The 72089-nt window shown below is 43.4% G+C and overlaps 1 protein-coding gene across 1 annotated transcript; it reads right to left on the reverse strand.

The window, feature by feature from the left end:
- Window positions 1-16428: 16428 nt before the first annotated feature.
- On the reverse strand, window positions 16429-59260 carry LOC126442779 (uncharacterized). The gene is made up of 5 exons (XM_050090811.1): window positions 58744-59260; window positions 50265-50392; window positions 38403-38578; window positions 30517-30725; window positions 16429-18015 (listed from the first exon to the last, which is right to left on the reverse strand). Exons 1-5 carry the CDS (start codon window positions 58898-58900, stop codon window positions 16538-16540), a joined length of 2148 nt encoding a protein of 715 aa, XP_049946768.1. The 5' UTR covers window positions 58901-59260; the 3' UTR covers window positions 16429-16537.
- Between the last annotated feature and the right edge of the window lie 12829 nt (window positions 59261-72089).

Raw genomic sequence — 72089 nt, forward strand, 5'->3', positions numbered from 1 at the left:
GAACCAGATTCGCAGATGGTTAATGTTTTCCGTCCAGTGTCACAGACAAAGCTCAATGGGCCGTTTTTATTCTGTGAAGGAACTATGACGATCCACAGTACGCCACACTCTCACATGGCGGAGATAAACACTTTCCGATAAATGCGAGGTTGTTTCGTTGCTGAATATGAGCATCCAGACGAAATGTCCATCCTCAACCGGTCCGTGCATTGTGGCGCAAATCTGAAGGCGCCGGCCGCATCCTTCTGCTTCTAATAGTTGTGAGAAATGCAGACGTCGCGGTTCAATGTGTGACCGCCGACGCACGGTGTTCCACACACTTTGCTGCGGTATTTGGAGTTCGCGGCTTGCTCCTGCTGTTGACTTCTTTGGACCGCGTACATAAATCTCGTTCACCCCCCCCCCCCCCCCAAATGGTTGCAGCTGCCACATTTGGTCAAATATCCCGCATATTACAACACGAGAAAACTATTCTCTCGCTTTGTCGGCATTTTGGCAAGGCGCTGCATTGTTAATGTGAGGTGGTCAGCACAGTTTAAACTCGCCGAGTTTGCTGTTATATTCGTGCTCCAATCATATTTCTACATGTAATATTTCGGAAAATTTAGAATTCTGGAAACGAGTGAATGATTCATGGCAGCTCAGTATTTCGCCTTCTGTCTGTCGTCTTCCGTTTCTGTAACAGTATGGTCACTGAGCTCATGGTTTCGATCCGCTTGCTGGTTTTATGTTATGCCCAAAGTTAGTTCAATTTTTAGTCAGATCGGTTGACAATATTGTATTTACGAATTCTTTGAATAACGTAAGAATATTTTTACAGATAATCTGCCTCCAAGAACACCCCCTAAAATGTTTACAAACAAAATACTTCTGTGCCCTTACTATTAATCACAAAAATGGTTCAAATGGCTCTGAGCACAATGGGACTCAACATCTTAGGTCATAAGTCCCCTAGAACTTAGAACTTCTTAAACCTAACTAACCTAAGGACATCACACACACCCATGCCTGAGGCAGGATTCGAACCTGCGACCGTAGCAGTCCCGCGGTTCCGGACTGCAGCGCCAGAACTATTAATCACAGCAGCGCCTAATATTTCTTTCACAGAACGTGCTTGCACTTTGCCCTTTCCTGACCTCACAGCGCCGACACTGAAGGTACCGCCTCTGATGCCAGTACTTACACTGTGTACGTTACTGTCCGGAATCTTTCCGTAAGCAATGAACGATTACGTACGTAAATGGTGAGAATATGCCTACTTGTATGGGACCAATAATACTCCTTTCTGTTACACAACTTATGTACGTACAGTCATGCTCAAAAGTATCCGAACGAATCGAATTGCATTTCGCCTGATTCGCATGCAATCCGCATAACGCAGCTGTTTAGCAGATCCTCTAATCGCCCCTCAGTACAGTCGTTTGACTATTGAAAATGGTCCCAACAAGTCACCACTAGGAAACACTGGCCTGTATCGCAGTAACTCAAGATGTAAAGTAATACCACGATACTACAAATATCAAGGAACCCCTTATCACATATAAACTGTCCTTAACGCTTGTAAGCTCACATTTATTACAATAAATGACATACCTCAAATGTTACCACTCTCATTGTTACGTCGGATAGGTAATGCACGTAGTAAGTTCGTCATATTCATGATTTTTTCTTCAAAGTAACATACCGTACTTATTATTTAACGCAAAATGACATTAAAAACTTATATTACACGAGCAGCTAGTTGAGAGTATGTATGAACTTCAAATGACACGACGAACCGTCTCGTTCTGCATATGGATTCAAACCCAGGTCATGTAGACTAAGCAAAGATTTCGTGACTGACGGAAACTAACAGTCATTCCTGACTAGGCATACAGAGAGTGATATACCTCGATTTTAGACAGTATCAGTTAGCAAATATCAACTATAAATTACATAACGTAAACATTTTTAACGGACGCGGATTCCTACCCAGCATCTATTGTCCTTGTTAAGGAACTACGAGAGATGTTAAATATTGCTTCTTCACATGTAACTTATTAGAAATGCCGTGACGTGAAGCTTTGTGTTGGACTGGGGTTCGAACCCAGAACCTATTCTCAGCAACATTTCTCCTCACACTGTCATCCGCCTACTCCTGTTCCGCTCGCGAATGTCGCGTGGCTGGGGCAATCCTCGGCAGGGCCTCTTATACTGGCTGCAATTCCTCAGTTTTTCTCGTCGTGGTCATTTCGCTGCAAGCCTGAAAGCTGTACAGCGTGTAGTTCAGGATCGCTAACAAGAGATCAATTTTTTGCATTCACATGACACAATTGTATCGTCAGTTGTTTTTCTAACCATTTCAGGAGTGAAAATTTTTTTGATTGATTCAGATACTTCTTTCCCAGCTGTACTTCTTCGCTGAGGTTTATGGGCCAAGTTCGCACAACCACTTTTACGTATTCTTGGAGCTGCTTCTGGATGCACTCTACCAGAACTTGTAGCACATTGGGAGTGTTGTCTGTGTGCATTGTTTCTTCATTGCCTCCACCCCTCCCCGCATCTTCTTTATTTTTATTCTCTTCAATGTCTGTATAATTCTACTCGAAATCCCTTAACTCTGATACTTGTTCGTCTATTAGATGTTAAGCGAAAATTTCCGCCTCGTTCAGGTCTCTATGACTCATTGTAGAAAATCTTCCTCAAAAGAAACACGTTTGCTCAACTGTGACAAACTGCTAATAATAATGGTTAGTCTATAAATCAACCATGAAAATGAAACTAAGCAACTAGACATTCAACAATGCGCCATCAAACTGGCATTCTGGGTTGCCAAATGAGATTTAGACCGGATTAGAATAGCGGTCGCAGGTGGCGTCAACCCAGTGCAAAATATGCCCTTGGGCACAAAAGTTAGTTGTTATTCCTATTTTCAAAAGTGATGATGGGCGATCTGTTATGTTAAAATGTGTGGATAAAAGTCGTATTTCAAGATCGCTAAAACTCCTCTACTGATTACTAGTTTCAGATCATTGACGAGACTTCTTCAGATCTAAAATACAAAAAGGTAGCATAAAAGAGGGCAACTATAGCATAACACGTTTTATGCTTAAAATTCCATAGGATTATAGTAGCAGCCCTTGGTGCTGCAAGCATACATACGTTTACATATTGTTCTAAATCATCTTGTATGCAACATTCACTTACATAACACACAACATCGCTTAGAAACGCTTTCACATATACTTGTCACTGTATTTGTCTGTTGCAATCCGTAGTGCACTGCATAACCAATACAACTTCACGACACTTTTATACAGGTCGATGATGGTTGCCTTATTGCTACAGATGTTCATCTGAAGAGGAAGTTGAAAAGGATCGTAGTCTGTTGTCATCAACCTCTCAGTGTGCTTCATCGGCTAACAATGCTCGCCCTAACTCGTATCTGTAAATTGTGTTTTACATTACGACGGACATCTTCAGTTTCTACTATAACTTCACACTCACGATCTCATGCTAATCCTACATTTACTTGTTTTGAACCATAAGCTAACATGTATGTACTAGTAAATAGTAGCATTCTGAAATGAACTGATAATATCATAGAGCTGTATGGTTTATATACCTCTCTGCAGTATAGATGACCTCGAAATCCCAAGACTTAATGCAATAACATACAAAAATTATATAGCACGACGACAGGGCAGTTAACACACTTTCTAAGCAGTGAAGACATAGTGAAAATGACAATGTGCCGCGACTCTCGTCGGTAAGTACTATTTCAGTATCCACAGTCCAGTTTACTTGAGGATACAGAGACCAAGACCATGGGAGAAGCGTAACTGATAAATCATATGTAATTATTTGATGAAATTATGACATACACCTCAGGATCCAGAAGACAGCCCCTGGGTAATTACATATCCTGATGATAAAGCATGTAAATAATCGAATCAGCACGTGTGAGGGTAAAGAGATCTCTGGAATTAGCATTAGATTTGATCACGTGACGTCACAGCAGCGGGCAGGGCATGCAGCCGCCTCAAGCGTGCTGCAACATGTGACCCTGTTTCTGTTGTGATAATACTGAGGCCATTTAAATTGGAATATTTAGAAAGCGACATTGAATTGTCTGTAAAAAGAACACTCACCCCATGCTTGAGATAAGCACATCAGCCTTCTCCACTGCTAATCCATTTCAAGATCCTCTACTGATGTCTAGGGATATCGAATCCTGTCTGCAGGAATGGGTCCTTGACTAGATGCTTGTTGACTATTGGTGACGGATTCCACTGAATTTTCCGTAAATGGTTGACAATCAAAGAGAACACAACGAGGTTTTCTGCTGTGCATGATGAGGGTTTCCTTGATTTCAAGTGTTGATGTTCTGCCTGTGGAGCATCTCGATGACTGGCCAGCTGAGGATTCTTCAGAATGTTCTTCCAGACCTTTAGGAGAGCTGGTTTCTTAGAGCTGGGGGTGGGATGATGCTGAGAACAGGAAGTCTTAGAGCGATTGTACTCAGAATACATCCCATAATACCTGATTCAGTTGGGCATCTATCTTCTTAGTATGAGCACTATTGATCCTGGTCGAACAGTAATCTTCAGCAACAGAGCAGCTATGATAGGGTTAGAGCTATGGATCTCAAAACACGAGCATTAGCTCCCCATAAGATACCACCGAATTTTTAAGACTGTTCTTTCTCGTTTTGAGTTCAGGTGCTACTTGTAAGTCAAGAGTTCTATCTAGCGCTGTTCCTATGTATTATGGTGTAATGCAGTACAACGAGACTTGGTCTCTGAACCTGTCTTCTGGTGTGCACTCTGACTGTCTTCTGCATAGATGTAATGTAGATACAATTATTTTCTGTGGATTTAGGTGGAGCCACTATTTCTTGATGTATACATCTAAGACTTCTGTATCAGTGGATAAAGAGGTTTCAGCATCATAAACGTTGAGGCTTTGGGCCACCAAGCAAATGTCGTCAGTATAAATCAATTTTTTTGAAGACTTTTGGTAAGCTGTGCATGTACAGACCAAAGTGGTAGTGGACTCAGAACAGACATTTGAAGTAAACTATCATTTGGTTTAATTACCCTGCATCTGTCATTGTGAGAATGGATATGAAATGATCTATTGTTAAGCATGTTGTTAAGTAAGTCCTTAAATTTACGACACAATCGTGAATTTCTAAAGAAGTGCTTCTCACCAAGCAGTGTCGTGAACAGCTGATAGGGCCAAAAAGGCAGCTACACTTACAAATTTCTGCTCATACTCATTTCCGATATAAGTAACTAGAGAGAGTGTCTCTTCCTAAAATTACTTTCGCTTCTTAAGCTGGGCTAGCGCCTTTATTCTTAACGAAAGAGTGTGTTTCGATTGTTACTATATGTTGAGAGTTGCACTCTGTAACTTCGTTGGTGTAACGAATAGTCTATGGAAAATGTGGTTCATTAGTCAGCATGGTATGTTTTCATTATTTCTATTTGCTTAATTCTTTAATATCTGAAAACAGTTTTCTATTCACATTCACCCGATAGGTACTTTCCAATTACTTACACAGTTCCAAGATATGCTATTAGATGATGGCCTTCAAGCCTACAGAATTCATAGCCACATTGCATTTACCATGATTGGCATATCATTACGCAATTCTACGTAACTTCCTTAAATTTGGTTAAATCTAAGGCAATTCCCTGTTTATTATTTCTTTTACAAGCTAACAATAGTTGATTGGCAACCAAAACGTGTAATGAATGGTAAAGCAATGTGTTTTTGCGATCAAGAAAATTAAAAGGTTTCGTAATTAAGTTTTAATGTTTTAGAAATACATAAGATCACTTAATGCAGCTCCTGATAAGTCAGGTCTTAATAAAATGTGATTAATGTCAAGATCATTCGTCGACTACTTCAGACTGACTTTGTTAAAGAATGTCTGTTTCTGAGTTGCTGATCCAAATTACAGTCACTGTTGACAGGGGAGAGGTGAAAAAGAAAATATTTAAGTTTAGTACAAGCAGCAATGTGCCCTAGCAAACGTGTTACTCTTTGAACGGAAATGTGCTTAATGATGTGGTGACAGTGTTCATCTTTAATCTGAGGCTCTTATTTGGTTTGGACGCAGCGTGTAATCCTGGTGGATTGGAGGACGATGTTACTCTTACAGCTGAGTCCTGGCATTCGCCTTATGAGTGGGTTAAAAACTTCCTTTAAAAAAGCATCACCTGCGATTGTTTGTCGATCGTTATGGCATTTTGTGTCCTGTTACATTGTACTAGTAGTCTTTAAGACTAATGCTTAGGAACTAATCTCTAGTATGATACGAAGGGATTTGTAACATAACCGTGTAAGTCAGAGGTAAGTGCCATGTTATATAGAAGAAACTGGAGTCATTCTGAATGGTGTAGTGGTCTATGTCTTCGTGTAGGCAATAGCACAGCTACATCATATTTAGAATTTCTGCTGTCATGACATCACATAGGTTTTGTTTTTTGCTAATGTAGTTATGTCAGATATATATCTTACTGAAGGTAATATTACAGATAGGGAAGTGGTCATGGATGTAAATGAGGTGGGAGATGTAACTGTGCGAGATCAAATTTGACAGTGTTCTGAAATATCTAAGTCGAAACGAGGCCCAGGGAGTAAACAGTCTTCTGGCAGGATTACAGGCAGCCTCGGGAGAGCCGGCCACGGCGGTGCTCTCCCACCTGTTGTGCCAGGCGTATGAGACAGGCGAAGAATGTAATGTTATCAATTCCAAAGAAAGCAGTTGCTGGTAGGTGTGAAAATTACTCGTCGTTGTAAAATACTAACACAAATTCTTTACAGAAGAATGAAAAAACTGGTAGACGCCCACCTCAGGGAAGATAAGTTTGGATTCCTGAGAAACGTGGGAACATGCGAGGCGCAACCTGACCAAATGGAGGGGCGGTTGGTAGGACACGTTCTGAGACGTCGACAGGTAACCAATTTAGTTTTGAAATGAAGTGTGAGGGTAAAAATCGTAGAGGAAGACCAGGTGGTGAATACAGTAAAGAGATTGGGATGGATGTGGGCTGCAGTATGTACTTGGAGATGAAGAGGCCTGCAAGTTATACAGTAGAATGGAGAGCTATTTTTAAAACCAGTCTTCACACTGAGGGGCGAAGCAACATCTCTCTGTGTTATAACATCTCATTTTCCAGTTGGCGTATTTCTTCATTGTTTATAACTGACTGTCAGAGTACCTCTGAAGATGACGTGAGGAATACATATTTATTTAAAGTGGGGGTAGTTGAAGATCACAGGTTGGTGATGAAGAATAGATTTCGTGGATCCACTGCATTTTAATCTACTCGACTTGCTTAGCGATGATTCCTGCTTGTCTGTGAAGGGGCTGATCTGCTCGTTAATTATGCCGCATGTCGGGCCCTGACAACAGTGCGCAGTGTCATCTGTGTACAGGGCTCTTCTTTCGATCCTCGACCTTTAGCGATGTCAGCCGTGTTGTTGGTGTGTAGCAGTGGAGACGTGACTGTCCCACGTGGCGTCTCTGCGGCTGGCATAATACTTGTCCAATGGTGATCACCAAGCAGCGCTTGTACTTACCTGTTTCCAGCAACGCTTTTAGTAAACTGCACACTGTGGCATGCGAAGTTCAAAAGTAACGTTTCAAAGAGCAGTCCAGCATACCACAACCAATGCAAGGCGCGTTCGCCGTCCACGAGAAAGCGTGCCGGCGTTGCGCCTGCCGTGTTGCGTTCAGCCTGCGTCGCTCTGCTGCTCAGTCCTGGGACCGGGTCGCCTGTGCTGTGGTTGCCGCTGAACCCTGCTTGTTCTTGTGCGATTATGTTGCTCTATTCCTTGAACAATTTTAGTCTGTCTCGAAAGCTTTCCCTGTCACTGAGAGCACGGTAACCTATGATTTGGTGTCGTTTTTTGGTCTTTCGGGTTGGGAAATCATCTTGATTTTAGCTTGCTTCTATTTTAGAGAGACTATTTTCAGTTTAATGGCCGCGATGAAGAAACGTCTGATGTGTTTGAGGAAAGGTGTCTTGTGAAAGGAGTGATTTATTTTGTTATCTTCCAGTGCTTCCAGTCTCTGAGCTGCTTTCTTTCCATTTCATATTCGTCAAACTTATAAAGTAGTGGATGTTAAGCGGTTGCATTCGGATTTTCGAGTATCATTTCTTCGTCGGTTTTATCGAATTTTGGATACCGTGGATGACCGTGAATGTTTTTCTAGCACTTTGAGGAACTTTTTTGAGGTCGTCAGTAATGAATGACATTCTAATCTGCTATTAAGGATGGCTGTTCGCAAATGGTGTGCTATGACCTGTTGGAAATTTTTTCCAAAAACTGCTGCTATTGTGGGACCTAATTCTTGTGATTACCTCGCACATCATTTGGTGGGTTTCTCTTATTACGTCATTGAAAACGTTCAAGCCAAACGTAGGATATCCATTTGGTTAGTGCCGTATGGTCTACAGAATTTCCCTACTGTTTAATTTTGTTTCTTATGTACGTCAGGAGTCTTAAGGAGTGGTTTGAATAGTTGATTGGTTAGGTTTTGTGTTAAAACGTATCATTCGGATTTTTTCGACTATCCGATTTCGTGAGTTTATGATCGTTTTAAGTTTTTTCCTAGTTTTTGTGATTCACAGCATAATAAATGATAGGTATTCGTTAGCTATGCAGTCACCAAATTCAGTGTAGCTTCAGAATCTGGGTAGCTATGTTGTACGTAGTATATGTTCTAAGATAGAAGTGCCATAGTGACTGATAAAAGGCGGCGAGTCATTTCTGAGTCTTGCGTGATTCAAAATGGCTACAACAAGTTTAATATCTTTCTTGTTCAATTTTTCAGCAAATATCGCAGATCTAGTACTGAGTCTCCTGTTCCTTTAGCTGGGCACAATGAGGGTATATAATTAACGAGATCAGTTGGCGGTTCCTCGGCAGGATACATCGTTGTGGTGTTTTATATGAAAGACTCTGAAGCATCTATCTCAGCTTCTACTACGGTCTGGTTTGCGTGACAGATACAGTTCTCTAGATTGATTTCTCTACCTGCTCATGAGGTACGTGCTGCGACTGTAATACCAACTTCTTTTTCTCTTACTATGCCTTTAGGGAGTTTGTTTTTAGAGCAGAAATCCAGTGTGTTGACAATGCAGATAGTGGCAATATCTTTCTTAGGCTTGAATGTGAAGATTAATTCTTGTTTCCTGGTGTCTCAGGCTAGGTTGGGCATTGGCCTCCTTGTCTATCAATATGGCGATATAGACGTGAATCCGTGTTCGCCAAAGAACGTAGTAGGAGCTTTTTAGAAACTGCTGTTATTATTTCCCTTCTTTCAAATATCATGTTGGGAAGGGCTGTAGTGAAGACTCAGAGTATGTTTTCCGTTTGATTGTTTTCGTGTCATTCTTGGACGAAGACCGTGATAGTTTGATCAATGCGCTTAATGTTTTCAAGTTTTGTTTGCTGAGATAGGCTGTTTTGGTCTTTCTTTGCAACTCTCATCACTAATAACGTTATCAGTGTTGCAGCTCCTGCATTTTGGTGCTTCTTGTTTCGGGTATATTTTGCAATTAAAAATTCTATGTGCTCGACTCCGTTCTTCACATTTCCCTTTATATCGCAGCTTTTCGTGGCTTATTGGAAAGTGTTGCAATATGGACGTAGCTGTTATTGAGGAGGTAGTGTTTAAATAGTCCAACCTTGTGAGGTACACAGTGCAGTCTGATATGGTGAACAAGTAGCTTGTTAGTTGGTTCTTTGTAACTATAGATGACTGGAAGGAATAGCGGGGAATTTTGATTTAGTTTCCCGGTACCTTTAGGTCGCCTTCAGTTTTTTCGTTTATTGTATCACGGTCAAAATTTGTTATCACCAAGGCGAGCGTGAGTCTGTGTGGTTTCTCTTTTGCTTAGTGTTTGGCGTGTGATGTGATTCTGTTACTGTTGCTTCAGATCGGTAAGTAACTCAAACTGTTCTCTCGGGTTTCGATATCTGATGGGTGAGTTGTGATGTTGGCAAATTTTTTCGCATTTTTTTTGTGAACGACTTGGTGGCCCAGGCAACTGTTTTAGTACAGGTTACAACGATTTGGCGGTTTCTTTGCCACCTTCTTATAGTTTATTGTAGGGTTTGCTAAAGTGCCATGAGTTGTGTTAGATGTGCGTTAATTCCATCTGCACCCAACCAGTTGTAAACCTTGTTCTTCGTGAGATGTATTTGGATGAGTGTAAACTATTTGTAATTGGAGTACCGTGTTTGTGGCGGCTTTGCCTGTTTACTTCGGGTTTCTTGTCTGGGTTTTCGGAGTAGCGTTGCGTTTCTGAAGATCTGCTGGAGACAGAGTTCTCTACTTCAGTCTGGTGCGCTCTGATCTGTTGTTGCATATCGGAAACAGGACGATCCATAGTCCCCACGCCCTGCTTGAGAACGCCCGCAGTCAGCGTTGAGTTCTGTGCCTTTAGCCTCGGCAGATGCGAGTTGGTCGTCCCTGTCTCAAAAGTGTGGCGGTTGTGCAGACTGCCGATCCCAAGTCTGAATCGCTCTGACAATGCTGCGTTTGGCGACAGTGGCGCGAGTTACGCATGATGTACTTTGCAGAGGACGTCGCCTGAGTAACACCAAGGAATATAGAATAAAAAAGGTATGCCAGATTGGCTTAGTGCGCTCTCATTGGTCAGCGAATTGTTACGTCACCCGGCAGCCAGACGGCAGCAGTCTCCGTTTGTAGAATATGAGAGATTGCAAAATAAATGTTTTCACGTCTCTTCTCTTCTCATATAATTTAAAGGTTCGCGCTCACAGGGTTGAACACACTTCATGTTAATATTATATACAAGGTTTCCGAAAGAAATGCATTAAATATTAGTAGCAATGATGATATATCGCCACGCAAAACTAGTGGACGATGTTCGCATCCGCATTCATGCTCGTCTTTTAGACATCTGACTACGGTAAATATTTTACAATTGGGTACTGCCCATTTCACCCATGTTTTTGTAAATAAAAAGATAGTAATCTTCGAACTTACCTTACAAAGCTGATGCAGAAGCTACGTCGAAGATGCTGAAGGCGACGCTGACCAGTGCCGATTTTTCCTTGCCGAATTCCGTTTCATTGCATCAATTTTGGCTCTTTTGTTTAAATGTCTAATCCGTATAAAAGTTCTTGTTCTGACATATAACTGAACTATTTTGCTATTAAGTTCGGGAAATTTCGCACTTAAACATGATCTGCTAAGGTTGTCATCACTCTATTACAATGAGAAATATTTGATCCGTGAAAAGCAGCAAATATAATTTCTAACTCACGTATTTTAGCAAACCAGTCAGTAGAGGGAGAAATGAGGCCCCCTTTTGAAATAATAGTAATCCAGTCTTGCTTCAGACTTAATTCTGTATCAACAACACACTGCCCTGCTGTATTTCCCAAAGGACTGTCAACGTTTTGGGACTTGAATGCTATATATCCTGCTAGATATTTTAAAGCACGTCTTCACTGGTACACACTGAATCACTGTGCTCGAAATCTAAGAGCAAGTTTTCGTCATCTGTAGCGACGTCAAATGATTCAGCAGTTACTCTTATACATAATTCACTCGAGAAAAAAACGTGCAAAATCTTCCTCAGTTTCATCAGCTGGTTCGGATAGTTTTCAGAAGCAAAATTCTCATTTCTGTCCTCTGAAGTCGAAGCACCAGAAGACAAAGGTATTTTACTTGCACTTCCAGTCAGTATCAATAAACGAATTCTGTTTTTCACCTCGAAGGGAGTGGGATTGTTGTAGAAGACACCAAGGCCACGGATTCTGGAAAATAAATTTTCCAGACAATCTTGATTAAGTCTGGCTGTCAATATATAAATAGCTCCGGAATTTTTCATGTCATTGTAAAGTCCAAAAAGTGAATTTATTGATACAATGAATCCCTTCTGAAACGGGAGAAGACTGTTTCTTTTTCCTACTCGCATATTAGAATACATTTCAAGAAAACTTTTTAGAGAGATTTCCTGACTTCCGATATTAAACCCGTAACCACTTCTAAGGGGAGCTTTCTCATCTTGAGGGTATCTCGAATTCAGCACATCGAAAACATCGTTCACGAGCTCAATGAAGCTTCCTTCGTGATCTTTATGCAGAACATATCTCACCGCTTGGGCAGTGCGACGTGAAAATACCTGTGCAGCCCTTCGGACATTCTGACGATCACGTCCACTAACGTTAAGATGAACCTCCGATATGTGGTGATTGATCGAAAGATCGCCTTTCTGATGTCGAAGAAGATCTTCTATAACCATTTTTGTAATCACAATACCATCAGGCAAAGTGATTCCGTCATCAAGAAAATGATTTCTTAATGACTTAAGCAAATGTGGTACATCAAAAATAACCCAGACTTTTCTGCTATGATCGACAGGGTTTGAAAAGAATGTCTTGGATGTAGACGCACCAAGTTGTTTCCACACATTCATACTTTTTTGGTCCCATGTCACACGTAACAGCTACGATACGGATTCCTGCTGTTTCAACTTCTTTTGTGACATTCTGCAACAAATCACTAGACATTGCAACATCAAAGTCATAATACACTGGCTGCTTCCATTTTGAAAACAAGCTGCGAACCATGACGACTTGGACATTGTTGTGTGGTCCGAGTACTACATCGTCGGATGAATCGTAAGTCACACGACCGTCAGTGCTCATGTCGTCAAAGCTTAGGACACCAATCGCCTCTAATGATGTGAACATTTCTGACCTACCTTTAATTAACTCCAAAACTGGTTTCAAAACACCTGGTTGGCACTTCAACTGTTTCGTCCATGTCTGGAGTGTTGACCTGCAGGGAAAAGGATAATTCTTCCTCCTCAGGTAGGCATATGCTTTAGGAGACAAAGCTCTCAATGTGAGAGCATTTGCAATGTCCTCTGAGCACCACTTTACTTGCTTCCTCTTGTTTAACAGACAACGAATTTGTCCTGGTGTGAAACACTGAGAAAGTGTACTTCTCACATCCGAGCATACACATTTGTGCTTCTTAGTGTGAGACACATCACGTTTTATAGATGTAGCTTGCTTTATAGCTTCCTTCATGGACTTAATTCTTTGTTCCAGTCGAACATTTTTAATCTTCAAACTAACCAATTCTTTCTTCAGTGCTTGAATTTCCTGGTCTTTTAGTGAAATTAGCGGATCAGTAAAAAGTATGTGTTGCTGGATTTGTCCAGCTTACGTTTCTTGGGAGATAAAGATTTCAACGTTGAGAGAGCTCTTCTTTTGACTGTTCTAGTGTCACAGCGACGTTCTCTCTCTGTTAGAAAACTACCGGTAACATTCGCGGTGCTGGGACCTGGAACTTCGAATACATTTCCGTGCCAGTTTGGTATTTTTAGAGACGGAACAGCATTGTCCTGTAGCAGTTCCCGTGTAGGTAGACCTAACCATTCATTCTGCAAGTCTCGTTTGTAATCGCTTTCACAAAAATGTTCGGAACAAACTGTTGCATTATTAACATTAATTTTGTCCTCTCGTTTACAACGAGCAATCCACTTACGCTGTAGTTCAACATTTTTTTGGAAAACGATGATAAATTACGCCTTCAGTCTTGCGTCCACTATTCCTACATTCAGCAACTGCACAATACGACGTAATTGTAGGCATAATACCGAGAACGAAGCTACAGGACTCACGGAACAATTCCTTTCCAACTGAACATTCAGCAGGACAAGAATTACACACAAACTAACGTGTTACACGAACTCACATGCACGCTTTCGATAGAAACACTGAGAGACACCGTTGTAAACAAACTGCAGCAGCTGCCAGGTGACGTCACAGCTCGAGATTCATCATGGCTGATAAAGGAGTGGGAGGTCGCATTGGCACTCCCGTGAGTAACACGTGTGCTGACTTTTTTTTTTTTTTTTTTTTTTTTTTTTTAATGGACTTGTAGTCCGGGGTGATAAGTTACATTACAGCATCACCGGTCTATTGCGGTCTAACTGTGTCGGTGAGGCAGTAAATTTCCACAGGGCAGTGACTGCGTCACTGCAATTCACTTTGGAGGTGTGGCGGTGGGACTTGTAGTCCCGTACCACCCTCTGACGGTGATAGTACTACATGAGTCAGGCAGAAAAATTTTGCCTAACATGGACAGGTGAAGGTGTGGCAGTGGGACTTGAACAACTACGTACATATAACAAGAGTTCAAGCAGTTTCGGCTGCGAGAATGCTTGTCTCCAGATATATCAGAGGAAACCTCTTAGTAGGTATATCGGTTGCAGAAGTTAATGCTTGATACCCCACGAGTGAAAGGGTTGTAACAGGTGATTCCCTGACCACCCACATCTGCTCGCTGGTTCGCCTTTTTGAAGACCAGAACGTGAGAGCAGCGGCTGTAAGCAGCAGCAGGGAGTGGCCAGTGGTGGGGCTTGCGGTCCTCTGCTGTTCCTGATTGGCTGAAAGGCCCACGTGTAGAAGGATTTCGTGGAGAGGCTCGGAGCTCGGGGAATCGAAAGCTGGCCGTCGGCGCCCGTGTGGCCGACGTGGCGGGTCGCGGGCGCTCTGGAGCGGAGTTCTGTGTCGCGACGCACAGCGTTCTCGAGTTTCCAAACGCCTTCTCGTTTGCGCGCATCCATTACCGCTTCAGAACTTTCCTGTCGTTATCTGCGAATGTTGAAATAGTAATTAGTGTGGGCGTTTACGGCGAATTGTAGCTCAGGGAAAACTCGGTGATGTTAGCGAAGTGGTAGTGGTCCTCCGACTCAGACTGACTTGGCTGGGGTAATTGGATAGCGATAATCTCAGTTTGTTATCCAAATCTGGGAGTAATGTTTTTTGAGTGACCGTCTTCCTGTTGGCTTTGAACTGTGTATTTCGTGCAGCCAGTCGAAAGTTAATTCCTGGACTCGGCTGTGAATGTTCCCAGCACTGCGGTCGGAACTCGGGATCTTGCCTGGGGGTAAGTAGGTAGCACGAGGGCCGTTAACTACTGGCTTTCGAGCGATGAGGTTCGATACTTTCCAGCGGGTCGAGGCTCGGCTGGCGACCACTGTGTCGGGCTGACTTTACGCGTGTACCGGTGGTGCAGGACACTTGTCTGGGTGGGCCCCGTGTCGGCTCTGGCCGCCACCACCTAAAGAGAAGGCCGCGGCGCGCTCTTGTGACGTCACGCAGAGCGGGCCAGGGTTGGCTTGGCGCTGCGCTGACAGAATCGAGGCGCACGGCCTGCAAATCTTCGTCAAACGGGTTTACAGAATCTGTTGAGCTGCCGGCGCCCCCCTGCGGCCAGGCGGGCTACACCCGGCACCTGCCTCCCTCGTGGCGCTGCGGCCTCTGGTTCCACTGCGTCCAGACGGAAACCGCGGTTAACTCTGCGGGTGCCTGCTAAGTGCGCGATGATGGCTGTACTTTCACAATTCACGAAAATCACTCCACGTAGTACTATTTATCACAGAACTTTCAGTTGGGCTTGATACTAAATTCACACAGACACTCCTTTACTTTGCTCACTCAGGTTTTATTTGAACAAATGGGAGATCGTCTATTGATTACGAATCACAACAATTTCGGCGTACTGTGCGCTTCTAGTGAAGCTACTATGGCACATGTTTTCCAGGACTCACAGTACTGGCACAAGTTTATCCTTCCACAGTACTGTTCCTGTAAATACGCCTTTAAGTAATGTTCTTCCTTGCCCAAGAGTGGCACATGGAACATTAACTTTTAACATCTGCCATAGTACCCTTACAAACCTCTAGCTTAACAAATCACCATCTTGTCTCACAAACCCAATAATGCTAATCTCATATAACTCTGCCATTCGACATTTTGCGTTCACTTCAAGCCACATTTCGCACAACAAGTCATGTGTTACTTTCTTACTATACCTGTTTGAGCCACTCTATGTAATCGAACCACTAATAAGCTCAAAAAACCCATTTACACTTTCATGCACACACCACTTCAGTCATTCACCCCTCTCTTTTGATTTTATAAGTATCTGAATGTCTCTTGTCATGGTACTTGAATTACAAATCATGTAAAAGTACATCTTTCACACACACACATGGAAAATTTCTTTCTTTCAGACATAATATGATATATACAAATATCATACATTATACATTAATAAAATCGACAAACTGCAAAGAGAGATCCTCGACGGAAAACGGAGAAAAAACGTCCTACGAATATGTGTCCAGAAATTCACCATCGCCACGGTAGATGACACTGACGTACGGGAATTCCTCCGACAACGTGCTGCGTTTTCCTTGTATTTAACACGCCGTGTGATTGACGCAGCCTATTGTATACACAAAGCATTTCCCAACAATTTTAGTAAGTAGTCTCAGTGCATTAGAATAGGTAGACAGAGGCTACCACTCACAAATAAGCACACAGCTATAAATGAAGGAGACGTTAGGAAAGAGAAGTACTGGCTGTACGATATCAGATTTAATGACATTTAATATTGTCATACCAGGTAGAGTCCATTTTATTGCTGGGTTTAATGCAGTGTAGTGTGGAGACTGTTATTTGCGAAAAATACTGAAGGAGGCTACAGCGAGGATTCTGAAAAGGGAGACTGTTCATTGTTTCTCCTGGCCAGATTCCTCTCGGCTGCCGAACACAGCTCTACACCTGCAGGGATGTCAGTTGGGTTCCACCAAAGAAGTATCCTGTTCTTGAGTATGGGGAGCGTCGTTCCATTGCAAACGAAACAGACGAAGAGCACTGGTCCTTGCACCATCGTAACTAGATGCATATAGTACACAAACTGCGCTATGCCCTGAGCCTGGTGGAACCCAATTCTAATAATAATCCCTGTTCCACTTAATATAATGGCCTTAACTGACATAAAAAGACATTGCTTCTTTGAGGCAAATTTCTTGTTATCAACAATTTCGAGTTGCCGTATGGAGCACCTATTACGTAGGTATATGTATCCAAGCAGTCCGAGACAAACCAAGTTGAATGCCACAGACAGTGAAATCCCTGCAAGGACTACTATGCGACTGTGGATCAGGTAATATTTACTCGTCTTTTCCAAAGCAACAGCTGCCACACATACTATACTCCACGGTATAAACACACACAGCACCTCACGACGGAATAACTGGCTTACTTCAGCAGGTAGTAGCTGGTTAGGAAGCCTGAGATGGCGAACACAAGAATACATCTGGTAGCAGAACGAGTTCAGCCAGATACAGCTGAGAAGTGTGAGGGCGCTGTCTATCAGCACTGCTGTAGGTAAGTCAGGGACGCCTGCCATACGATACACGACCTCAGAACACAGGATCTGGGTTATGCACGTGATCTGAAAGGACAAGAATATCTTTCCAGGCAAGTTGCGTAACTGGGGAAGGTACATGTATACTCCGGCAGTCGAAAAACGGAAAATGATATTTATCAGTATAAATGAGATTTCTAAAGGCTTCAAGCTGTCTATTTTGAAATCCTTGTATTTCAAGGTGGCGTTGTTTAAACTGTTTCTGTAGTTCAGTGTTTCTTCTGTTAGCTTCTGATACAGTACACTGCTACTACTATGGAATAATGGAAATGCGTAACTAGTGAACTTACAATTATAGGAAGTCCTAATGGAGGAAAACTCGCGACACTTTAGCAACAGAATAGCTCTGGAAACAGAGCAGATGGCGTCTGTAGCGTTCGACTGCAGACATGATTGATCATCAGGACTATCGAAATAGCAGCGAGCATCGTGCACCGACTGTATCATACTAAACGGGACGTCCTGACAAATGCCGTACGAGTTGACAGCCATCCAGGCCAGCAGACAGAGGTTGACGTTTATCCTCTGCGTGTAGGCCAGGTAGCTGGTGACGGGTATGTGGGGCGACCTCTGCACCACGTCGTCCCACAGCTGCTCGCGGCACCGCTCGCGCTGCTTCACGGCTTCCAGTGGCAGGTCTTCCAGCGGACACGTGGGGTGGTCCAGGGCGTTCACCAACAGCTGCACGCAGTCAGTGTTCACGGAGAGCGTATCGTGGCTTCTGTCCTCCAGCTGCCACTCCTCGTCTGCAAGAAAACGACAGCAAGTAGGTGGTGGCCGTACACTGCAGGCAGCTGAACCCAAAGTCTTCTCTGGATGAGGAGCCTGGGCGTCGTTTACCCATATTACCCAGGTTCAGTTACTCAGAACTATGTAAGGCGGCATGTCAACACAAAGTAAGAGTATTAACAAAGACAGGTATCATGTTACTATGCGCGTCTATTTCATCCACAGGGTGTCCAAGAAGTCCCTGCATCGCTCTTGACGTAGTAAAAATAAGGAAGTAAATAGGTTTTATTGATAGTCCTGCACTGAAGATGTTAAAAAAAAACAATGTTATCAGAATTATATTTTTGTTTCAGCACTGCAGTCTTTGAGTTCCGAATCCATGGACCAACAGTTATCTTGTAAAGGAGAGATTAGTGGAGGATTCGTGGGTTCATGAACATCCGCAGATAGGAAAAACTATGTAAGGTATGATGAGACCATTTGCCGCAGTCCCCCTCGTAAAGTAGCCATGCCTGATTGAGATAAATGTCCTGTATTTTTAGGCTGTCTCAAAGACAGACCACATATTGGAAGCAATAAAAAGTGAGAGGAAACGTGTGTCACCCACTCTTAATCAGATGAGCAGTCTCCAATGAAAATCATTTGCAAGAGAGCAGTTGGACTTCAAGCATCTTCTTCAACAATGCACGACCACACTGAAAAAATATGAATACGAAAGGATTTAGGCCCATGTTTGTTACTGAATTATCTGACAATGGTGTGGAGCAACGATTTGTAACCTACCGTACTTCGTTGTGGCGACTTGTGCCATGTCTCGCTCAAGAGTGTTGGTTACTTATAAATGTGCCATATACCACTGTTTGCTCAGGAAAAAATTGTTTTCTTGTCTAAGGAAAGTACCCATTATCAGCAAGAGTTGGAAAGGAACCTACCTCACATTATGTGGGTCATTGTGTGATCAGAATACCTGTTAGGACCACATTCTTTTGAAGCTTGCATGAATGGGAACTTCTATTTCTCTGTACAACAGAAGTTTTCAGTATCTCAGCTCCATGACAAGGCAATCACGGATCTTGTGTGGTTATAGAAGAAAGGAGCTTGAGTCTCGTTTTGTTGTTCAGATGTGTGGGTTTCTTAATGAACAACTTATTCTCGGATTGTATTTGGTTCTGCAGCATTTAAAGCCTCATTAAAATGGTTATCACGAAATCCCAACATTACCACCTCAACAACCTTTTGAAATCGTCATGACAAACTTTTGATCTTACCACGCAAGTAACTGAATATGAAGAATAATAAAGCCGCATGTGGCTCAACGTTGAAAGATTAATGGAAAATTGACACAAGTGTTGAGGAAGTCTTTCTAAGCAGAATTACTAGGACGACCCGCAATAAAGCAAGGGGGACAGCGAGACACGTAGATATCTGAGGAAGGTGTGATCGCCCATACACTGATCCGTTGGATACGTATTTTTTTTATATCTAACTACGTCCATATAGAATATACTCTTTTGACATAACTCCATAGGCGTCCTGTACAAAGAAATTGGATGCAGGCTGAATTCTCGACTTTGTGATATTTCACTTTCCTCCGTGAACTTAGTGACCCCACCACGCAGCGTAAAAAGAAAGTGATGGAGCATATTTGTCACCAGTTTGTTTCGTTAGCACGAGATTGTCGAGAAAAAGCACAACAAAATACAGTAACTGACGATTTTGGAAGTAAAGTACCTTTACCACAATGAACGATTTACTGTTAATAGTCTGTTTGCATGAATTCAAAAACACGCAGAAAAATGTAATTACTTCGTCTCACTTGTACCTTGGGTAATGATAATGATGCAGCAATAAATGCAATTGTGACATATATGCCTCAGCTGCTGAGTGGATGAATGTGGGATTACAACTCCAGAGATTTGGGATTCAGGCATTGCTCCCGAGATTCCTTATGTCAGTTATCTCTTCTTTCACCTCTGACATTGATTTATGGAAATCGAAAATGTTGGAACTGTAGAATTGTTCGGAGACCCAATAATTAAGTGTGTCCCACAATTATTAACTGGGTAAGTTAGTTCAGAAGTAGGAAGACGGCGAGTGACCACAACCTGCAGTAGGACAATGGCTCGTGAAGCACTGTGGTGACCAAACCAGGCTTCAGCTTGATGACGGCTTTACCTACTGCATTCTGAGAAGTCCTGATGGTCGTTTTCCTCGAGCACTATTCCTGTTCAGAGTACAAATCAAAGGAGAATGATACTGATGTGCTACACATCATCCAATGTATACAGGGTGAGTCATCTAACGTTAGCGCTGGATATATTTCGTAAACCACATCAAATACTGACGAACCGATTCCACAGACCGAACGTGAGGAGAGGGGCTAGTCTAACTGTTTAACACAAACCATACAAAAATGCACGGAAGTATGTTTTTTTACACAAACATACGTTTTTTTAAATGGAGCCACGTTAGTTTTGTTAGCACATCTGAACATATAAACAAATACGTAATCAGTGCCGTTTGTTGCATTGTAAAATGTTAATTACATCCGGAGATATTGTAACCTAAAGTTGACGCTTGAAATCTCCGACGTTCAGTTGCGTCTTGTAACAAACACGGGCCACGGTCGGCGAGCAGCATCTACAGGGACATGTTTACGATGACGACCGTGTTTACGGGTGTGGCTGTAGTGAACTGTTGTGGTTTGGTCTAGCTGTCGCAATGTCCGCATGTAGCGCTTGCTGCTATTGTTATTCTGCATTCGTCTCCGCACGCAGACCAACTGTAGTACACTGTGTTACCAGACGTCTGTGATAGTGTAGTGTTGTAGGAACTGTGACCATGGTGTATTCGAACTCTGAAAAGGCGGAGATGATACTCATCTATGGCGAGTGTCGACGAAATGCAGCTGAAGCTTGCAGGGTGTATGCAGAACGGTACCAGGACAGAGAGCATCCAACGTGCCGCACATTGCAAAACATCTACTGCCAACTGTATGCAACAGGTATGGTCGTAGCACGCAAACGGGTCCGTAACAGGCCCATCACAGGAGAAGCGGGTGCAGTCGGTGTGTTAGCTGCTGTTGCCATGAGTACACGGGACATTGCGAGAGCCGGTGGACTGAGTCAAAGTAGTGTCATGCGCATACTGCATCGTCACCGCTTTCACCCGTTTCATGTGTCGCTACATCAGCAATTACATGGTGTTGACTGTAATCATCGAGTGCAATTCCGTTAATGGGCATTAACAGAGAATCCGTTGCAGTTCTACCTGTTTACCGATGAAGTGGGTTTCACAAACCACGGGGCAGTGAATCTACGGAACATGCATTACTGGTCCGTGGACAATCCTCGCTGGCTCAGACAGGTAGAGCGATAGAGACCGTGGACTGTAAATGTATGGTGCGGAATCATTGGCGACCACCTTATTGATCCTTACTTCATTGCAGGGGCCCAAACAGCTGCAACATACATCGCGTTTCTACAGAATGATCTGGCAACGTTGCTCGAAAATGTCCCACTGGAAACACGTCGACGTATGTGGTATCAGCATGATGGTGCACCTGCACATACCGCAATTAACACTAGGCAGACCCTTAACAGGATGTTCGACGGGCGTTTCATAGTACGTGGAGGACGCATAAATTGGCCAGCCCGTTCTCCTGATCTTACACCTCTGGACTTCTTTCTGTGGGGTACGTTAAAGGAGAATGTGTACCGTGATGTGCTTGCAACCCCAGAGGATATGAAACAACGTATTGTGGCAGCCTGCGGCGACATTACACCAGATGTACTGCGGCGTGTACGACATTCATTACGCCAGAGATTGCAATTGTGTGCAGCAAATGATGGCCACCACATTGAACATCTATTGGCCTGACATGTCGGGACGCACTCTATTCCACTCCGTAATTGAAAACGGAAACCACGTGTGTACGTGTACTTCACCCCTCATGGTAATGTACATATACGTCAGTGAAAAAGACCAATAAAAAGGTGTTAGCATGTGGACGTAATGTGCTGTTCCAGTCTCTTCTGTACCTAAGGTCCATCACCGTTCCCTTTGGATCCCTACGTAATTCGGTGCTCTCCGATACACACGATCGAACAGCGGAGGAGTGGTACTCAAGCGTCAACTTTAGGTTACAATATCTCCGGATGTAATTAACATTTTACAATGCAACAAACGGCACTGATTACGTAGTTGTTTATATGTACAGATGTGCTAACAAAACTAACGGGGTTCCATTTTAAAAAAACGTAGGTTTGTGTTAAAAAACATACTTCCGTGCATTTTTTTATGGTTTGTATTAACCAATTACACTAGCCCCTCTCCTCCCGTTCGGTCTGTGGAATCGATTCGTCAGTATTTGATGTGGTTTACGAAATATATCCAGCGGTAATGTTAGGTGACTCACCCTGTAAGGTTCATTGGCGTGTTGAGCGCAAATGTATACCCAGTAAGACGAATAAGTTCTGAAAGATTCTTATACACAGGCACAGTCTGTGAAAAGCCGAATGCACGACTTTGTCGTAAACACTCCATTTTCTTTGTTATTCATTCCACTCCCACCACATTATCGCGTGGTGCGCAAGCTTCGGACACTTTGCTGCTCTTCAGCCTATCGAAGTTAGGCCAGTATAGTTTTTATGGGAGAATGAATAAAATGATAGGTTTCAAAAAAATAAAAGACATAGCGTTTCTACATAAACACATGTACATTGAAGCTGATGATGGTGCTATGGTGAAGATAAGGCTCTTGCTTCTGGCAAGTCACTGGCAGTCAGTTCCCAATAACTACTACGAGGGTAATACAGTATGATGCAGGTGCCGGCCAGAAAGGGTGTATGTATTCAAGGTGTTGGAGTGGGCTGGGAAGTATGATTGACAAGTTGATGTGGGTAGAGGGAAGTGTGAGGGAGGGATGACAGTGGTCAGGAGGCTGGAAGCGGGATCATCTACATATTGAAGAGGCGTAGACGCTAGGATTATAGCTGGTTGGAGGAGTAAGTGTCTACATACTATTCTGGAACAGGAAGAACTAGCCAGCTGAAGTTCCGCTCGAATAGGATACAGAAGGGTGGCAAGTGGAGGGTGGATATGACATGTTGGTATAGGCGCACCAGAAGCCTAGGTATCCAGAGGATAGGCGAGAAAAAGTGCTTTTGTTCCCCAAGTTTATGGGACGTTTACAATTTGTGACAAAGTCTGATGAACTTCAGAAGAGAGGGCAATCTAATCAGCTGGTAGAGGTTCGTCTGAGACTGCAGATATGATACAGAATGCAAGGTGTTCTAAGACTGTAAGGAATGGTAAATTTTTGAGAGTGCTGAGATCCAAGCTATATTGGCGAAAGTAACACTGGGGCCACTAAGGCTTTTGGAAAGACGAAGGAAGAAACAAGATCAGGGGTTAACGTCCTGTTGGTGAAACAGCTATTAGAGGATAACCCAGAATTGGGAAGAACGGGGAAGCAGGACAGCTGCGTCCATCCATAGGAACCGTCGTGTCATTCACCTTAAGCTGTGTAGGGACATCGCAGAGAAACTAAATATGGTCGAAAATCAAGTTTGGAGCCAACAGCTTATCACAGCATCGCCTCGTTTAGTGGGTTTTACCCAAGTACAGAGGATGGCTGAATGATGGAATCCCCACATTATCGAGTTTTCTGTCTTTCCTGTTTGTTGTAAGCTGGGGATGCGTGATTATTCCAAGATATGAGAAAGTGAGAGTCCTCTGCCCATGTCAGCAGAGAGGAATGGAGCAGCAAGTCCACCGCCTTACTGCAAGCGCTTATCTTCCTCCACGTAATTGGGCACTGTCCTTGCATTATGAGAGAACTGTGACTCGGAGTTATCTGTTGAGTGTACATGACTGTAATGGATGTGTTAAGAGCTTAACATCCACATCTGACACACATGTTGTTGTGTCATGCTTTTAATAAATTTACAAGTAGATAGATGAAACAGTCAATGATCAGAACGCCTTATTGTTTGGAAAGCAATACACTTATCTTTAGCTCCTCGTGGCTGTGGCTGTGTGAGCACGTGTGGTATTAATTGGGGTCCAAATACACAGGAGCTGCTGAAAACACTGAGCGGCATTACAGTGCAAGTCTGCACATGATGAGCACTGAACGTTTACTACAACTGTGCCAAATATGTGTCTGTTGTTGGCCCTCGACTCTCTGTACGTGCATGCTTGGCCTAGGCTTGACTGAGTGACGTTACGCCAACACTGCACTCTGAAGGCAGAAATTCGTCGCTTCTTTGCAGTCGTCATGGAACTGTTGATACCCTCGTAGACGGAACAGAAGTCAGGCTGGACTCTGGCAGAACTCGTACCAGGCACTGGCAGAGCTGGAAATACTTGTCGTGTGTGGCGCCTCGAAGCTACAGGAGGAGTGGCTTACTACTTCTTTCTCATAGGCGGTGGCGATGCTGCTTGGGTGTACAGCATCTCTACGGTAGTCGATTGACGATTTGCTGCAGGCGAGTATCGTCGACACCACATGTCACCTTCAACAGTGTCACAGGCGTCATCAGTGTATCATGATACACTGAGGAGAGGTAATGTAATGTAGAACACTGACACGAGGTCTGGTGATGAGAAACCTTATGCTTCAATTACCCCTCCCATTACTGGGGAAATGCCAGCAATGCAAATTTCTTCCATCACCTGGATTCGAACCAGCTTACCTTTGAAGAGAGTACCACCACACAGTCATGTTTATGTGTGCCATGGTGGAAGTTAGGGAGAGAGAAATGATTGGTGGTATTTCTTGTAATAATTCCTTGGGTTTTTAACGTAAGTGATTTTGATGTAGCAGAGGCTACACCAAGAGGTGAAGTTATCGAGGCAGATGGAGATACGCTGTTGAGTAAGATTTACAGTAACAGAAGAAGCATGGTGTGCCAGACAAGGAGCTATACAGGAAACATAATTCATTGGGACACCTGGCACTTGCCAGTTTCCTCCCAGAGATCCGAATGTGCGACTATTGCGGAATATTTCGCCAATGGAGCAGTCATCATACCACTTTTCAATATCAGGCCAAATGTCCTGTGGACAGACACCAGTGGTTCCCATTACCTTCTGCATTCTCATTCCTTTGAGCACTGCTGACTATTCAGGGTTTTAGGAGCAGGGGAAGAAAGTTCCTTGAAGCTCTATCCGCCCATCCATCATTACTGATGATTTTTATTCTAAATTTAAGCAGTAGCGAGGTTTGAGACTGGGTCCCATGACGTTTTGATTAGTATACAAAGACACTACCCTCAAATCATAAGTGAGCCGTGGGATATAAACTTGCATACAGTATGATATCACACTACTTGACTAGAGCTAGTAGGAAATAAGAGTTTTTTAAGAAGGTCGAAAGTAATGGAGTCATGAGCAGCCTCTCATAAGAATTTCCTGAAACTGTAAGACGTCGTGGTCTCCTTCATTGCTTACATATTCCGCCCTCACAATCATATTCTGCACATCAAGACGCTTCATTCGAGCCCAAACTCGATAAGATAAAGTCAGTATTGTATGAATTCATGTAAACGATGTGCAAATAACTAATAAATCGCAAGTGCGCACTGTGGTTGAAATACTCGAGGCTGGCGTACACACATACATTCCAGACTCGACGGTCACAGGAGCTTTTAGCTCGAGAGAGGCAACTGCACCCCAGGAGGCCGGTCCCAAGCTATCTACGACGGCCAGTGACCGCCTGTAGAGCAGACAGCGTTAGCCCGAGTGAAAGGAAGACCCCGTGTTCGGCTTAAAAGCAAATTCCGCTACATTGTGTGGGAGCGGTTAGCCTACGCATTCTTTACACATAGAACGCAGTTTCAGAGATTTTCACAGGAAGACAGCAAACGCCAAACACCGATACTACAGATTTCCGGATTGGTCACCTTAAACAAAATGTCATTCTCCCGTTTTAGAAGAGCAATGCTGATTGGCAGACGATATTTCTGACGCCTTGAGCTGAAGGAGTAATGGAAGAAATCGAAAGATATACCCCTTCACGTCTGGCGTGCAGAGGGGCCGTTCCGTTGTCGCTCTTGGAGCGAGAACACGTAACGAGAGCGTGTGCGCTCGTACATGTACTCAAAGAGCGAGGAACAAGTCTGTCCTCAGTACTTCACTGGGAGAGCACCTCTGTCGAGAGCCAATCGAAGTGCAACTGTATATTGAGTCCTTGCGATTAAGCGTTGTTCACTGTGTTGGCCACCACACTTATTGTGCGGTGTGAATGGACTGAGTAATAGTTAAACGCCTGCGAGCGAATTTTTGAGTGGCATCGTGGTGGACTGGTTATCTGACTGGTGTACCACGCCAACAGACTAGGGGCGAATAGGAGTCTTTGAATTCATCAAGGCGTAGGGAGAGTTTGATTGGTGAAGGTCAATCCAGATAGAACGAGAGTTATCTTATTTGTCGGCAGCGAGCGGCGCAGACAGCAGTCATCACAGCTACAGCTCTTGCGACCCCCACATTTCCTCCACAACAGTACCCTTCACTGCATATCACACGTGACAGCCTCGACTGTACCTAGCAACATTCTAACCGGTAATTATTCGAGTAGGTGCGGCTCTCAGCCATTCCGCCAAGTCAATAACAATCTTAAACTTTGTATAGAAATTTCATTAGCGAATCCTATCCTTAAGAGGTAACTTCACATTCTGAAAAGAACCCGCAAATAACGTGTTCAATTCATGACTAAAAGTGCTATTGTGATTTCTCAGAATTTTTGCAAAATAAATAATAATTTTCGTTACTTTCATGTTTATCTTACACTAACTAGCACTACTCCAGTACCCAAGTATCCCACTAGTTACGTAAGACATTTTGTGAATTTTTGTGTCATTTCCTTACAGTGGACGACTCCAGAAGGTATTTATTGCTGCAAGTTTTTCAGGCATTTCTCTTTAGAACTTTAGGAGTGTCCATCTGACTTCTGTAGTAGTGTGGGGGTGGAAATTGCATCTTGCAGGGGCCAAAGGGTAAAGGGTACATCTCAGATTAATCTGTTGCGCAGAATGACAGAATAGCACCAACCCACACACTCACAAAATGTGTGACTTTATAGTCTTGTGTTGTAAGTGCTATATTTAATTCGTTTTGTGGCGTTATAGACAGGTATTTTAAACTGGGACCAAGAGATATGGTGGTCGTATTTGTGTGACATTGTACGTACCGAATTGTCGAGCAGTCATTAGATACAGTGAGTATATCTTTAACATATGAAGCACTGAGTCTGGCTTGTTGAGGTTGTTTGGTAACGTGTGGTTGTTATGGATGAGAGGAGAATGAATGCTTTTTCAAAAGATTGTTCAGTTAATGGAAAATGTGGCAGTGTTTTGTTCATGTGTACCACCAATCCCAGGGTTTCTTATCTGCAGAATGAGGTGCTGGTATCAAGATATCTCACAAGCACCCATTGGCAGTACCATCTGATTGTATGTTGTAGCAATTATCTGTGCCTTGTAGAGTGTAGAGTGACTGGGACTGTGTTACGTGACTGTAACAATTTTCATTAAAGTATAGTTGTAGCACTGAGATAACATGTGAGTGATGAAGATCTCGTTGGAGCTGACGGAACAGACATATGGATGGAATGCTATGCTGCTGCTTTGTCTTGATGTTTTATGTGGTGAAACAAGGTTATGTATAGGTTTTAAGCTGATGTTTTGTTGTGGCTGAAGATAAAGTTGGATTCCTTTTTGGAACAGGTGACTTGGATGTTAAAAGTGGAAGGTGACTGTGGCTGTTATCGTCATCTGTTGGACAATATGTGGACGTTGAAAGAGAGTGAATGTTGTCGGAAACAGTGATCCTAAACTGGATGTCTTTCATGTTAGGGATGCGACACAAAAAACTGTTGAGATGATGACGGTGAGCTCGACTGACGGTGTAGAAAACTGTGGATCTGAACTCAATATCTTTGATGGTGAGGATGCAATGCATGTAGTTGTTGGGATGCGGAATGTAAGTTTAGTGTCGTGAATAATGCGTTTACTTTATACTTATGAGATCATTCGAGTTAAGGCTGTGTAAATGATGCAGTTGTGCAAGGATTGTACATTTGGGCACAGTTAAAATGGATGGTTTTACGAACTTCCAGTATGATGCAGTAGTTTGGGTCAGCAACCCCTGGTAATCAGTGAACGAAAAAACGTTCCAAGTTTTTGTTCATTCGATGAGTTATCTGTATGCGCTGTAAATTTTCATTGCACGTTATTGACATCTTCGGAAATGCCATTTTCGACTATGTTATGGTGATTTGAAAATGGGTCTCGGTCCGAAACAAGTCATCGAACGAATAAAAAATAAAAATTTGCAACTAGGACGGGTTTTTCGTCCTACTGATGGGTGGTCTTGTTTGTAACCGGGATAGGTCAGATGCTTCTGCGATACTGGGTCAGATAGTCGTCACACTGGAAGTATTTGTGAGATCTGTAGGCTTGGATTTGCGATTTAGGTGATTTTACACAATGGCAGCGACAACAGATCAGGGCTTAGTTCTTGATACGTTGGTCTGTTGTGGGCAAGCATCTAGTTCTGCTGGACAGTGATGCGTAAAACAGCCGACAGTAAAGCACCACGGTTTTAATAGTGGCGAGGGCAACTCTTTCAGACAGGGCCGTTGTAGCAGCCTGCTGGATGTCGCAAGCCATCTCCAACATCACCACGTGCTCAGAAGAGATTCGCACCCGTTTCTTCTTCTCCCCCCCCCCCCCCACCCCCCACTCCCTATCTCGACCGAACTGCCACAATCTCTCTGAATTATCATGACAACTTTTCCCTGAAGATATCTTCAATGTCGGGTTTAAAGTTAGCTTCCAGACAAACGGCTAGTGGTTCACAACTCTGTAAGCTCTTGTCGCTGCTCATTCTTTAATATCTGGTCGCTACTCGCGAGGAATGGAAACATCAACTTCATCTCACACGTTTGTTCTCGGTGTCCATTACAGTTTCAGTCATACTTATAGACTTGCTGCCGAGTGCAGCTGAGTCTAGAAACAGATGGGGTAAGAGTCTGCTTGTTTAGTAACTTGCTAACAATGCGTATTTCCGTTTATGTGCCACTATTATTCATGTGAGTGTCTGCCGTAAATTATCGGCTGCAGCCGAAATTTTGTAAAGACCGTTCTTCGCAGTATTACAGTCCCTGGTTCTAATATACGCATATTCGTATGATAACTTAATTCTTTATGTGTTGTAGCCCTTTTAGACCACCTTAGTTTCTTAATTAGTCGGTTTACTACCAATGAAAGCCCTGCAAGTTCGATTGCCTGAAGCGGTCAAGAGTGACAACGGCAGGCATAAATAATTTTTCCGCTGAGGGAGCACAAGCTCAGTGTCCCCCCTTCCTCTCATTTAAATGGAGTTACCCTCTACCGAACAAGAAGCTATCAGACAGTTACAAAGAAAAGAACGATTACAGCTTGTTTCATGTCTGGTGGAACGATAGATAGATAACCGAGTAAGTGATAAAGCCCAGCAACGAGAGTAAAATAATAAATTTAAAGAATATAGTGATTCGAACAAATAGAGTTCTTTAGCAAACAGGTGCGATAGCTGAAAATACAGTGTTTCCTCAGTCCTACTACAGTTCATAGTAGTAACATTTCTAAGGATAATATTAACAGTGTATCTCATACAATTAACTGTTCTGTTACAAATCTAAATATTGTTCGTCAAAGAAAATTAGTAAATACGAACAGTATCGTGCTAGAATCACACATGAGAAATCTAGAACACTACACCAGTTACAGTATTGACAGAAAATTAGCTTGTCTGTAGCAGTTATGTTGCAGAGACCATTCGCCATTTTTAAAAAGCCTTAGACTAGGTCTGAAAAAAACTACATGTACAGAATTTTAGAGTGTTTATAGAAGATAAAGAGGAACATTTTTTTATATGAGGCACGTGTCGCATATATATGAAGGTCTTATCTGCACTGGCGTTCAGAGACGGAGTTCAAAGTTCTTTGGGATGGGCACTGTTTTAGAGGTGTTGCGTGCCTCCTACGGGAGGGAGAGAGTTGTTCAGTGTACCAGACCCTGGCAGACACCCCAGGTGAGGTGGTAGCCTGTTAGGCTGAGGATGCAAACATTATTTGTGAGACACCCACTTGTTTCGAGTGTGTTACACAATCGTTAGCACCCAGCTGGCACTTGAGTAACGTCTCTAAAACATCACACCTGTGACATTTGTGTCACATAAAATTTGTTCTTTTTAATCTTCTCTAAACACTCCAAAATTTTGTGTACGTAGTCTTTTTTTAGTCCCTGCATAATGAAGAAGACAATAATACATCGAAATGAAGTAGTTAGGTTGTCATAGATCCAGACGGAGAGTTGCCGAGGAATCTAAAAACTGACTTTGGAAAGAGCACCAGAGATCATGCGTGGCGTGCAAAATCACGCAAGATCTAAAACTACATGTTCAGAAGGATATTTGAATCTCAGTTGTCAGCGCATAACCGTGAAGTGGCCGGGTCCCAGTATTAAACTTACCTACAATCTTGAAGTCATCTTCGTAGAATGAATAGATGTAGTCAGCTGCATTGTACCAGGAGACACGATGGAAGGCGTACAGTTGGTCAGCGAGGCTGAACATTTGCGACGCCTCTGGCTGCCGCTCCATGCACAGCGCACTGAAGTCGTCGTCAGAGGAGAGGCTCCACGGCTGATAGCGCAGCAGGCGTTCACTCAACAGCGGCCGCCTGTAGCACACAAGGTGCGAGGTTAAAAGTTGAAAACCTAGCATGTATAGTTTATGCAAGAACGTACAAGTATTCAGAACGGATTTCCACTCAGCAGTGGATTAGAAACTTCCTGGCAGATCAGTACTGTGTTCGAGACTGGGACACAAACCTGGAACTTTTTCATTCTTTAAAGGATGCATAGAAACACAGCAAACAATCGCAAACCCATTGGTCTTTTTAGCATTTTAGCGCATCGAGATTTCAACTTTAGATTTCAGAATACTTGAGTGCTATACCGATTGTAATTATTTCTTGCAGATCATCCACTCCGTTCTGTGCTGCTATATCGTTTTAACTTGTTTCAGGCACACCAAACAGCAGAACTGCAGCGCTTCCCGCAGAATACCTCTTTCCTTTAAAGAAGAATTTCGTATGCATTGCAGGAGAGTGAACATGTGATATTTATGTTAAGGATATGAATGACTTGTTCAAATTTGTTATAGATGATTTTAGACGCTGACATGTACACACGTCTGTTATGAGCTGAAGCAAAATATTCCACATTACCACTTGAAAATGGCTCAAAAGGTCGAAACTGCAATAGTAAAACAAATAATTTTTAAATTCAATGGCGAATATGACGTCCTTATAGAAATAGACGTCGAGCTGGGCTGGCAGAAACCGAGAGCCGCCGTCACAGCCTTACTTCCGCCAGTACCTCAGCCGCTGCCTTCCAGCCGTCACAGAAGCTCCCCTGCACGGCTGGCGGGACCAGCGCTCCCTGAAGGATGGGCACTGCAGTGACCAGAGGCCTCGCGAGTTGCTTCCTGGGCGAATCCTCACTCTGCAGTGGAGAGTGCAGTCACTTGAAACGTCGGGGATCCGACACACGGCTCTGACCTGCCAGGGAGTTTCCTATCTGCTTTAGGTGATGTGACATCTGCGATAATTTTCCGTAAAGACTGTATGACACAGGAAGATGAGTTCAGTGGACAAACGTGAATGTACCGTCAAGCAGGTCCACTTATTCAGTCCCTTTCACCTAATCCAACGGCTAAGGACAGCGCGATACGATGACTTAAGCTACTTCAAATCCGTCTTTGCAAATACCAAACATCTGTTTTTATTTCACAATACGTGTTTTGCATTACTCATTATACCCCTATCAGCTTTGGCATTTTTATAATGTTTCCGCTTACGCCCGGCAGTGCGCATCCCAGGATCTCACACTTGTATACTTGACGTGCAGAAGTACATGTCTGACGACGTAAAACTTGACAAAATGACGCTTCACTATTGCATAAAAATGTTTGTTTACTTGGCTCTGAAGCATTCGCTCGGTCTCGTTTCGTGAGTGGTTGGTGCGGGTCTCTCGTCTGGCAGTGGAAATTATCATACAGAAATTGTTGGCCTAAGGTCAGTGTTTCGTACATAGATTCGATGCATCTGTGTCAGGTACATGTTATGATGAGAATGGAGCCCTCAGAATCGGGTATGAGACAATTTTTTCCTGATTAATCTACGACTGCATTCCCTATAGCCCATCAACGATGGAAAGTTTCCATACTGCCAGATACAATGCAGAACAATCAGTACTCCCTCTACTCCTTGTAGTATGGTTCTTGCTTATCAGTGTTATTTGACAACGACGTTGTCAATTAAAGCATGAAGCTGCATCATAATGAGTTCCGTGTGATGTCTGGGTCCCCAGTTTGACCGGAAGGCTGTCCCTCCCATAAGACATGTGGTGCCATGGTGCTAAGGCTCGCAAATCATTTACACGCTACGTACAGCAGCACGCTGTTCTGCTTGGAGCTACAGTACCACACCTACTCCACTGACAAACTGGGACTCAGAACCCGTGCCGTGATGAAAATCATCATTTCTACGCCCCAGATGGAGGATGTATGTGCACACTGACTATGATCTGAATAAACATTATACGGAGATTTGGTTGGGGAAGAATTTCGGGAAAGGGCTGTTTTTCACGTAATAGAGCCGTTCATTCCATAAGGCAACGAAAGAACGGATTTAAATGCAGCAAGGAAGTGAACAAACAATATCCACTGAAACAAGCTCTATAGAAAATCTCGAAACTTGTGGACAGTTGCGAATGTACTATACAGCTATAATGATACAAAACTGACTGCTATATTCAGTTTAGGAGCAAGTGCGTTGCAACACAAAGTGGCAAATCAACAGAGGACGCAATAAATACTCGCCACATGGAGGTGGAGTGTCGACAAGCGGGGCAGACCGCTGCCACGGGAGGCAATCGTCGACAATTTGCGTGCAGAGGCAGGGTCAGTGTCATATAGGCGGCTTTGGCCTGTAGTGCTGGAGCCATTGCTGAAGGTATCATGCGAGTCCAGTAATGAAGTGGATTGGCGGAATTTAGAAATGACCGATTGTAAATGGCGATACGTGAACTCCAGAAGAGACACGAAATGGTGCGCTGCCTGGACTAGGAGGGCGGTACCTAAACTGCACCACTGCCGCTGTGGCCCCTCATGCGTCTTTGGTTCTCGCCTTTGTACTGACATCCAACAGAAGTTAAACACGCTGGGTTGTATGAATAAACAAGACGACGTTCTCTGGAGAAGATTCTCCGAGCAAAAGAACATTCTCTGGGAAAGCTCTTACGAGCAAAACATTCGAAGCCATAATCTGTGACGAGAGTCTTCCTTTTTCTCACTACCTCTGTTCCCTGCTGAGTTCTCGGTGTGTGGTCTGCCTAGTCCGGCACAGAAAGCACGCGCAGTGTCACGTGTCATTCAGCTCGCTCAAACGGGCGACAAGTCTGGAACCGGCATCAGTGTGTTCAGGCAGAGTTGCACTGCGTTTCATTTTGTTTATTTTATGTGCGGCAACAAATTATTAAGACAATTACGTACAGTTTACGAAAATGTATTTACTTGCGATGTTACCGAATTTACAACATGCGGAAAACTTTTCAGTTATAGAAGTCAGGCGAACATCATGCGAACGAAATCTTAAGATTACATGACTTTTTATCTACTTCAAGCCGGAACTCTGCTAGAGTTCTCTAACACGAGATAATTTTGGTTAAATACGGCCCACAACTGTCTGCTCGCGTGGCAAGCACGTAAGCGCCACACCATGCGTTCGATATGAGTAACAGGTCGCTAGGTTTGCAATAAACCAGTTATTAATTTTTCTGGTAACCCTACTTATTTCTAACATCACACTATATAAGACTTATGCTGTGAGAAGACATGATGGTGAACGTCTGGAAAAGTCAGCGACACGGTTGTTTGGTGTAGGCCTACAGCTAAATGTTCTCGTACGTCAGTCTGAAAACTTGGGTCTACTAAATAGCAATAAAAATGTTTCAGTTTTCACTTCTTTTGAGAGGTAGTCCGCAGATTATGTTCTTATTGTCAAAGCGATATAAACTTCTACAGCTCCTCAATTCAGCACTTCGTTGGGATATATATTTCTTTTTTTGCCTCCCAAGCAATATGAATTCTGCCATCATTGCCAAAAAGTAGGTAAAACTTAACAGAACTTACTCAGCCCGAAGAATGCTACAGATCTTGCATCAATATTTTCCGGTTGTGAGAAGCACCTCTAGTTTTGTTCACACGAAATCGGAGAACGTTCTTTGTTTTGAGCAACATCCCTCACCCTTTTACTCGCGATGAGCACATTATCGGCTGGAGTACATTCTCTGACTCGCTTTACTCATGCGAACATCAAAATGTCCTCCCAAAATTTCCAGTACGAAGTATATCCTCCGTTTTACTGACACGCCCCACTACACTTCGCCAGCACCTCAGCTCTCCGAGCAGATCCCAAGCACTCGAGCAATGCTGAACAAGAAGTCGCTCTGGCGTCCTATACGGGGTCTCCCTTACATACGAACCACACTTTCACAAAACTCTCCGAATACACCGAAGCCGACCGTTGGCCTTCCCTACCAGAATCCTCACATGTTTATTCCATTTCATCTCGCTTCGCAACATTACGCCCAGATATTTAAACGAACTGACTGTGGTAAGCAGGACACTTCGAATGCCGTATGCGGATATTACGGGTTCGTTTTTGCTACTCATCCGCTTTCTTCTACATCACACCAACTAGAAATTTTGTCGACGTCATCTAGTGTCAACCTGCAGTCACTCAACTTATTCCATGTGCTCGTTCTTCCGTTAGCACCCCGCAATGGGACACCGTGTCAAATGCTTTCGAGAAATCTAGAAATATGGAATCTGCCTGTTGCCCTTCATCCATAGCTCTCAGTGCATCATGTGAGAAAAGGAAAAGGTGAGATTCACAGAAGCGATGCTTACCAAAACCGTGTTGATTTGTGCACATAAGCTCCTTAGTCTGAAGAAAGTTGATAATGTTCGAACTGAGAATACGTTCAAGGATTCTGCAGGAACCAGGTGTTAGGGATATTGGTCTGCAATTTTGTGGGTCCGTTCTTTTACCTTTCGTATACACTATAGTCACTTGCACTTTTTTCCATTCCCTTGGTTCTTAGCGCTGATCGCAAGATTCGCGGTAAATGCAAGCTAAGTAAGGGGCCAATGCCGTACACTACTCTTTATAAAACCAAACTGGCATTCCACCTAGGCATTGCCACTTATTTATTTTCAGCTGTTTCAGCTGTTTCTCTACGCCAGCGGTACTCATTACTATGATTTCCACACGGGACTCTGTGCGATGGTCAAACGACGGCACGTTTGTACCATTCTCCTGCGTGAGCGATTTCTTAAACGAGGAATTTTTAACTTCGGCCTTCCTTTTGGAATATTCTAGCGCCAAAGCAGACTGGTCAACGTGTGACTGAATAGAAGCGTTGGATCCGCTTAACGATTTTGCAGAGGAGCAAAACTTTTTCCGGTTCTCCGGTGGTAGCTGTTGTATGCTTCGCGCACAGATCTTTTCACAGACGCACGAATCTCTACAAATATTGCTGTCCTCATTTGCGCGTTCTCTTTTGAACCGAGAATGTAACAGCCTTTCGTTCCTCAGCATTTTCCGAATTTCGTTATTAAAGCACGATGAGTCTTTTCCGCCCTTGATCCACTGAGTAGGCGCATACTTTTCCGGATCACGATTTACAATCTCTTTAAACTTTAGCCATAATACCTCTATGGCCATAATTCAGGAATTAAATGATTGTATTTTATTGTCTAAGTGAGACGCTGACAACTGCATATCTAGCCGGCCGAAGTGGCCGTGCGGTTAAAGGCGCGGCAGTCTGGAACCGCAAGACCGCTACGGTCGCAGGTTCGAATCCTGCCTCGGGCATGGATGTTTGTGATGTCCTTAGGTTAGTTAGGTTTAACTAGTTCTAAGTTCTAGGGGACTAATGACATCAGCAGTTGAGTCCCATAGTGCTCAGAGCCATTTGAACCATTTTTGAACTGCATATCAACTCTCCTAGCGTTCTCGACTGATTTACTGACTTTCGTAACCATAGTCGCTATGATAACATCATGATCACTAATCCCCATCACTATGCTGACGCCATCGATAAGGTCCTGCCTGTTTGTGCTGGCTGACGAACTAGCTGCTCAACACAGTTTTCGGAAAACGTGTTCAAAAGTCCTTCACAAGACTGTCTGTCTGCACGACCTGCAGTGAATCCATAGACGTCCCAGTCTATACTCGGTAGGTTAAGGTCACCGCCAGCTAGTGTCGCGTGATCTGGATATTTATGCAATGCTGACTATTTACCTTCTTTGAATGGCTCCACATCTGTCCCAGCGGAGTCGGGTGGGTGGTAAAAACATCCAACAACTGACATGGTTTCACCTAGTCCTGTTATGTGCGACCACGTAACTTCACTATTGCACTCAAATTCAACGTCAGTAAAGAGAATATTTTTTGTCAACTGCAATGAACACTTCCCCTCCTACGGCGTCGAATATGTCTTTCCGATAAACATTCCAAGACTCGCTAAATATCTCAGAGTTTTTCACTTTGGGTCTTAACCAGCTCTCAATTCAAGAATAATTTGAGGCTGAGAACGTTCATGGAGGAGAGTAAATTTGGGAACTATGTTACAAATACTTCGACAGTTGACTGATAATAGTTTCAGAGTCGAACTCACTTTACTCTGAAAGCTATCTGATTTCCCTAAATGTGTGCCAACTGGCGAGTGTTCATGAGAGCACCTCAAACTACTGGCTAGCCTGAAACCCCCCATGTACTCTCCACAAGTACTCTGCTATCCGATTAGCTGCTTCCTTTGTGTAGTGCCCCCTTGTCTTGAAATCTACCCATCTCCGATTTTCAGTTCACCTTCCCAACCACTGTTACCTTCATTACCACTGCCTGACACAATGTCGATAGTTTTATCCCGCCACACTATCTGCCTGTGTCCGTGCACAGTGAACCGGTAACCTACTCACAGTTCTGATGACAGATGTGGAGTAGCAAACCAAAAAACCCCACACGATAAACATTGTGGAGTAACAATACCGTTCCTCAAAAACAGCTCCAGTTGGCTGCAAATCATGTTCAATCATCCTGCATAATATTTTATCCTGAGTGTGTATTTTACTACCCTGACCGTGATCTGTGCTACTCCCAGTCATCATCCTATAGCACATAATTTCGTTACACTGACCACTGCCTGTCCACAGCTGTTTACCCACATCAATTCTCATGATGAACTTAACTGTGGATGTCGGTTGATCACCTTCGTTTCAAAAGACCTAGTCCATTTCCCAGACACACTCATCCCAAAGTGACTCCCCTACCGACCTCTTCAGATATAACTGCAGAAGTCTTTCATCCAATTGATAGCAATCACGACTGAGTCTAATTGTCCATTCTAATCCACGTCTTCCACCTCCATAGCTACCCCACAATAAGCCACCTAAAAGACTCCAAGAACACCGCCACAAGACCTGGGGTGTCTGCTGGGAGCTTGCCCATTCCCACACAGGAAGCCACCTGGTCACCCTCCATAGTGCCAACGTATCTCCTACACTACTCCATTCCACGGCCCCGTATGTCAACCACTCGAGAGACTATTCCGCTTTCCTCCCGCTCACAACCTCCACTATTTACGCTCTATGCTACGGACTGATTTAAACACACCAATCACAGGACAAAATATAAGAATGACAGCTATCCACTTCCTGCCCTCATCGCTGCTTAGATTTTTCCTCCATCTATTGAGATGAACATGACAAGTGGCCTCTTTTCCTCACCGACTGGATGCCAGTATCTGGACTAGAGTCGCAACTACACGGTATTACCGTAATTACTCCCGAAGTGTTTTTGTTTTTTTTGTCCCGAATAAGACGAGGATACGCTCACTTTTCGTGCCAGGTTCCACATCATTGTTTCCACAAATTATGAAAAATTCGGAAGTATCTGTAACCATCAGTACTTTCTCTAGTAAATGCAGTAACATCGTTTATTGTGTCAGTTTTCTCCGCTGGCCTGTTACGTAATACGTGGCACATTTTAAGACACAATACGAATCAAAAAATCGAAGGTCAAACACAGTCAAAATCCTTTGTAAATCACGAGTTTCTTTAACCATGTCCTTCACTACTGTCTATTAGTGCTAGTTCTTTGATCCATTTTGAATTAAATGATCCCTGTGTTTTCTATAACTTTAATGAATACTTCCATGGATAAAAGTGAGATAAACTCCAATAAACCATAGTGAGTACGACAGACATTTGAGTGTACACTGGTTTATACCTGATTATCAAGTTCCCTGGCCCGTCCTTGTCTTCTTCCATCTCGTAGTGCTCCACCTGTTTGCTGGCTAATTGCATGTCATGTACCCATCCGGTTAATTTCGTGCGCAGCATGTCTTTCACACGTTTCATGTCCTTAATCCAACCGTGGAGTTGCTGATCACTTGCGTTGTTACCCTGAGACACACAGAAAATAGTTCAAATTACTTTCATAACATCCACAAGCAGCAGCCTGTCTTAGTATACAGTTACATGTAGCACTATTACATGACACTGAAATTACTGCCAGCGCATGAGTGCAGTACATTCAGTTTTGTACATGCATAAAAACATTAATGCACAGCAGATGCCCGGTGGTTTTTTTAAAAATAAATACATTTCTCAAACTGTGACATCAGATAAGAGAGGTGCAGATATTTGTTGGTAGTTGACATTACAGACGCCTGAATGTATGAATGTATACTCCCGTGACGATGTATCCAACTGAAATGTTCTGCAGCTGCCAGCAGCGTCGGGTTCCTACGTGTAAAGCCACATGGCCTGGCTGGAACTCTGACGAGATTCTATTCAAACTTTTGAACGATTTTCGAAAACAGAATGGCCAGACTGTTGACAAATACGTCAAAATCCTACTCGTTACCAACGCTCTGAGAAACCTGAACACATGTTATGACCTTCTACAAACGCAACGATAGACATCAGCCGCTCCATATCTGAAACATTATCTGAGGTAGTTGTGCACACGGGAAATGTCAGTTTGACTAAAAATTTTGTAGCGTTTGTCTGTTGCCTGGCTGATCGCTTTTGCAGAAAATTTGCGTTTGTTGCTCGTCATCTAACACGATGTCGTCTGCATCTCAACACGTCTCGACTATTGCAGATTTGAAGGAATGTATTAACTGTCCGAGTGTTAAGATCATTTTTTCTGGACCATTTTCGGGTACGAAGTTCACATTTGTGTCACATATTAAGGTCTATGCTACTTTGGCGTTGTAAAAATCGTAAGCTTCTAAGTCAATGCAATAAAGATATGGCCATTTAAATGATATATTTTGATACTCGAAACATCACTCACAAAAATCTATAAGGCGCTCCCTGTTGATTTAGTATCATGACATTTTGGAAGAAGCCAGATTTCACAGTGCAAATAAAGGAAAAAATCTTAAAATCCATAATTGGTAACTATATAACTCTAGAAAATACTTTTCGTATTATTTTTTATCAGTCTGTCGATTTGTCTGTCCATCTGTTGTGAATCTTTTTCTCTGGATCAGTTCTGGGTATCATGTTCAAATTATGTCACATACAAAGGTATACATAAAAATTGTAAGCTTATAACTGACTCCAGTCAATAGATATGGATGTTTATGTCTCGTGTTTTATAATCGAAAATTCACTCATGGAAACCTATAGGGTGCCCTCCATTGACTTGGAATCATGAGATTTGGCAACAACTAAGTTTTCCAGTACAAGTAAAGCAAAAAATCTGAAACTTGTTAATTTTTCATGATATCACATAAAAATGTCGTTCTCGATTTGGACTTACATTGTATTCATAACCTGTTGAAAGTATAACATACGAACATTACTGAATCCAAACATAAAATGTATGTTGTATTCATGATGTAGTACGTAAACGGAAATGTGTTATTAAATCTTCTCTCCCTACATACATAAACTAAAGTCCTCTGCTTGCTTGTTCTTGTTTGTTTTGGCTGGTCTGAGGAAATAACGTAGAATTTCTGAATCGATCTTGGTATTCCTGGGACCAGTATCTTGCCAGTAAATCTACAAAGTGTCGATAACAGGCAAAAATTATTGGGAATCTCGATTCCGAGGATGGGGAGTTTGTACAGAACCCTTAGTGCGTGAGTCCCTCTCGCACTTTCCCATTCTGTTTTCCTTTTTTCTATCTACCCTAGCATCACCCAGTATGTTGTTCTGGAAGGTGAGTGCTCACCACAGACATGGGTGCCGTCAGGAGTGTCTGAGGGAAGTGGGACAGAACTGCTCTTGTTCTCTGTACGTGGAGTCCCCAATCCTTTTGGGTCACACTGAAACAGGTGACAGTGGTTCCACAATAGATTATATTGAGATAGGGAACCAATACTCGAAAGTGCATATTTGCTGTGTTAAGGACATGCACAGCATACACCACCCAACAACAATGTAGCTCACAGCAATTCTTCAAAGCAACGACTGTCAGTCTGAATGAATGCATGTATTGCAATGATGCCTGCAGTTCTTCACACTCTTGCAAAGATCTCGGGTGTCCGTTGTGCACTCGAACAGTAGCAGCTGATAAACAATGTACACACCTGACCACCAAACGGACATACTGTACACAGTTGGTCTCACAGCACTCAAGCATCGCAGTGGCGCATTAACCTGTGACGCAAGCACACCACTGACCCTGCTGTCAGCTGTCCATTGCATCAGATAGCTTGTGTCGTGTTCATGGTGAGGTGTGTTGCTGTGTACAGTGCACAATGAGTAATCAAAGATGAAATGTGCAAGCACGGGGACAAACGGATTTTGAGCCCTATGTCTGCTTGTGTCGATCCAGTATCGTTCACAGCGCTGTACTGTCCAACTTCATACAGTTTGTATTGTTTATGGATGAGGCCTCATTCATCCGTGATGTTGTTTTCAAAAGCCAAACAGGCAGATCTAGAATGAGGACAACACCCACGCCACCCATATGGGAGGCCAACAGCAAAGATTCTCAGTCAAGGTATTTTAAGGCATTATCCAAGATCGTTCCACTTTGATGTTAAAGTTTACAAGCACCTGAAGAATACTCACTCTCATTGTAGGACTGGAAAGGGGGGTCCTCTCTGATGGCCATTGCGATCGCTGTATCTTACAACGCTAGACTTCATTCTCTGAGGTTATGTACGAAACACCTGTAGATACAGCTGAAGACCTGCTTGCCAGGGTCCAAGCTGCCCGCCTCCTGGTACAACATTGTTGCTCACGGGCGAGGCCTCCACGACGAGTGCGGTTGCTTCATGTTTAAAGATGATTAAAGATGTAGCTGTTGTCACACGCATCGACTCAGTCTGTGTTTCGACAAGTCTCTACACAGTTGTCACTTCTGCCCAGCTGCTCAGAACAATAAAGTGTGACATGTCTTGGAAGACAGTAGCGTGATTGACTCGATTCCACTATCACAGTAGCCGCCACGATACAGGAATGACCTGTGAGGATATGCTGACATCACTCCGAAACTGTGATCACAGAGAGAGCGTCATGCAGTCAAAGGTCGTGAGATGGTGGTATGAATGTGGGAAATTTTCAAGAACACTGCCATCCTGAATTTGGAATCATTCAACTGTATGTCAGTCAGACACCTTAGGCAAGTGTACGGTGGTGGAGAGAAAAACGGATTTACTTGTGTTGCAGATATGTGCAAATATTATTTTCTTAATAAAATTTTTGTACTTATTTAGCTACTCCGAGATCATTTTTTACAGTTCTTTTGTCAGCTATGTTTATTTACCAGGTCACATCTACACTCTTTTTGGAGAACTGTCGAGATGATTTCCCAAGTTTCTGCAATGTGTCACACGAAACGTAACCGATCAGCAGCTACTTGCAGCCAGCATATTCCATTTCGCGCATTTCTGTCACAGCACAATCCCACTCGTTTAACATGTGGAAGTTCTTCTTCTTACGAGAAATAAACCCGTTTGTGCTGCCTTGCGTCCACGCTTGGTAAGTAATGAGAGTAGTAGCAAGTTGAGAGAGGCATGTTCAAATGTGTACCAACACGCTGGGCACTGTCGCAATGCGCTATGTGTAAGTAATGTTAGTGGGGAGAGAAGAAGCGTGATGAACTGCGACTTGAATTGCTGATCAGCGCACGCTGCGTGGCTGAAGGGGTTTGTAAACAGCCCTGCGGAGGGCGACCCGAGTCCTCTCTCTCCGACTGCCAGCCAGCCCTGATATCGGAGTCAAGCGCTCGTGCGGTATCCGTGACGACGATGGTGACTGCAGTCATGGCCACGCACGTTGGATAACAATGACGACGCCGCACTGTTGTCACTGTTTACCGACGACGGTGTGATGTCATTCATCATGGTCGCCTTGGCTGAGGATGAAAGCAAGTATACGTATTTTCTATACTGTTTTTGTTTATACACTACTGGCCATTAAAATTGCTACACCACGAAGATGACGTGCTACAGATGCGAAATTTAACCGACAGGAAGAAGATGCTGTGATATGCAAATGATTAGCTTTTCAGAGCATTCACACAATGTTGGCGCCGGTGGCGACACCTACAACGTGCTGACATGAGGAAAGTTTTCAACCGATTTCTAATGCACAAAGAGCAGTTGACCGGCATTGCCTGGTGAAACGTTGTTATGATGCCTCGTGTAAGGAGGAGAAATGCGTACCATCACGTCTCCGACTTTGATAAAGGTCAGATTGTAGCCTATCGCGATTGCGGTTTATCGTATCGCGACATTGCTGTTCGCTTTGGTCGAGATTCAATGACTGTTAGCAGACTAGAAACGGTGGGTTCAGGAAGGTACTATGGAACGCCGTGCTGGATCCCAACGGCCTAATATGACTAGCAGTCGAGATGACAGGCATCTTATCCGCATGGCTGTAATGGATCGTGCAGCCATGTCCAGATGGAGACGTTTGCAAGACAACAATCATCTGTACGAACAGTTCGACGACGCTTGCAGCAGCATGGACTATCAGCTTGGAGACTGTGGCTGCGGTTACCCTTGACGCTGCATCACAGACAGGAGCGCCTGCTATGCTGTAGTCAACGACGAACCTGGTTGCACGAATGGCAAAACGTCATTTTTTCGGATGAATCCAGGTTCTGTTTACGGCATCATGATGGTCGCATCCATGTTTGGCGACGTCGCGGTGAACGCACATTGGAAGCGCGTATTCGTCATCGCCATACTGGCGTATCACCCGGCGTGATGGTATGGGGTGCCATTGGTTACACGTCTCGATCACCTCTTGTTCGCAATGACGGCACTTTGAATAGTGGACGTTACATTCAGATGTCTTACGACCCGTGGCTCTACCTTCATTCGATCCCTGCGAAATCCTACATTTCAGCAGGACAATTCCTGACCGCATGTTGCAGGTCCTGTACGGGCCTTTCTGGATACAGAAAATGTTCGACTGCTGCCCTGGCCAGCACATTCTCCAGATCTCTCACCAATTGAAAACGTCTGGTCAATGGTGGCCAAGCAACCGTCTCGTCACAATACGCCAGTCACTACTCTTGATGAACTGTGGTATCGTGTTGAGGCTGCATGGGCAGCTGTACCTGTACACGCCATCAAAGCTCTGTTTGACTCAATGCCCAGAACGTATGAAGGCCGTTATTACGGCCAGAGGTGGTTGTTCTGGGTACTGATTTCTCAGGATCTACGCACCGAAATTCCATGAAAATGTAATCACTGTCAGTTCTAGAATAATGTATTTGTCCAATGAATACCCGTTTATCATCTGCATTTCTTCTTGGTGTAGCAATTTTAATGGCTAGTAGTGTAAGTGATTCTTATGGGTTCTACTTCTTCCTTTCCAGGTGTGAGCAGGCGTTACTCGCTGTGTGATCTGAGCCCAGCAGCTGATAATGATGATGACGATGATGATGATCTCTGGGGAACGACTTAGATTGTTCAGAGGCAGATATCGCTTATTCTACAGTATTAAATTTTTTGTTTGTTATTTTTGAGATGCTCTAGTTTGTAGATGTTCTCAATGCGAATATCGGTGTTTTGACACGACCACCAGCTACTAGTTCTTTTGCACCTATGTTTTCGTATGGGTTTGTCCATATTCTTTCAGACACATTCCCCTACTGACGTCATACACCTCCTCTAGTACCCATGCTGGATATGCCCTTAATGACAAACATGCCCACTGATGATGAGTTGCCGGAAGTGTATTCCAGTAATGAACATAACAACAATTTCACTTGTAAGTACTCAGAATTTATTATTATTATTATACGAATACGGATTTTTATTTCTCCTTCCTTAGATATTTATCAACTGCGTCTCTTTCTCCTTCTTGTGTGCAGAGTTATTAGGATTTCGACGTGTCGTTGAGGGGAAGAGCATTGACCAAGTTAGGGGGAGAGCTGTCGTGACGTCATGGGGTGAGTCGATACCAGAGCGGTCATACTGAGTCACTTTTCTGAGGTGCAGGAAAGGGGGTCGTGTAAGACACTCAGCTGTATACCCTGCCTTGATTTATGTTCATAAGATTTTGATCAACCTATTGTGGGGTCCAGTTGCATCTCTCTTCAAAAGTATATACTGCTAACAAAAAGCATGTCCTAATGCCCAGAATCATGACGAGAGGAATTTAAATTGATTTCCATGGTTGCTTCTCGCTAGCGATAGAAATTACCCTAAAAATACAGGGCATACAGATACACAACAAACACCAGATATCCACTGACGATCTAATTTCTCGTATATGGCCGGATGTTGGAAAGCCATAAGGAGAAGACGAACATTAACACACTGTGTGGCCCATCGACAAAGAAGTCAAGCGTAAATTAGGTGGTCCCCTCTTCTTGTCCATATTAGCTGAGAAACGTCCAAAAAGTGTAGGCCTGCTGCTACTCTCTGAAGGCGATAAGCAACACAACGTTTGGATCAAATGCATGTCCCACCTACGTTCCTCTGAAATGAAAACAAAAAAGGTGCAAGACATTTTTGCTGTGGATGTCTCGTATACCAAGAGCATGTATCTTGAAAGACCTAATTGACTGCTGGAGCCAGGAAACAATTCGTGTGGAAATGCTTATCAAGGATAAACGGTTCTAGAAGTTTAAGAATGCCTCTCACCAACACTTCTGTCCCTTCGTCGTTTACGTCGATTTAGAGCGCCTCCTAGCTCCTGTGGTACAGTGTGAACGTGGTGCCTCTGCCTCCCATATCACTGTCACAAAATGATGCATACGATATGTGGCTACCCATCAAGTTCTGTGCACTAAAATTAAAATCTTATGTCAAGGGAATAGTGCGAGATGGCTGCTCACTGAGCTTGAAAGTCTTGTCCGGGATGTTTATAACATTTATAGTGAAAACGTCCTCATGACCAACGTGAAGGAGAATGATGCACTGTGCAAGCAGGCAGCTGATCGTTATATCTGGGGACTGTGACTGGACAGAGGTGAGGAAGCTCCCTGTAGAGACTGTTGCCACGTAACGGGGAAGTCCCAGAGTGCAGCTGACAACCCATGTAACTTTAAGTACCAACTGCCACAGCACACAGCCATCTTTTCCACAATTTAAGTGAGCATGATGCCCACTTTCTAACTCAGCACTTTGACGAGTCTGGGTAGTAGGATGATAAGATCAGTGTCATTGCTGACACCGTTGACAGATACATGCCGCTTCACAGGGGATCACACCACTTCCTGGATTCACAACGCTTCATGCTCACGTCTCTTTAGAAATTTGCTGAACCAACGCGTCCTGAAGATATTCTTAGCAAAGGGAGCCACTTATCTCGATGATGTAGAGTTTCAAGAGTTTCAACTTGTGACGGAGAAGGGGTCTTTCCATAGGAATATCTGGATTCTCTAGTAAACTAAGAGGCATTTCCATAATGAATGGAAAGAACGGGCACTTGGTGAATGAACAGCAGGACTTCGGCATCTCTGATTTATCACAACATGTAAAATGGTGAACACCAATGTACATCTGACCGCCAACGTCGAGAAGTTCTGTAGCATACGGCTGAGATTTCGTGGGATGCCATGTTAAGAAAGACACAAGCCGGCAGCGAATTCTTGACCAACGTTGACATGCTTGTCTTCCTGGAACATGCGATTCACGAGTTACTTTGCCAACGTGTGCGCAGGTATGCCAAGGCAAATAACTTCCAAATAATCGAGGGGGAGTACACGTTGTCTGACGATTTCAGTATCATCCTTTACCTGGATGTAAACTGTCTCCAAAGGCTAACCATGCAACAAAGTCTTCCTTTTCAAGGGCTCTCATGGATGTCCAAAGGGGAAATCACCAGACTGAGGAAAGAGATCAAATATGTGGCTGCTGATGCTGTTGAGGGATATGTCCTAGAGGTAGAGCTGGACTATCCCACAAGTCTGCATGACAAACACGGTGATTTGCACAGCCTGAAAGACTTTCACGTTCAGGGACTTCAACAGGTGCCTCCTCTAGGGCATTGTCGCTGCACCACAAATGCTTATCAGGAGACCTTTCGACCTAGGTTATATACTGAGGTATATACTGCAATTCCAGCTGGAAGCAGGGGTGTCCTATCACGATCACAAGTGGTTCACTGGGGGGCATAGGTGTGGAAATCTGCTGCACTCAGACTATTTACTGATGCGTCTGGGTGGGTTTATTTGTTAGTAAAAAGGTAAAAGAGTGTTCCACTTGACTGGGTGTGTGTGGAATAGTTTGATGAACTGTTTGTCACAGTTCTGACTGCATGTTTGAGATTATGAATGTTTCATTGCACACTGCGTGCGTCCACGTGTGTGTGTGTGTGTGTGTGTGTGTGTGTGTGTGTGAGAGAGAGAGAGAGAGAGTGAGAGTGAGAGAGAGAGAGAGAGAGAGAGAGAGAGACAGAGTATATATTTCGTGTGGAACATGTACAATATGCATCCGTGTAAAGAAAGTATTTTATATGTTTATGGTTCGTGTGTGTGTGAGTGCGTGTGTGTGTGTGTGTGTGTGTGTGTGTGTGTGTGTGTGTGTATGTGTGTGTGTGTGTGTGTGTTGTTTTTGAGCTGCCATTGCTTTTGCTGTTCTAAGTATGTACACACTGAAAACTTCTCTCTCTCTCTCTGAGTTACTAATAAGTGTTTAATAGACGTTGGAAATGAAAAAATTACCTTATTCACAAAAGAATGTGTATATTGTAATGAATCAAATACGAAATAACAAAACTGTTACGTATATAACAAATACGAGAAAAAATGGAAATTAAAAAGCTTTCAGTTGTTTTCACAATACAGTTGTTCTTCTTTTTCATATTTTTTGAATGAAATACCTCCTTTATCAGTTTTATATTGATGGCAGGAGCCAGAGAAAAAAGAAATTCTTTTCGAATACATAATTTTTTAAATTTACATACATACATACATGGCCGACCGGTTCTAGGCGGGATCGCGATTTATCGCCTCCAAGTCGTATTTGCGTAAGTGGAGCTTTGCGGATGTGCGCCAGGAATACTGCACGCGTTTACGTGTGTGTGTGTGTGTGTGTGTGTGTGTGTGTGTGTGTGTGGGACGTGCATCACGTCCTCGCTGTGACAGCGTGCGGTTAGCGGTCAGCGTGCAGCCAACATCCCGTTTGCGGTCTGAGCCGCTTCCCACTTCCGACAGCCCGGCTGTGGGCGTCACAGCAACACAGGGCGAGGGAGGCCAGCGAGCGACACGGGCCGAGTCCACACAGTAGGGGGCCCGGCGTACGGACCGAACCAAACTCACTGTAGTGGTGACACGTGGCTGCAGTCGACTCTTACCGATACGTCGATAAGCAGCATAGAAAACGAAAAATAAAATTCAGAATTTCCCTCGTTGTGCAGGAGCAGTGAATTGGAAGATGGTGCACACTTTTGAATCGGCACCTTCCAATACGTTGAATCCGTCGTCCTTGCCATGGCGCCACTGCGCTTTCTGCCATCTAGACCTAATCTATGCCGGCCGGTGTGGCCGAGCGGTTCTAAACGTTTCAGTCTGGAACCGCGCGACTGCTACAGTCGCAGGTTGGAATCCTGCCTCTGACATGGATGTGTGTGATGTCCTTAGGTTAGTAAGGTTTAAGTAGTTCTAAGTTCTAGGGGACTGATGACCTCAGAAGTTAAGTCCCATAGTGCTCAGAGCCATTTGAACTATTCTGACCATACATACATACATATTTGTACTCAGTATTATGTGAGAGCCCAGTTACCAGGGGCACAAGGTCAAAATCGTAAGCTGCGTCGTTACCTGGGCCACAGCACGCCCTGCCGTACTACTCTGCAGGGCTGTAGTGAAGAACCACGAGAGGAATTATCTCGAATACGAATACCTCAAGACTGCTGCAGCTGTCTGAAGACTCACGTTTCATTCAGAGAGCAAAGTGTGTCTTTAAATCGAAACTATCTGTACAACATTGGTTTCACGGAATAACTTTTAGCAATTACACTTTTCCTAAGCAGGTGCAGTGTATGATCAACGATGCGTAGCTGCACCGCAAATGTAATAAAGAAGTCGTCCTTTAAACGTTCTCGCAAGCTGTGAGGTACTAACTGTACAAAATATTGGATGCGTATCAGGTAAATTGCCTTTGCTGCAGTGAAATGCTTGGTTGATGGTAACGAAAACAAGATGCAACGATAGGACATAATACGATGTCAGCAGAAACCATTCTTAAATACGGAACCCGCTACTGTCAATCGTTGAAATTACCATCCAGCAAACATCCGTAATATTTATAGGAAAAACATTTAATCTACCCAGAACCTTTTCAGTTCACTAAAACAGGTATCGCGTAATTCTCTTCTCAAAGGATCCAAAATGAGGCTCACACGATACTTTAGGGACTGGCACGTTGCTACATACGCCACAAAAAGTTACACAAAGACACAGATCATACTGCGTCTTTTTGCTTTCCATGTATACTACTGTCAGAATCCAAATAGTCATAATGCACAGTGGCCATTCTATGTGTTAAGGTTGGGTTGTTTGGGGAAGGAGACCAGACAGCGAGGTCATCGGTCTCATCGGATTAGGAAAGGATGGGGAAGGAAGTCGGCCGTGCCCTAAATCAGAATGGCCGGACACGGGATTGAACCGTCGTCCTCCTGAATGCGAGTCCAGTGTATGTGTTAAGAGCACATAGCTTTTACTCTCGGTAGTGGGAAAATCACTGGTGGTGGTGTTCATAAATCATAGACAGAGAATTCAGACTCGATAATGGTTCGAGTTAGGCCACGAGACACGTGCAGAAATGCTAACGACTGAGATGAATGCTCTCAGAAAGCAGCGTCCGGTTTCCCGTTAGTCTGGCACAGATTTTCATTGGCCTTGACGCTTGTGACTGTAGTAGCACAGTGCCTTTAACAAAGCCACTCGCAGACGCAACACGCTCCAACTGGTGGACCTCAACTGCAGGTTTTCGTTATTGACGCGCGTCCTCTGTGGCTGCGGCGGCTGGGGCATTGCCGTGTCACACGGACAGTGCTGGCTGGCAGTGGTGAGCACAGGGGGCCGCCAATGGCGTCGCGCCACAAGTGTCAGCTGCGCTATCGTCTTGTCATGGAGTCGTGGGAAATGGTCACGTGAATGTTAAGGTGGGAAGAGTTTGAGCAGTTGTCTCGAAATGTATGAATTATGTGGTACGTATACAGGTTAATAAGGAGATTTGAAGTTGACGAACCTCCATGTTGAGAGAAGTAAGTTTATAGGCCTTCAATATGGAGTAGAGATTCTTAGGAAGAGAAGATGCTGATGGAGACTTGAATTGCCACACTGAGACTCTAGACCACTCCCCACTAAATATGAAGCTAACATCCTTCACCTTGTAAAGCAGCATGCAAAGTTATCTGAATCTGTTAAAGAAGTAGCTAGCAAATACGAGAAAAGAAAGATACAGACGATTTTCTTCGATCTCTAACCATTCCGAACTTAGCCTCCCTGTATCATAGCCCCAAAAGGCTCACAGAAGTAGAGGTTGGTTCAGAATTCTTCCAGATGGTTAGTATTAGAACTGGAGAGCCAAAGATAGCTACAGGATGAAAAAGGTATACTGGGAAACACTCCCCAAGAACTGACCAGGTGGTGTGTGTCATTTTCTCACACCCTGTACGTATAATACAGTTTATAAGAGGAGGAAAAAACTCCACTTACCATTCGTTCGAATGCGAGGGGAACCAACAGCTGCGAGGTGTGCGTCGCACCGTGTGAGAGCAGCTGCGCCAAGTCCCGCCAGTAGCTGGAGAGTCGCTCCCGGAAAACAGCCGCCTGGACCTGCAGTCCTGCACAAGACGGGAGACGACGGACTGGTGAACAAGCCAGTGGATCAGACTTCTGTAGAAGCACAGCTTTCACTTTCTGCCCCCACAAAGTGTATGCAGGTAGCATTTACCTTTTGAAACTAGATCAATATACAATGTCAGTAATCGTATGAGTTATAGCACGGACACCTTGACCGGACGTTACAAAGCTCATATTCCAGCGACAAATTTAAAGAGCACATCAAGCAAAGAGAGAGTACCATCACCTAACGTAGATCCAGTAATAAAAATTAACCTAAGGGTAGAAGTATCAAAATACCTGAAGGAGTGGAAATATACAACTATTTCAAAAATCACCCACACGGGTTGCCCAACAATAAGACAGATTTAAGAAATAAGAGATCTTGAGATAAATTCCAGTGAGTTTTACGTGCTAATAATAGAAAGTAACATAAATGAGAATGCATAGTTTGGCTATTTGACTTTGACTTACTGACAAGCATAGGACGTAACGATTTGCACAGAATCGTGTCTATGCTGGTTTTATAATATGAGTAGTCTTTACTATGTTTCCCGTGAGTTGTATGATATGTATGGAAATGAGGAAGAATTATGTCCACTCATAAACGTTTTTATATTTAGAATGTATTTATTTTAACATAAGTAATATATTTTAGTAATTCAGTAAAAAATTGAATAAGGTGTTTTGCAAGTGTAGCTGAAAAAGCCATTCACGGCCTAAACTTTCTAAGGAGCATGGAAATGTATGACTACATTTGTACTGCTACAGTACCTTACATATTAACAGTACATTTTACAATTACATGATGATACACATAATGTTCTGTAATATGTGACATGTATCCCATCACATGTTTTTATCTCTTTTTTTGTACTCCTTTTTCTTTTTATTTGCCCACCGGATCAATTCATGTACGAATGTTGTTGTGAATGCGATTTATACCTTTGTGATGTTACTGTGGTACAAAGAATACACATGTAAAATTATATATATATATATATATATATATATATATATATATATGATTATTACTGCCATATTTTTATGAGCAGCCAAGCTACTGTAAGCCTTTGACGATGGATACCATATGTACTATTACGCACTATCACAATAAAGAAATGTCTTATGTTTTTTCTTTACGCGAAATGCTTGTATCGTAAACAGAATGCCAAATTTTGTTAACAAATGTAAACACGATATTAAGATACTCTGGTATAAAACCTTTATTGTGGGATGTACAATCACTGCTAAGGGCAAAGAAGAAACGACTTGTGAATATGTTCCCCACCAACCGCCTCAGTTGTCATATGAACAACATGAACAGTGGTTAGAGGGGATTCGTGTTAGTGATGTTAACATCAGTAACAATAAATTTACCTGATGCCATTGCTATGATCCTTACGCTCATGTAAAGTTGATGTACTCTCGGAGTTAGGAGACTCAACATACAGAGACAACAGTGAGATATACACACGTCAGAAGATTTGTAAATTTTGACACCTCCAGTGGCCCGATGCAAGAGATGTGCTGTTTTTAGCATTTTTTGTAATATAACTGCTTCATGTATGGGAGGATAGTGGCGTTCTATACATGCCATCTGCACTTCCCTCTCCGGTTATTGCTGTATACCCGTATAAAGGGCATAGGATCGAAAATGTAGTCGTGAAAACATATAATGTTATAGTTAATGGCAGACACAACGTCTTTAAGAAAAATACTGCACTATTTTTATGCCTGTGCCAGATTTTTGGCATTTCGTTCTTATGCGAGCCTATTTTGAGTACAAAAAAGACATTGCTACAGATGGAGAATGATGTGTGGACACGATGTTTGTTCTGTTCCTAATGCTATTGGAATTACTCAGCGCAAATCGCAAAAGAGAAAGTCCAAAGAACGTGCATCTTAATAACGAATCATCGGCATGAGGGACTTGAGAGCATCGTACCGACACATTACACTGGCATCTGGCTGTAGGGAAACGACTGCAGAATGTATAGCCACGGGTTGGGGTGGAGACAACACAGTGCTGAGAAGTTCACCAGCCATCACAGACAGACCGATGTAGCCTGGGCTGAGATCTGTGGCTACCACTGACACCACACCACAAGCAGCATAGTGTAGGGCGTTCTGTGGTGTTCAGCGGCGGGAGTCGCTTCTGCCTGTGGCGGTCAGGTCGACGCTGCTCTGTCCTCAGGTGGCCTCGTGAGACGTCACGGGAAGCAGCGGTCGTCGAGATGCCTACCTCCCCAGCCCACAGAAACAAACAGGGGTCAGGAAGACTCGCGATCAAATCATGTGGAAGGCATATGGAGAAGTTCTTAGGAATCTCGAAAATTTGGAAGCCAAATTATTATTCAAACTGGTTCTCCAGATAAACAATCAGTATCTCTCGAAAATATCATTCACATAGTTCTGTATGTTCAAGGACAGACAAGTGCGAGGACATCCGCACAATTACCTAAAGCGCTCTCACACTAAAGTTGCTGACAAGAATATGTGTATAAGAGGAAAAAGTAGATTGAGGAAGTGCTAGATGACGATCAATTTCGTTTTAGGAAAGATAAAGGCATCAGCGAAGGACTTCTCAGTTGGCGATTGATGATTAAAGCGAGACTTAAGGAAAATCTAGGCATGTCCGTAGGATTTGTAGTTAGATAAAAATCGTACGATAATTTAAAATGTTGCAGGATTTCCGAAACTCTAAGGAAAATGGGTGTAACCTCTAGGGAAAGAAGGGTTACGTGCAATTTGTACATCAAACAAGAGGATAAAGTAGGAAGACCAATAACAAACAGACTAGGTTAAGAAAGGTAAAAGACATACATCTAATCGCCCCTACGATTCAATCTGTACATCGAAGGAGCAATGACGGAATTAAAAATGGGGTTCAGAAATGAAATTAAAATTCATGTTGAAAGGTTATCAGTGACAGGAATAGCTGAGGTCATTGCTGTTCTCAATGGAAGTCAGAGGTAACAGTAGGAGATGTTGAGTAGAATGAACAATCTAATGGGTAGACTCTATGAATTAAGACTAAACCAAAGAAAGATTAAATTAATGATGTCTAGCAGAAATCAGATCAGTGTTCAACTTGTAGAATTGTAGACGAGGATCAAGACGAACTGAAAGAATTCTGCTACCTTGAGGACATAGTAGCCGGTTCAAGTGGCCGTGCGGTTCTAGGCGGTGCAGTCTGGAACCGCGAGACTGCTACGGTCGCAGGTTCGAATCCTGCCTCGGGCATGGATGTGTGTGATGTCCTTAGGTTAGTTAGGTTTAACTAGTTCTAAGTTCTAGGGGACTAATGACCTCAGAAGTTGAGTCCCATAGTGCTCAGAGCCATTTTAACCGAGGACAAACTAACTCATAATGGAAAAATGAAAGAGAACATGAAGAGTAGAGAAGAACATTCAAAGAGGATGTTCACGGCCAAACGAAGTCAACTAACATCAACTGTCAGTTTTGTAACAACGAAATCAAAGAATCATTGATAAAATTATTTAATAGGATAGATAAAAGAATCGACTCACGAAGCAGCGGCAGAACACACATAGAAACTGTTGTGATTGGCAAGCTTTCGGAACCAGTGGCTCTTTCTGCAGGTAAAAGGGTTGAAACGGAAGGAAGAAGGGTTAAGGAAAAGGACTGGACAGGTCTAGGAAAAGGGGGAAAAAGGGTAGATTTTCGGAAAGTCACCCAGAACCGCGGGTCAGAGGAGACTTACCATACAAGATGAGAAGGAATGTTGGGGACCGCATCCAGGGAGCTTAAAGGTGGAAGATAGGTTAATATACAAGACAGAGGTTACTGCTAAAACATTGATCTCGAGTTAACAAGAGTGTGTCCTCCTATAATAGCCCTGTAACTGGCAAAACATATTCTATCAAAGGGAGAGCCAGCTGCGAAAAGATACAAGTCATATTCCAGCTACTGCGTAAACACTGTTTAGCCTTCTACATAGGCATGACTACCATCACATTATCAATTAGGATGAATGGGCATAGGCTGAGGGTATATACTGGTAACTCACAATATCCTGTTGCAGAGCACGGTCTACGACGTGACATTCGTGACACCAGCGCCTGTTTCACCACCTGGATTCCTCCCCCAGGCACCAGTATCTCAGGACTCCGTAGGTGAAAACTAACTCTACAACGTGTCCTTGGTTCTCGCCACCCAGCTTTTTATCACTGTAACTACTCTTTGCTTCACTCCGTTTCAGTTTGCTGCATCTTTCATTGTCATTCCCATCTATTTTTCACCACCCCATCCCACCTCTGTTATGTACAATGTGCTTACCTTCTCACTCTTAATAACTTGTGATCAGTGATTTAGCAGTAATCTCTGTCGTGCATATCACCTTGTCTTAAGCTCTTAGGTTTTCAAATCTCGTCCGATGCAGTCCTCAACAATTAGTCTTCCCTCCTCATCTCGTACAGTAAGTTTCCCCTGACCCACAGTTCTGGGTGACTTTCCCAAAATCTACCCCTTAAGTTTTGAGCACAGTATTCTGTGAAAGTGAAACATAGACAGTGGGAAAACCGGGACAGAAGAGAATCGAAGCGTTTGAGATGTGGTGCTAGAGAAGAATGTCGAAAATTAGATGGACTGATAAAAGAAAAAATGATGAGGTTCTCAGCAGCTTCGGTGAAGAATGGAACATACCAAACGTTTTGGTAGGAAGATGGGACAGTATTTTGTTCTTGATCATGTAACCTTATTGTTTCCTCTTGGTTCTTGTACGTATCACCCGTATTTCTTTGCAACTTACTCCCATTTTTCTCAATATTTCGAACATCTTGCAGAAGTTTACATTTCCGGGTGCTTTTTCTAGGTCTAAAGGGTCTATGAATGTGGCCATTTTATTTTCCAAGTTTTGCTTCCCTCATCAGTCACAATATCAGACGTACCGCCCTCTCATGCTATTAGCCTTCTGACAGTCAAAATGATCGTCATCTATCATATCCTCTATTATCTTTTCCATTCCTCTGTATATATTACTCCTGTCGACAAATTCCATACATGAGGTGTTATGCTGGTTGTGCGATAGGCCTGCAAGTTTCTGCTCTTCATGGTTGTGTCTAATGGTATACCACCATTCTCGTATATTCTAGACGCCAACTTCAATAATTCTTGGTTGACACTTTCGCCAATGATTTGCTGATCAATTGCTGTGTTTTTTTCTGTTTCCCAAGGTTTCTTTTCCGTTAGCTCCTTATATCTATCTTTGTTTGACCAATTTCTACGATGCCCTTTTCATAGGTGTCCATTTCTGTTCAAATGAACTGCCTGTGTGGTATTCATCAACGTAATATCTACAGCGCAAGAGAAATTCAAATGAAGTTCGTGATTGCTTTGCACTTTAGTGTACCACTCCTTTCCGCATTTTGTTCTTCCAGACCATTCTCTTAAACTTCAATCCACTCTTCATCGCAATTCAACTGACATCTGAGCTTATGTCTGGCCCTAGGTGTGCCACACATTCGAAGAGCAGGATTTAGAAAACGATAGATTTCGACTTCTAGACATAGATAATCGGACAATTCTTCCCATAAATACAGATGTACGAGTATTAAGAAGAGCCTCGCCAGGACGTAACCTCAGATGGAACTTTCCTGTGCCTCGATCCTTTTCGAAGCATACATCCCGTGGGGAAGCGAGCGTTTTCGATAGCTACCGACGGTTACCAGTTAAAACAAAGAGCGACAGAGGGAGAGAGAAAGGGACTCCCCTCTCTTCCACTCCGCTCCAAGGCCAAACCTCGTGTGCAATCATGACTGTTTGTACTGAAGCCATAATGTTATATAATTGCAGTACGTGAAGTTTTGATATTTTTATCATGTAATTTGTTAAAAGAAAGGCGAACAAACATGTAAAAGTAATGCATCCACAGTTTGAAACAGTTACACTGTTTTACATCTAAGTCAACTTAAAGATGCAGAGCTACAATTTTTGTAGTATGTGTATTCTGATATAAAGCATAACGTGCTACAGTTGCAAAATTGTACATCAGCAGTTGATTTGATCACTGGGATGTGTATCAACAGTTGTGCATGTCCCATCAACAGAAACGTGTGTTCTTATGCGTCTCCACTGTTGTTGTTGTTGTTATTAGCAGAAGTAGTATAATTGTCACTATCGTGTGCTGCCCGTGTACTTCGCATGCCGTAATGTTGACTCATTGAGATGTCAGGTTATATATAAGAGAGTGCACGAATGCCTTAATTTTATCAGGTGGAATAAACGCATGAAGAAGTAAATAAATGTACACGATGTGCCAAATTCCGCCACTTTTTATAACGCACATTACACTATTTCTAAGGACACGGGCTCTGTCGTTTCTTGCGACTCTTAGTGTCTGTTCTGCTGAGGTTGGCATCGTGTAGTGGATCCCCGTACGCTCTGTAGCGTATGGCATTAAAGGTCTAAAAATTTCGTAAAAGTTGCTGTACGTTCCTGCATTGTCACTTTTATCGCAACGACAATGAACGAGAGTCTTAAAACGTCACGTGTCAGAGATCTGTGCTGAAGTTTAGTGAGCGAGCAGTCTAGATCGCATCACATCGCATAGTGATTTTTTAATCCGGACCTGTGCGCTACCTTCATGCTGAGTACCCTGGGGACGCTCCCAAGACAGCAGCCGTGTTCACAGACCGCGTGGACACGCTCCTGGCTGGAAGACGTTCTGCCACATCCCGACATGCCCGCTAAGCCATCCGGTCTCAGCCTCACAGGAAATGTCTGGCACCAGCGTGTGGGCAGCGGCGCTCTCAACGTCCCTGCGGTCTGGCGGCTCTACGGGACCTGTTGAGTGACGTCAGCTGAACACGACACAGCTGGAGAGACTCGTGGACTCTCTTTGTCGGCCAACTCAGGCCCTTGTCGAGGCTAGAGGCGGTGTGCTCTACTCCTGTGTCAGCATGATCTGTCTTTATCTGACATCGAATGAAATCTGTTCTCAACCTTCATGTTTATTACTTGTAACCTTCCACATAAACATAACTAACTCGACCTTGTTTTGTAAGGAGAAAAACGTACACTTGCGAGATCTCAACCCTAGATACCAAACACCCGCCCTCTCTTAAAATAAATGGCCATACTTATGATAATAGTCATTTTAGACGTCTTGAATGCAGGTTGCCTGCCACTGGCTGCGCCCCACTGCAGCTGCCTGATGCACGAGTGCAGAGTACTGTGCAGCGGGGTGACGTCCAGAGCCCTCAGACCCTCTTCACGTCGAAGACGTGGGAAGACGAGTGTGGAGCCGGTCACTTCTGCCCCATGTGTTTCACACACACACACACACACACACACACACACACACACACACACACACACGGATCTCTGTTACGGACAGAGGCAAGGTGAAATCTGACAATATTACCTCTTCAAAGCAAGCTTGTTTTATATAAAACACACACACGCACACACACACACACACACACACACACACAGATCTCTGTTACGGACAGAGGCAAAGTAAGATCTGACAATATTACCTCTTCAAAGCAAGCTTCCTAAACAATCAGTTCGTGATTTTACGTCTCTGTCGCATTGTGCCAATGAAGTTGTTTGACGAAAATGGTCGTGGTGAAAGGGTATCGTCATCATTGTCACCACCATCCTCTCAATCAACTATTCTTCTCTCCATTTAACGGGTCTTCTTTATGACTGCCGCAACTGATCGCAAGGTACAAATAGTAGCACAAAGAAACGCTCATAGAGTTTCTTTTGCCTCGTGTAAGAGTTAGTCGAATAGCCACATATAACGACGCTTACGGGTCACAACTGTCGCGAGCTTTGACGTTTAAACGTGGCAATTTGACCGTCACTGTATACTGCTCCTGCAGGTGCCACACTGTCGCTTGTCGGTTCACCGGCACTATAAACGCGAACCTCTTACTCACCGTACCGTACAGTAGTTCGAGCTCCGACTATGGGCGAACGCAGCGGAGCGTGCCAGAAACAAGTGGTACACGAGCGTTGAAAAACTATGTGTTCAGAAAGTCTAACTGCGTACAGTCATAATCGTGGCACAAATCTCCGCGCGACATAGACAGCTGGGGCTCACACCTTGCAAGTGTGCGTTTTGTATGTGAGACCAGGTTGGTCATCTTCTCTTGTTAGATGCAGTCGGTTGTCATTAGATAACTGTTTCTTTTCTTCAGAGTGATTATTATTTAGTTCTTATGTTTTTATTTCTATGCACTATAATTAGGACAGAATTTTCAAATGTGGTGCAGCTCCTTCACCATGTGTTGATTAACTTCGACGAGAGTTTTTATAGAAAACCTAAATGTGCACATTACGCTTTATTTAACAATAACGAACTTCCAAATAATATACTCACCAGGTTTATTCCTCCACTTAAACTGATTATGACGCTCCCACTCACATCTCACCCTGCTGGCCGTGGCTCTTGTGATGCGTCGAACAGCATGCGCTGACTGGGACAGGATATGATGCCTCAGATCATCCGTTTGCAGCGTTGTCATGTTCCATTCCATGTTGTTCAACCTTTCAAAATAAAATGGAGTCAGCTTATGTGACAGATGATATCCTGAAACATGATTGTATTTTGTAGACTAGAATAGTGAAAACTAAACTGAACTTGCCCTTCTCCAGCTTTTACGTTTCCCATTGATAGAGGTCGCCAGCCCATTAGAGACGAATCGAGGTGTCAGACAGGAATTGTTGCGTACATCACGGCTGGTATGCGAGTCTGCTAACATATTCTGGCGAACTGATCATTTCTGATGAAATACAAGAATTCACATACAAACATGCAGCCAGAACTATGATTGGACAAGCACGGCAGACGGCCTTCAAAGGCATGGAGTGGGCGCTCCCCCACAACATGGCTCACCGTCTGCTCCTTGGCGCCATAGTCACGAGCAGCACCTCCACTATAATACCACGTTTTCAAGACGTTGCCATGTCTCTCCTGTGCCGTTTGGATGAGGTTGAATCTTGGTCTTTCGTGACAAGAAAGACCATACTGCGCTACCTTACTCAGTTGGACTGAATACTTATTGCACTCTGTCTTAAGAATTAGTACCTTGGCATCCTTGATTGTGAGATTAGCAGGGACAAAATTTGACAGAACATGCAACCACTAAGTGGGAGCTGTTGTAGCAATGTCATTAAGAGTCAACATGGCTCCTTACGTCTTAACTGTGTGAGTGCCATTCTCCCACGCTTTAGCACAATATGCGACTGGGGATCGTCGTACAAGGCTGTGTAGGTGACCAGGCACCGGTGCAGGTCTCTATGCATGGGTTCTGCTGCGGGGCGGGACTGTCGTATTTTGGGCTGCCATTATGGTAATATGAACAGTAGCAGGAAACAGTATAACGGGAGTCGGATTCTTTAGGAAGGTAGAGCAGAGAGTGTGTTACAGTGAACAGTTCAGTGATACAGTTAAGCTTATCACAATCGACAGCAAACCAATACCCACAACGATAGTTCAGATAGTACATGCCGACGTCGGAAGCTTAAGATGACAGAAAAGTATATGAAGGTACTGAAAGGGTAATACAGTTCGTAAAGGGAGATGAAACTCCATTACTCGTGGGAGACTGGAATGCAGTTGTAGGAGAAAACGTGGAAGAAATGGTTACTGTAGAATATGGGGTTGGGATAGGGAATGAGAGAGAAGAGAGACTAACTCAGTCCTGTAATAAATTTCGGCAAGTAATAGCGAATACTCTTAATCACAAGAGGAGGATGTATAATTGGAAAAGGCTGGGTGATATGGGGAACAACAGTTAGATTACATCATGGTCCGAAGGAGATTCTGAAATGATATAATGGATTGTAAGGCATACGCAGGAGCAGATATAGACTCATATCACAATGTAGTAATGATAAACAGTACGTTGAAGGTTAAGAGATAAGTCAGAAAGAATCGATACGCAAATGTGTCAGATACAGAAGTACTAAGGAATGACGAGATACTCTTGAAGATCTGCAAGGCTATGGATACAGCAACAAGGAATAATCCAGTAGGCAGTCCACTTCAAGAGGAATGGATATCTCTGAAAACGACAATAATAGAAGTTGGAAAGAAAAATATAGATACAAAGAAAGTAACTGCAAAGAAACCATGGGAATTAAAATAAATAACTGAAGTATTTCTTTTATTACCCATGATGAAAGAAGGAAGTTCAAAAATGTTCAGGGAAATTCAGGAATACAGAAAGGCTAGTCACTGAGGGATGAAATAGACAGGATGTGTAGGAAAGCTAAGACGAAATAGCTGCCTGAAAAATGTGAAGAAATCGAAAAAGAAATGATTGTTGGAAGGACTGAGTCAACGCATAAGAAAGTCAAAGCAACTTTGAATGAAATTGTTAGCAAAGGGTGGTAGTATTAAGAGTGCAGTGGGAATTTCACCGTCAAAAAAGGAGGAGGAAGTGGATATATGGAATGAGTACATTGAAGGCCTCCATGAGGAGGGAAGATTTGTCTGATGTGATAGAAGAAGAAAGAAAAGTCGATTTGGAAGAGATACGAGATCCAGTAATAGAATTTAAAAGAGCTTTGGATGACTTAAGATCAAATAAGGCAGAAGGGGTAGATAACTTTCCATCAGGATGTCTAAAACCATTGGGGGGAACTGGTGACAAAGCGACTATTCATGTTGGTGTGTAAAATATGTGAGTCCGCCGACATACCATCTAGCTTTCGAAAAAATATCATGCACACAATTCCTAAGACTGCAAGAACTGACAAGTGCGACAATTATCGAACAGTCTGCTTAACATCTCATGCATCCAAATTGCTGACAAGAATAATATATTGGAGAATGGAAAAGAAAATTGAGGATGAGTTAGATGACTATCAATTTGGCCTTAGGAAAGGTAAATGCAACAGAGAGGCAATTCCGACGTTGCTGTCGGTGATAGAAGCAAGACTAAAGAACAATAAAGTTACGTTTATAGGATTTGTCGACCTGGAAAAGATGTTGAGCAATGTACAATGGCGCAAAGTGTTAGAAATTCTGAGACAAACAGGGGTAGGCTGTAGAGAGAGAGACAGGTAATACACAATATGTACAAAAGCCAAGAGGGAAACAATAAGAGTGGATGACCAAGAATGAAGCGCTCGGATTAAGAAGGATGTGGGCAGGGATGTAGCGTCTCGCCCGTATTTTCAGTATGTACATCGATGAAGCAATGATGGAAATACAAGAAAGGTTCAGGAGTGGGATTACAATTGAAGGTGAAAGGGCATGAATGATGCGATTCGCTGATGACATTGCTATCCTGAAAGTGAAAGTGAAGAAGAATTACATGATGGGGTGAATGGAATGGACAGTCTAATGAGTACAAAATATGGGTTGAGAATAAATCGAAGAAAGACGAAAGGAATTGGAAGTAGGAGAAATGAGAACAGAGATAAACATAACATCAGGATTAATTGTCACGAAGTATATCAAATTAAGGAATTCTACTACCTAGGCAGCAAAATAACCAATGACAGATGGAGCAAGGAGGACATCGAAAGCAGATTTGCACCGGCAAAAAAAGGCATTCCTGACCAAGAGAAGTCCATTAGTATCAAAGATAGGCCTTAATTTTTAGGAAGAATTTTCTGAGAATGTACGTTTGGAGCAGAACCTAGAATGGTAGTGAAACATGGATTGTGGGAGAACCGGAAAAGGAGAGAATCAACGCATTTGAGATGATGTACTACAGACGAATGCTGAAAATTAGGTCAACTTACAAAGTAAGGAATGAGGAGGTTCTGCGCAGAATGGAAGAGGAAAGGAATATGTGGAAGGGACACGATGATAGGACATCTGCTAAGACATCAGGGAATGACTTCCATCGTACGAAATTGGAGAATACATCCAGCAAATAATTGAGGACGTAGGTCGCAAGTGCTGCTCTGAGGTGAAGAGGTTGGCATAGGAGAGGAATTTGTAGTGGACCACATCAAACGAATGAGAAGACAGATGACTCAAAAAAAAAAAAAAAACACATGGAAAGGTCTCTACCGTTTCGTCTCCAAATGCTGGAGACATCTTCAGAGGCTAAAAAGGCTCAGGCAGCAGTTTGAAACTTCTATAAACTGTACAAGCTGAACTGTTTGTTCGGATCCCTGCCAGTCGGGCTGTGACGTCATCAGGCGGCTGCTTAAGAGCGCAGAGTCACGAGTGCGTGTGTTGTCGAGCTTCTGCCGGGGAACACTTGGCGCTGGTTTCAGTATTCAGCACTGAGGTCAGCAACTAGTCTAATTTCTCTCATTCTTCTTTCCGTTAAAGTTGCTTTCGTGCTTTGGAATTTGAATGCCCTCTCTGTAAATTCAAGCACAGTAATATTGGTTCCGTATTGCAGAGACGAATTTTTAGTTTCCCTGGTCCCAGTGGATGTTCTGCAACTGCCGATTTATTGCTATTTCGCAAATGACAACTGCTCTTCTGTTCCTTAAGCAAGAAATGAGTACTACACATGTGTGCTTCACTGTGTGTGCAAGACAATTTATATACTCCTCCTGTGGCAAGTGCTGGTCGTACATTCTTTACAGTGTTCGAAACATTGACGCTCCTTCATAATTGGTATAAACACTGCATCAATACTATGTATTCCTCGTACTCTGATCATGTGAACCATGACTGCTTTTACGAATGGGAGTAAATCTTTGTTTCTTCTTCAGGAGAAGCTCCATACCTTTATGGACTTATTGCTCTATTAAACTCTTTCTCAGATTAATCATTTCTTCTGAATGTAGTGTTTAAATGGTCGGAGCGTTCCTCCAACTCCTCTGGTGACACATTATTTAAGCCAAGCCCACCAGTGTTCTCATTACCGCTCTTTTCAGTTTGTGACAATGACTGGAATTTTTGTGAATGTATCCACATGTGTGAGTGAGGTTTTTGCAGACCTTCTGTGCCTAACATCTGTGGATTTTCTAAGTAGCCGTACATTTTAAAATATTTCTTCTTTCTCTTTTTCTATACTGGATTTTATATTATAACTAATATCATTCGGAAAGTTTAGAAAGTCTGAGTTCTTTTTGTCCATGAGGCTATATAACGAAGTATGAGTGTCATCAATATAACAAAACCAACGATAGTAATTTTTCTTGCTGGGCTGATAAGCTATTCCTTCCAGTTTTACATATAGAGCTCCGTTGTAACTGTGCTGAGTGTGTTTCCTGTAATGAATACAGTTTCAGAAAACTGGATGATTTATTCCAGAGCCTCACAAACTGAGCGAAGTCAGTAACACTTTGGTCCGCCTCAGTTATTCGGCTTCGCATTTACTGGCAGAGCTGTTGAATGTCCTCCTGAGGGACATCGTCCGAAATCATGTCCAGCTGGCAGCTTAAGTCATGAAAACCCCGAGATGGTTCGAGTGCCCTGCCCGGCATGCCCCAAACGTTGTCAGTTGGGGAGAGGTTTGGCGCCCTTCCTAGTCAAGGTATGTTTGGCGAGCAATAGAAACACTCGTTGTGTGTGTGGGCGGGCATTACCTTGCTGATATGTAATGTCAGTATGGCTTGCCATGAAGGACAACAAAACTGGACGTGGAACATCGAATATCGTCGACGTACCGCTCTGCTGTGTGAGTGACTACTAAAGTGGTCCTGCTATGAAAGTGAACGGCACCCCAGATCATCACTCTCGGTTGTTGGGCTTCATGGCGGGCGACAGTCAGGTTGGAAACTCCCCCCCCCCCCCCCCCCCCAAGTCTCCAAGGCGTTTCCAGACACATCTTTGCTGGACATTGGGGCTCAATTAGAAGCGAGGCTCATCATAGAAGACTGTTCCAGTCAATGAGATTCCTGGCCGAAGTCGCATCTGGAGATGCCACAGATGGTCGTGGTATACCAATCTTACTGACAACCTCGAGTGATGGTGTGGGGTGTCATTTTTTTCACAGCAGGATTTCTTTGGTTTTAATCTGTGGTACCCTTACAGCACAGCAGTTCGTCTATGCTGTTCTACACCCCGTTTTGCTGCCTTCAAGGTAAGCCATTCTTGGCTAACTTTTTTTCCAAAATAATGCCCTCTCGCATATGGGAAGAGTTTTTACTATTTGTTTTTAGACTTGCCAAACCCTACCTTGGCCAGCAAGGTTGCCAGACTTCTTCCCAATTGAGAATAATTGGAGCAATATAGGCAGGGACGTCCTACCAGGTCGGGATTTTGACGATCTACCGCAGCATTTGGACAAAATATGGCATGATGTTCCTCAGGGAGACATCCAACAACTCTGTCAATAAATATCAAGATGAAAAATTGCTTACATAAGGACGCATTATTGACTTACCTAACTTGTTAAGCTTCCCTCTTGAAGAAGTCATTCACTTGTTTGTCTGCTCATGTACAGCACAACTTCTACTTTCTGTACCTTCCGGATATTTCCTTCACGGAGTGTTCTTTTTTTTGTCTAAGAGTGTAAATTCCATATGTGACATCGTTTTATTAAGAGCAACTATAGTAAACAGTAATAGAACGTCTAAATGGGCTAATATCTGATGGACATGAAGGATTCTATTTTTTGTATAATGAACTGAACCTTTTATACGTCTTTTTTTGCTACAGAGGTGTGTTGCAGACTGTCCAGGTATTTGGCAGTCACGCTTGTCGAACAGTCCATAGCGCTAACAACTGGTCTTAATGGAATGACGGGTTTGTGAATTTTTAGTATACCACACAATCTTGATGGGACCAGTTCTGATTTAGTAAGACATTTCTAGTTGGTGAGAGAAATCAAAGAGGCTTTTACTAGCTGATGCGTTACCCTAAGAACTGATCTTGGGAGATTGCTTTTAATCTCACTTTACCTTCATGGTTGTAATATAACGCAAGTTTTTCTGCAGTAGGTTCATTATTTCATGAGCATTGTAGCGTTGCCCTTATCTGCTGGAAGCTCTAGAATACATCAGAATTGAAATCTCGGATAGGTGTCTTTCCACAAGTTAGTGTTGTGTCATTGTTTATTGCCTCTGGTGGTGCCTCCACATTTAGGAGACGAAGTCTTAGGCGCAGAAATATGCCATGGACAGTGGCCTAATAGCCATTAAGCAAAATTCACCAGTAGGTTGTATTTAAATTAGTTATCAGTACGAGTACAGGTGTTAGTGTTTGCAGGAATTACAAAAGAAACGAGGAGTGTAGAAATGGGGTGGCCAAGACATTGGCCAGGCACAAGTGCATTTGGCTCATTATATACATCTCCCCAATTAAGATTTCTTAAATTTTCCCTGAAGTGTTCAATAAACACGGGGTTGAGCAACCTTACAGTTTTATTTCATGGTTTCGAACTGTACACCTTGCTGTGTTTTCTAATTTAATCAATTGTACATCATGGGCTGATAATCCATTTATCAATGGAAAAGTATGTGTTAGTTTTACACCCTCTTGCTGTACAAATACATTATCTATTAGAGCGCTACTGCCTTGAGCTATATGTGTAGGGAAATTGATAGCTGGTTCTATGTTATATGCAATTAATAACACTCACACTTTTCCGATCTGAACTGGTTAGAAAGTTTACATAGAAATCATCACAGATTAATAACATCCTGTTTTTGTCTGACAGACAGCGTAATAGTTAGTCAAACTTTTTTATGACTAGCTCCCAATCTCCTAATGGGGACCTGTACACTGTTGCTAACATCAACACTAGATTATCTATCTCTAGTTTACATGCACAAACTTCAAAGTGCTGATCAATGCAGAATTTGCGTACTTCTACAGTTTTGTACTTATATCCTTGTTTTTTGTAAACGGCAACCCCTCCTTTATCCATGCTATATCTGGAAGTGTAAGGTGCTAAATTATACTAATTTATGCTGACACTATCCATCACCGCAGTTACATGGTGTTCAGACAAAGTATATCAATCCCACTGTTATTTGTGAGGTCATCTACAAAGAGAGCTTCACTCCAAGTTTAAACGCAGTGAAAACCTCTCGGACAAACAGAACCTAAACGATGTCAAAGTTAGCGTAAGGAGGGCTATGCGTGAAGCGTTCAGTGAATTCGAAAGTAAAATTCTATGTACCGACTTGACAGAAAATCCTAGGAAGTTCTGGTCTTACGTTAAATCAGTAAGTGGCTCGAAACAGCATATCCAGACACTCCGGAATGATGATGGCATTGAAACAGAGGATGACACGAGTAAAGCTGAAATACTAAACACCTTTTTCCAAAGCTGTTTCACAGAGGAAGACCGCACTGCAGTTCCTTCTCTAAATCCTCGCACAAAGGAAAAAATGGCTGACATCGAAATAAGTGTCCAAGGAATAGAAAAGCAACTGGAATCACTCAACAGAGGAAAGTCCACTGGACCTGACGGGATACCAGTTCGTTTCTACACAGAGCACGCGAAAGAACTTGCCCCCCTTCTGACAGCCGTGTACCGCAAGTCTCTAGAGGAACGAAATGTTCCAAATGATTGGAAAAGAGCACAGGTAGTCCCAGTCTTCAAGAAGGGTCGTCGAGCAGATGCGCAAAACTATAGACCTATATCTCTGACGTCGATCTGTTGTAGAATTTTAGAACATGTTTTTTGCTCGAGTATCATGTCGTTTTAGGAAACCCAGAATGTAGTCTGTAGGAATCAACATGGATTACGGAAACAGCGATCGTGTGAGACCCAACTCGCTTTATTTGTTCATGAGACCCAGAAAATATTAGATACAGGCTCCCAGGTAGATGCTGTTTTCCTTGAATTCCGGAAGGCGTTCGATACAGTTCCGCACTGTCGCCTGATAAACAAAGTAAGAGCCTACGGAATATCAGACCAGCTGTGTGGCTGGATTGAAGAGTTTTTAGCAAACAGAACACAGCATGTTGTTATCAATGGAGAGACGTCTACAGACGTTAAAGTAACCTCTGGCGTGCCACAGGGGAGTGTTATGGGACCATTGCTTTTCACAATATATATATAAATGACCTAGTAGATAGTGTCGGAAGTTCCATGCGGCTTTTCGCGGATGATGCTGTAGTATACAGAGAAGTTGCAGCATTAGAAAATTGTAGCGAAATGCAGGAAGATCTGCAGCGGATAGGCACTTGGTGCTGGGAGTGGCAACTGACCCTTAACATAGACAAATGTAATGTATTGCGAATACATAGAAAGAAGGATCCTTTATTGTATGATTATATGATTGCGGAACAAACACTGGTAGCAGTTACTTCTGTAAAATATCTGGGAGTATGCGTGCGGAACGATTTGAAGTGGAATGATCATATAAAGTTAATTGTTGGTAAGGCGGGTACCAGGTTGAGATTCATTGGGAGAGTCCTTAGAAAATGTAGTCCATCAACAAGGGAGGTGGCTTACAAAACACTCGTTCGACCTATACTTGAGTATTGCTCAACAGTGTGGGATCCGTACCAGATCGGGTTGACGGAGCAGGTAGAGAAGATCCAAAGAAGAGCGGCGCGTTTCGTCACATGGCTATTTGGTAACCGTGATAGCTTTACAGAGATGTTTAGCAAACTCAAGTGGCAGACTCTGCAAGAGAGGCGCTCTGCATCGCGGCGTAGCTTGCTCGCCAGGTTTCGAGAGGGTGCGTTTCTGGATGGGGTATCGAATATATTGCTTCCCCCTACTTATACCTCCCGAGGAGATCACGGCTGTAAAATTAGAGAGATTAGAGCGCGCACGGAGGCTTTCAGACAGTCGTTCTTCCCGCGAACCATACGCGACTGGAACAGAAAAGGGAGGTAATGACAGTGGCACGTAAAGTGCCCTCCACCACACACCGTTGGGTGGCTTGCGGAGTATAAATGTAGATGTTAACAGATCATCTACTTTATTTTTTATTCCCCTGATATTCTGATGAAGTAAGTTGATACTACCCTTAGCTTCATCCCTATTTACTGTACATGAAGCTTCTGTTATTCTATTTTTCTTGAGTGTTATCTGTTTGGACTTTGACCTTAACATAAGAAACCTGTCTACCTGGTGCCATTAACCACAGGGGTCACCCTCGTGTGACTGAGGTTCCCCCTTATAGTGTCTGCTAATAGAGAAGCTGACTTATCTTTCTCCTTCCTATTTAGGTGCAGGCCATGTGTAGTGTATCCTCACCTACCAGTAGTATCAACAGGAACTTCGCGTGTGTGAGGTTTTAGGGGTATCTGGAACATCACGTTCCTCCACTACTTCAGATAGCAAGCCAGAGTGTTAACACGCCTTACAGCAGTGTTTACGCAGGACCGAACATGGCGCTGAAAGACCTCCACAAACACCACATTTGTGTGGCCAGTTCATGTTCCTATTTCATCCAAGTCTCTCGCAATAGTACACCTTGGATTCATACCACAGGCTGTTTCCTGCTGCTCCAACTGTAATTACCTCATCTCCCTAGCATTTGTTTTCACAAAACTTGTGAGCTGGTACGCTGCACCTAACTCCTCCTGAAGGTCCTGGCCTTGGCTGTTAACTAGAAGCAATATTCTTCTTTTACTATTCTGATTTGATCCCTACGTGTCTTTTTTTCTTGAAGCTAATATTCTGCTTCAAAATACATTCAACTACATCTGGATGAGGCCCTTCCTCCACTACTTCAGATAGCAAGCCAAACTGATTTACTAACTGAATTTCGAAGTTTTTTCAAGTTTCTCTTTTTGGTTCTACCTTTCCCGTCCCTGTTTCTTCCCTTAGCCTACATAATTCCAAGTCCTCATTTTCTAATTCAGCCTCAATGGCACAAATTTTTGCCTCCTTTTCAGCGACTTTTCTGTCCTTTCTACATAACGTACGTTGCCATGGAGAGCGTTTTATCTACCCAGTTTCCTCGCCGCTACATTCGCCCCAATAAACCATAACCTACACAGTCTTCATATCCCCGCCTTCAGATTTCTACAGCAAACATCACATTTGCTAGACATGTTTTGACAGAAAAATTTACGCAAAGGAAGATGATAACTTGGTACAAGAGCACTGATATTACGTAACCTGTATTAATACGCAATGAAGCGCTAATGTAAACAAACTTTTAAAAATCTCAAAAACTTCATAAAACTACCCTTGTAATTCTTTCTAGGCCACAGCGTATTCTTCAAACTTCATATTTTGTTTAACAGCAGTGATCTTAGGGAACTTCACTGTCTTTGTCAGAACGTGTCGGTTCCAGAAACGCGATTTTCTTTTTAAATGCATCCCCATCAAATGAGGAAAAAGTTACCTTGCAGTGCATTGCTGTGGGCAGTGTACAGTCAAGAACAGTTAAAATGTGAAATCTGCACTAGATTACACATGTTTTCATTTTCGTTCGTGCATTCCTTTTTCCGTCAAAAAATTAAACGCTAGCAAGTTTTAAGTCGTTCCAGGTATGTGTCTCGACATAACCTACGTACTTTGCAGTACGATACGAAGTCTCCATAGGAATCGTTCAGTTTCACTGAAAACTGTTGCAGCTGAAAACAGAAGATGCGTGTGACTTCAGCAATTATACTATGCTTTCTTCCAATTTTGCCATGTGCCAAAGGCCTGCAAATTTAGCACAAAGTGCTTTTTGATGTACAAAACAAGGAATCTCGTCTGTCGACATTCGTGATTTTATCCTGTTTCATTGTCAATCAAATCTTTAAACTCTTTCTGCATATTCCAGAATCCGAATCAAGAACAGTTCTCCACATGAGTAACCTAGAGGCAGATATCCTCCGATTTGTGAGGTAACTTAAATCACTTAATAACAGCAAGTCGTCCGGTCCGTACTGCATACCAATTACGTTTCCTTCAGAGTATGCTGATGCAACAGCTCCATACATAACAACCTTATACGCATGCAAATGAGGAACGAAGATTTGAAATTTGCGTATGTTCAGTGAAGAGTACACATATGCCTCTAACAGCAATAACAACACTTGGGTGGCGATCGTAAATGTTGGCTAAAAGTGTACAAATCGCAGACCTTCTAGAAAGCATGAACTAATCTCATCAGACGAAATGCTATGCCTCCACTTAATCGAGCACAGAGGTCGCTTTGGAGGGCTGGATGCCGTGCTGCAGGGGAGGAACCAGGCGGTCACGTGACGCTCCACCGTTGACGTCAGAGGTGACGGTGAGGTGACAATCGCTGTGCCAGTCGCTCGCGTGGGATCAGGCGGTCACCTGCGTCGACGTGGAGATGTTGAGAAGTGGCAGAAAGGATTTTTTTGCGTTTCGACATGTCCACGACCACACCACTAGTAAAGTTACACGATCTGTTGGTCAATCAATGTGGACTGTCCAAGTACCTGCAACGAATGGTGAACCACTCGTAGTGATGTGAGGCAGTGCCGTAAGAAGATCCTAGCCGACAGGGCTGTTGACGACTGCCACTCCAAGTTTTCAAACGAGACGCAAATTGCCAATGCCTGGCAAAGCAGCTCCATCTGAACCAGCTGCCTAGCAATCGTTCGGAAGGCGGCTGCACAGGCTCGACATTTGGAGTCAGCGGCCGTCGCTCACACAGACACACACAGCTGCGCGTCTTGAGTGGGCCAAACCACACAGAGACGGACAGTGGCTGGGTGGAGGTGCGTCACACGAGTCGCGCGATTTCGCCTCTTCTGAAATTATGGAGGTGGCGATTGGACTGACGGCCTATAGAGGATGTAGTTCAAGCCACTGGTGGTTCCATGGTGTCATAGGGGTGTTTGTGTCGCCGCGACTTGGATTCAGTCACTACGGTCAATGTGAACCTGAACCAGCACGTTTATTTCAACATTGTCGGTGACGAAGTGTTGCCCTATTCTCTGGACACTTGCGTTGTAGAAGATTGTTGTGTCGGTAGCTGGGCCGACACCGTGAAGTTGAGATGGCTGAAAATGAACTCTAGACTAACGCTGTAGCCGATAGGGCACGCACGGCTAAAGCAGACGGGCGTGAAGTCTGGAACATGAGAACTTATAAATGAATAAGAAGAAAAGTATGTAGATGCTTATTACTTATCTTTTAATTAGTCCTTGGAATACATCTCTCTTGAATACTCGTAAGCTATAGGCACTGATACAAATGGCGCCTTGCTAGGTGGTCGCTATTAACTTAGCTGAAGGCTATTCTGTCTCTCGGCTAATGAGAGAGAAAGGCTTCGTACATCTGGTCGGTAGCTAGGTTCTCGTACAACTGGGCGGTAGCTAGGTTCTCATACAACTGGGGTCGAGTGCTCTCTCGTATCACGAGACCTGCCTTGGTGGTGGCGCTAGGTCTGCGATCACAGTGGCGACACGCGGGTCCGACATGTACTACATGGACCGCGGCCGATTTAAGCTACCACCTAGCAAGTGTGGTGTCTGGCGGTGACACCACAAAGATGACACACACAGTCGTGTTCCCAGGGCTGCGTGCATACACTCCCGGTTTCACGAACACTCAGGCGCCCTACAGCACCTCGAGGCGACCACTAGACATCCCGGTCTCAGAGCTGCAGGCGTTGTACGGTACTGTCTGGAACAGCAGCTGAGACGTGGCAGCCGACATCCCCACACACTGGTAGCTCTGCAGGATCTGATGCAGCAGTGGGAGGCCTCGGGCAGATGCTGCGTATCTGAAGAAATTTTCGGGACTCTCTTCCCCGCCGAGTTGACGAAGTCTTCGAGGCTAGAGGCGGTAATACCGTGATGCCATTTCATGATCATTGAAGCAAAAGTTGGCTTGAATGTGACTGTCTTACTATAACTTAATGATGTATGGAAAGAATGGGAATCATGCACCAGCTAGTTGTACTTCACAAGTTTATTCG

Source organism: Schistocerca serialis, unplaced genomic scaffold (assembly GCF_023864345.2).
Source record: "Schistocerca serialis cubense isolate TAMUIC-IGC-003099 unplaced genomic scaffold, iqSchSeri2.2 HiC_scaffold_1407, whole genome shotgun sequence".
Lineage (NCBI taxonomy): Eukaryota > Metazoa > Arthropoda > Insecta > Orthoptera > Acrididae > Schistocerca > Schistocerca serialis.

Bases quoted from the DNA above. Each gene is read 5' to 3' on its own strand.
- LOC126442779 (XM_050090811.1), bottom strand. From the start codon at position 58,900: ATGGAATGGAACATGACAACGCTGCAAACGGATGATCTGAGGCATCAT. The intron at 50,393-58,743 runs GTGAGTATATTA...CGTCTTGTGCAG, and splicing joins TAAGTGGAGGAATAAACCTG to GACTGCAGGTCCAGGCGGCT. The intron at 18,016-30,516 runs GTAAGTTTAATA...GTTTTCTTGCAG, and splicing joins AGATGACTTCAAGATTGTAG to ACGAGGAGTGGCAGCTGGAG.